Below are 72,089 nucleotides of genomic sequence, written 5' to 3'. Positions count from 1 at the left end.
CTGGAAGGAGATGGGTTATTGCTGTTGCTGCTTAGCCCTGTTCCGCCTAGTCGAGCAGACCCAACGACCTCAGGTAAGCTACGGTCCCTATGAGGTCTCCTTATAGGTTTCCTACACCGTTGACTTCATGTCTCCGCCTTATTGTGGCATGGGATGTGAAATGCCCTATTATGTGTGCTATTTTGTGTGTGTGTGCCTATTATGTAAATGGGGCACTTGTTATCCGTGACCACCCAGTCCTAATCTAAACTGGTAACTGAGGTAGGCTGGGTGATTTCCTGATCAAATTCTTGCCATGTGTACTTGATTAGCTCTGTTTATGATACCTCTGGTGGGTTAATGCCTGGAATAGGGACTTGTGATGGTGTTTTGACGGAGGTGCCGTTTTTCTGTGCACGTTAACTATGTAGATGTTCCTTTGCTGGTAGTGGAAATATACAGAATAATAATTAGGAAGATTATTTGAATCAGGAAGATAATGACGAACGAACTGAAATAAGGTAGATATTTATCTGAGGGATATGTCTTAAGTTGGATAACATCATATACCTACAATAATAATAAAAAATCAGCAATTCAGTCCGACCTTTCTCCTCCTTTGAAAACAGTCTAGTGTCGATATGAGTAATATAAAACATACCAATCAAAATAAAATATAACAGTTTATATTACCTTCAGCTCAGCGGTATTCTGTTTCCTGCATTTTACTGAGTCGTACCAAGCTTTTGGTGGTGTGGTGGTTAGAATGTCCAACTCGGAGTGACGATCTTTCCTTGCACGCTTTGGCACTATTCCTTGGTAGTAACTAGAGGAATTTCAGTCATGTAATGCACCAAAGGAAGTAGGCTGATCATTTACCCTAAAGTGTACTGGAGTACAGTCGTCTAGCATGATCTCTCATAGCTGTACTCGTACGGAGATAAACTGGCAGACAACGTGGAGTTGATGATTACGATAATTCGTAAGGACTTTTAGAATTTTGTAAATAACGACGTGGAACGAGAATAAAGCCACAGTATTGAAGATAATCACATATTACCATTTCAAATACTACGGGACTCAGGCAAGGCCAAAATGGTCAAGTACATTTAGGGTTAAAAGACCAGCCTACGCCCCTTGGTATTATCATCTGAACGGAAAATCTCTAGTCATCTGTTTGGGGTATAACTAATGTGAGTAGCATGGCTGGGCCCTTATCCACCTGAGGACTTGTGGCCACTGGGCTACCACCAGCAGTATAATACAGCTCGTATACAATATGAAACCACACATAGAATACTCATGCCAACTTGGATCGCCTTGAATAGGTTTCCCATTAGGAACAGTGAAATCGTCTCATGGCACCATGGATACAAGAGCCTAAAAATGACACCATCGTAAGCCTTTCATTACCAGGTTCTCCAAAGCTGAATAAAATTGTTTGGTGACAGCACGAAAAATATGTATTTGTTAAAAAAAAAGAAGCTAAACTGGGTACAAGGACAAAAAGACCATAACATCTAAGCATAACACGGGAATAAAAAAATCCCGTCATGGCAAGAATTTAACGGAAATAGCGACCCAAGAACCTAATCACAGCTCCACTATCAATGATGCTGTTGGTGATGGTGGTGATGGCGGCGGCGGCACCTCATACCTAGTATTATCAGAGGTGGTGGTGACATTGGAGCCTCGCACTTGGCATTAGCAGTATGAGAACTAAAGTTAACACAAGGTCAAACGAGCACTCAGAGAGCGCATATATAAGCCTCGTTTTCAAAAATCAAGGTCAAGCTGGGTCAGTTTTGACCTTGACCTCTTGACTGTTGATCAAGGCCGGTGCTATAGGAGGAAATGAAAGAGCTTTCAGTAAGGAACATCATCGTCCTGTTTCTATCTCTCTCTCTCTTGTTGCATTCGTGAGATGGACACAATTTTGTGACTAAATATATTGTGACTCTGACCGCCCAGTTAAATAATTTACCCCTTTGACAGTCTTTAATCACTAGTCTTATCTTGGTGGAATTCCATCCAATATATATATATATATATATATATATATATATATATTTATATATATATATATATTTTTTTTTTTTTTTTTTTTTTTTTCGCCCAGAACTTAGTCGTTTGTTCCTCTCGTTGAAAAGTTATAGTAAATATTCCATATTTGGTGCAACTCCATCCAGTAGTCCTTTTATGATGTTTCAGACAGATAGATAAATAAAGAAAACGAAACAAATGTCTTACCCCCTAGGCAGAGATTATGCGTCCCTTGTAGAGAGCCAGCCACTGAAAGAGCTCAGCAATTCATGGATTCGGTTCAGTACACTCGATTTCTGAGGAAAATTCCACCAAGAGATGCAATGAATGTATACTTCACAAGATTGGGCATTGGTAAAAATACCAATAGGAATACTGAGGTAAGATGAAGAATGGAGCTGTGTTTTGTTGTAGGTAAGACAGTAGTCGTGTTGGAGGCTGTGTTGAGCAGGAAATATTCCACAAGTTTCCCTTCTTACTGTCAGCAACACACATCTTAAGGAAAAGGAGCAGCAGGGAGGAAATGGAAGAAACTGCTTAAAAATTAAGGAGAATCTCTGAGAGGGGAAGTGCGTGCTTCGAAAATTTAGGTCTGGAAATAAGTAAGAAAGAATCCGGAGGTGGAAGGAAGTGGAGGTGACTGAAAGCGGGAGCGTGTGGAGTGAATAAAACACTGTGAACTGTTCGGAGGTGTTGTGAGGAAGCAGTGAGAAGTGGCAAGAAATTCAGGAAAGGAGAGAGGAAGGAGGAGAGTGAAAGACGGCAGCGTGTTACTATAATGGTGGGGGGAGAGTGAAAGACAACCACTGTCGCGGTTCTTCTACACCTGTCGGTTTGTATTACCTCAGGACTTGTCTTTAGCTTGGGATCGTCGTTTTCCGCAAATACCTAGTGAAACTAAACTCATTGCTCATGTGCTGATTCTTTAAATGGTTGGCGTTAATATTACTTGAACAATATTGTATGGCATCAGCCAGAATAGAATTTATAATAGTGCCCCCAGCATTGAAAGGCACAAAGTTGAATTATTTGTCTGTTAACCCTTCTGTCAGATGGCAGACAGTACTTTTCGTTTCAGTTTTATTTCAAAACAATTCATTTGATTTTAAGACAGATTTATAGGAATGATGGAATTAAGAAGGGCTATATCTTATACAGTCAGTTCGAAAATTGTCTCGTCTGGTAACAGCAACAGCAATATATAAATATGTCATTAGACTGATGGATTATTAATCGCTGCCTCTGTGCAAATATAATATTTTCGACCACATTTTGTCAAATATCTGGATCCTTCTTGTTTACCGTTACAGATCCAGACAATGATGGATATTGCTTCGTTTAGATACCGTAGTGGAGGAAGAACCCCCCTCCCACTTAGTCACACTTCCCCTAACCTAGCTCGACATCCGCCCACCAAGTTTTCTCCAAGGTTCCCACAAGCACCTTGTTCCTCTCCTATCTCCACCCTCTAGCCAAACTACCCCAACTCCACCTCTGTCACCCAGTTACCTTCACACTCTGTCCCTTACCTCCATCCCGTAGCCACCCTACCCTACATTCACCCCTCCCCCCAGTCATCCCACGTATTCTCTTCCACCACCCAGGCCAAAGAGGACGAGGCTGATCCACTCGACTGATAGTGTTCGCGTCCTCTTTTATTGCACTGGCCACAATCTGTAACTTGCAATCTTTGTTGTAGTCTGACTCTTGATGGCTTTGTAGTCATTGTCACAGCCTGCATCTTACTGGTTTTAACGCCATTATCTCAGTTTGCCTCTTACTGGCTCCCTAGTCCTTGTCGCCGTCTGACAATTGATGGTATAAGACAGATTTCGTTTTTTTTTTCTATTCCTAGTACTAACCAAAAAGCCTAACGCATATAACACTTTCTTAACAAGATGAGATTGTACGTAGAGACCTGCGGCGAAATTACAGCAGCCATTTTTTAAAAGTTTCGCTCTTTGAAACTCATAGAACATGTGAAATTGTTTTATTAAAATGTCTTCTGGCCAAACCTGAATATTGCTAATCAGCCGATGCGGTAGCTGACATGTCAAATCAGTTCAAAATTATAAGCTGAGCAACTTTGTATTTCCCGCTATAATGCCTCCTTATAGCCGAAATCGAAAATCACCAAACAGTTAGCTGAGCATCACCAGACGTAACAGCTGACACGTTAAATCAACTCCAAATTTGAAGCTGATCAACTTTGTATTTCATAAGAAAATCGCTCAGAGCACTCCAAGAGCAGATATTCGAACTTTCCTTGAAGGTGAGAGAGAGAGAGAGAGAGAGAGAGAGAGAGAGAGAGAGAGAGAGAAAGGATTCCCCAGGTTTACACTTATAAGCCTGTCGGCTTCGCATCAGGTAAAAACAGTAACTACTGAATCCCTGAAAGCCTTTAACACTGTTAGAAGCCACGCAGAAGCGGTAATAAACCTGCACTAAATAATCCTTTCTTTCCAGCCAAGCATGCAAACTAGTAAAAAATCTACATGACAATAGAATATTTTGGTCAACTCTCAGTTCTTTCAAGAGTAACTTTGACAAATCTTTACCCATTCCCTCCATGAAAATCCTCAGACGGAAACATTGTAAATGACCTTGTCAAAAAGTTAACATTCTTGCCAGTATTTTTACCAGAAAATCAGCCAGAACTCCCAACGCAGCACAACAGCTTCCTTAAATCAAGGCTTATTTGCTCTAAGATCGCTGAATAGGGACAAAATAATATTGTCTCAATGTTTGCAAAACCAATTAAATCCAGTTGACTGATTCCTATATTACCGTCAGTGCAACCATTTTCCTATCTCTAACAGTATTTGGTGTTTTGCTTAACAGCGCCCTCAGTTGGACCTCTCATGTTAGATCACTTGACAAAACTACTTCATATAACTTGGATTATTGTACAGAAACTGAAAACTTTTTCACTGGTGAAGAAGAATATTGGTTGCCTTTGTAGAGTGGATGTGAAGATGTTGCACTAAACAACTGGACAAAGTTCAAAGTAAAGCTGTCGGGCTAATAAACAACCCTGCACCTGCAGTAGGCCTACGCATTATGAACCTCCGCTACAAGTAAGAAGGGAATGTTGCCTCCCTTCCATTATTTTACGGATACTTTTATGGTAAATTCTCAGACGAAGTTGCATCCATTGAGCTATTTCTCCACGCCTTCTCCCGCGCTACACGAGCATCTGGTAACGCTCATGACTTGGCTGTCACACTGCTATATTGCAGAACATGACCATTCGGAATTCCTTTTTCCCTGATCCGCTTCTCATTGGAAATCGCTCCGTCCAGTATTTCAACCCGTAGCATTTCAAGTCCAATTGTTATAGATTTTTATGAAATGAGGACAACTGTAGTGTGGTGAATGGAGTTTCTTTCTCTATTTGATTTGTTTTTTCCCCCCTGTGTCCATCTTCTGTGAAAAAAAAAAAAATGATGCTGCACGAAGCCCTTCCTCTAAAGGAGTCTCTCCTAAGCTGAATATACTGTAATACAAAGTTCTCGTTCTGAAGGAGTAAGGAACTCTCAGTGTTCTCTCTCACTCTGTGTGTGTGTGTGTGTGTGTGTGTGTGTGTGTGTGTGTTGTGTGTGTGTGTGTGTGTGTGTGTGTGTGAGAATCCCTATTAGGTATGGCATTGTATAGATTAAACTGTTAAGGATTTGTCTAACAGTGTTCGAAATCTTGACTTTCCCCTTTCCAACTGTTGTTTAATGGAGGTACTTATTATTCATCTGTTCCTTTCCATTTACCTTGCCTTTTACTTTCGTCATATGATTTCCTGTCCTGTAGTGACATTCCATTTTAACGGCCTCCTGCCCCCCCCCCCTTTTATTTTTATTTTTTTCTTTGATTAGCCAGCCTAATTTTCCACGTTCATAACCTGCTTTTTTTTTTCTCTCCACTTTTCCTAAGATGTATTTATCTTTCTAGTCTCTTAATTTTATTTTAGTCATGCGTGAGGGTTTCTTTTTCTCAGTGTCAGTTATTGTGTTCCTACATTTTTCCTTATATTCCCTCTGTTGTCTCAGTTCGTCCTCATTTCTTCAATTTTTGTACATTACTTCTGCTTCTGTTTTCGTTTCCTTCAATTTTCTTCTCTTCTTCTTATCTACTTGTTTCACTTTCATCTCATGAAAATCTCATCTCACCTGTGCTCCTCTTTACTCCCCCTAGAAGTTGTTAGTTTATTCTTGTTTTTCCCCTCTCTTTTATTTATTATCTTTCCTTCATCTTTCCTTCCCTATACGCCTCTGGAATCTTTTTGCCGCCGGATTTCCTCTTCCATCATTCTTGAATACAGACTTCTTTTTGCCCGGCATCGTCAAGCTGTGAAGCCACTGTTTGATTGAATTTACTGTCTTAATGACTGATGATAGCTTCGTGTGATATTGTTATATTTCTGCCAAAACTATCAGTGTTCATTGGTACAGTAAGGAAGCTATTACCCAAGAATAAGATAATGCACTGCGACCACAAACCTAGACTCCTTGAACCAAGCAATGAAAAGCACAGACACGTGAGGAACACAGTTTATCCGTTCAGCACAGGATCCATCCCATCACTGAAACTTCATGTTTCAAGAGCCTCCAACCACAGTTATAATGCAAACACGAACAATTTCCCAACACTAAACGAAATGCCTCATGGCCTTTGGTTCCTTCTTTCTCGCATAAAAAAAGCGGGCTCATGGCCTTTGGTTCCTTCTTCCTCGCATAAAAAAAGCTGGCTCATGGCCTTTGGTTCCTTCTTCCTCGCATAAAAAAAGCGGGCTCATGGCCTTTGGTTCCTTCTTCCTCGCATAAAAAGAAAAGCGGGCTCATGGCCTTTGGTTCCTTCTTCCTCGCATAAAAAAAAAAAAAAAAATCTCTTCTCCTCCTTACAACACTAACCTTCGCTAACATGTCCACAGGCACATACCTACTACAGCCATCCACACCGTTTGGTTTGGCAGCCTTTCTCATGACCCCCACCTGACAGTTATCCCACGGAAACTGCCATTCTTAGAGATTCAAAATTCCACCAAACCGGACTAGAGTCTTGTCATCCCCATCTTTTTCAGTACCAACACAAAATACAACTCACATACAATTCACTGTACCTTTCCTGTAATAAATCCCCCATATGACAATACACTTACTCAAACTTGCCATATACTTCTTATTCCCACATAGCAGCCAGTCCTTCCACATAATTTCTGCAAATTTTTTTTCTTTTTTTTTTATGCGGGGAAGAAGGAACCAAAGCCCACGAGCCCGCAATTATTGTTCCTTCCAAGAGAAAAACAAAATACAAGAGAGAGCCAAATTCAAGATCCGATCATTTCGAGATGCCTGGACACACTGCGTTTGAAAGACTGGAGATTATAGGAAGCAGGAAATACAGACAAAGGGAGACGGTTCCAGAGTTGACCTGTTGCATAAATGAAAGACTGGGAGTAACGGTTAACTCTTGCATTAGAGAGTTGGACAGAAAAGGGATAAGAGTTTGCGCCCGTCGTAGAGGAGGAATGCATGCAGACAGTTCAGAGGAGCAGTGACCATTGAAGTAGCGATAGAAAAGAGATAAAGATGCAACAGTGCGATGAAGAGACAGAGGTTGAAGGGAGTCAGTAAGAGGAGGAGAGTTAATGAGACGAAAAGCCTTTGACTCCACCCTATTGAGAAGAGCTGTATGTGGGGAGCCTCCTCACACATGAGAGTTGTACTCCACACAGGGGCGGATAAAACCCCTGTATATAGTCAACAATTGTGCAGGGGTAAAGAAGGAACGGAGTCGGCTTAGCACACCTAATCGCTTGGAAGCAAATTTTTACAAGAGATGTAATATGATCTTTCCAAGATAAGTCCCGAGTAAATGAAACCCCAAGCATGTTCAAGGATGATGCTGGATTAAGCTGAATATTATTAAACATTAGTGGGTATACCTGCGGAATATTTTGTCAGGTTGATAGGTGTAAAATCTGAGTCTTTGAAGCATTAAAAACAACCAGATTATTTTTACCCCAGTCAGAGATACGAACCAAGTCAGACATTAGGTGTCCCACAGCCTCGTCCCTTGTTTGTTGATGCAACTGCTGAGATGGACGTTGCGGGAACCGAATGGATAGGTGAAGGGTGGAGTGATCAGCATATGAGTGGATAGGGTTAGATGTACAGCTTAGAAGGTCTTTGATGAATAAAAGGAAGAGAGTTGGTGATAGGACAGAGCCCTGAGGAACACCACTGTTGATAGATCTAGAAGAACGAAGGCCTTCTACAACAGCGGCTATAGAACGACCAGAAAGGAAGCTAGAGATGAAGGCACAGATAGAAGGATAGAAACCGTAAGAGGTCAGTTTGGAATTTAAAGATTTATGCCAGACTCAATCAAAAGCCTTTGAGATGTCAAGTGCAAAAGCAAAGCTTTCGCCAAAGTCCCGAAAGGAGGATGACCAGGAGTCTGAAAGGTAGGTGAGAAGATCGCCAGTGGAGCGTCCCTGACGGAACCCATACTGATGATCAGAAAGAAGGTTGTGATAGGAAAGGTGCTTTAAAATTTTTCTATTAAGAACTGACTCGAAAACTTTTGAGATACAGGATGTTAAAGCAATTGGACGATAGTTAGAGGGTTGGGAATGGTCACCTTTCTTTGGGAGTGGCTGAATGAGAGCAAACTTCCAGCAAGAAGGAAAGGTATGAGTTGATATACAAAGGCAAAAGAGTTTGCCTAGGCAGGGTGTAAGCACAGAAGCACAGTTCTTGAGAACAACAGGAGGGACTCCATCAGGCCCATATGCCTTGTTAGTATTGAGGCTAGTGATGGTAGAAAATACATCAGCTGAAGAAATTTTAATGTCAGCCATGAGGAAGTCAGAAGGGGGAAGTGATGGAGGAACAGCACCGGAATCGTCTAAGGTGGAATTGGAGGAGAAAGTCTGCGCGAAAAGATCTGCTTTATCAGTAGAAGAAATAGCTACAGAGCCATCAGACTAGAAAAGAGGAGGGAAGGATGATGAGGTAAAGTTGTTAGAAAGGTTTTTGGCAAGGTGCCAGAAGGAGCGGGAAGAATCCGAGTTGGAGAGTTGAGAGCATTTAGTACGGATGAAATTATTTTTAGCAGAGCGAAGAACAGACTTAGCACGATTCCGGGCAGAAACGTTTAAAAGATGTGATTCAGGGGTGGGTTGGCTCTGGTACCTTTTATAGGCCCTCTCCTTGTTGCGGACAGCATTAGAACAAGCGTGATTAGACCAAGGCTTTCTTGCATTAGTCAGAGAATATGAGAATGGAATGTATGCTTCCATGCCCGAGAGAATAACCTCCATAATGCGCAAGGCACACCCAGATGGCTCCCCGCCATGGAAACAATAATCATTCCATGGAAAATCAAAGAAGTACTGCCTGAGGGCCTCCCAATCCGCAGCTCTAAAATGCCACAGACATCATTTCTTTGGAGGGTCCACAGGCCATACTGGAGCGATAGGACAGGTTAGAGTGATAAGGTTGTGATCGGAGGAGCCCAACGGAGAGATTAACAGTGTAAGCAGAAGGATTAGTAGTAAGGAAGAGGTCAAGTATGTTGGAGCTCTCTCCATGGCGGTCAGGGATACGGGTAGGGTGCTGTACAAGCTGCTCTATGTCATTAAGGATAGAAAAGGTGTAAGCTAGTTCACCAGGTGGATCAGTGAAAGGAGAGGAGAGCCAAAGGTGGTGGTGAACATTGAAATCTCCTAGAATGGATATTTCAGAGAAAGGAGAAATTGACAGAATGTGTTCCATCGTAGAAGTAAGATAGTCAAAGAATTTTTGATAATCAGCTGTTTAATATACAGTATATATGGATGGGGTTGTAAAGGAGGTGCAAGGTAGGGCAGTGGATGTGGGGCTGGCCCTAATGAATGAGGGTGAGATTTGGAAGCTTCCGGTGTTGCTGTTTGCTGATGATACAGTATTGTTGAGTGAAGATGAATGGGAGTTGCAAGGTTTGGTGAATGAATTTGGGACAGTGTGTTGGAGGAGGAAGCTGAAAGTTAATGTAAACAAAAGTAAAGTTATGGTGTTTGAGAGGAATGAAGTCACAGAGTGTGCAGTGAGATGGGATGGTGAGGATATGGAGAATGTGAGTGCATTCAAGTGCTTGGGTAGTGTGATGAGTAAGGATGGAACTTTGGGGGATGAAGTACGTGAAAGGGTATAGCAGGGAAGGAAGGTTGTTGGTACACTGAAATCAGTGATGAGAAATAGGGAGGTGAGTATGGAAGTTAAGAAGTCGCTGCATGATGGCATTGTGATCCCTACCCTGACGTATGGAAGCGAGGCGTGGACCTTGCAAGAGGGGAACAAGTCAAGAGTGAGAGCAGTGGAAATGAGTTACTTGAGAGGAGCATATGGAGTGACGTGGAGGGACAGGTTGACGAATGAAGAAGTGAAGGAACGTTGTGAGGTAGATGTGGATGTGGTTGAGAAGATTAGGAGAAATACACTGAGGTGGTTTGGACATGTGGAGAGAATGGAGAATGAAAGACTGACTAAGAGGGTGTATGTAGGTGAGGTGGAGGGAGGGAGAGGGAGGGGTAGACCGAGGATGAGATGGAGGGATGGAGTTGAGAGATATATGAGGGAGGGGGGGGTGAGCTGGGGGGAGGGTAGTCAAATGGTGGGTGACAGAGTGACTTGGAGGCGTTTTGTCTGCGGCCACCCTTTGCGGGATTAGGGCGTCGGGCTATAGATAGATAGATAGATAGTAGAATTAGGAGATAAGTAAACAGCGCAGATATATTTAGTGAGAGAATGACAGGAAAGCCGAAGCCAGAGTATGGAGAATTCAGAAGAATCGAGTTCAGGAACACGAGAACAAGATAGGTCGTTGCGTACATATACGCAACATCCACCTTTGGCTTTGAAATGAGTATAGAGAAAGTAGGAGGATACAGAAAAAGGTTCGCTGTCAGTTGCCTCAGACAACTGAGTCTCAGTTGGTTTGTTCGGTTGATGTGGAAGGTTTTCCTGCAGTCCATCTGTTTTAGCTCAAGATTAGCATTGGGCCGCAACAGCAACAACCACAACAACATTATCACCATCAACGACATCAACCTTGTATAAGCAAACTGTCGGAACTTCAATTATTCTGTGTTCCAGTGCTCCAGTTTAATGTGTCCTTATCTTTAATCTGTTGAGCCATGATGTTAGGACTCTAAAATATCATAATACAATACATAATAACTGGCAGTGTACGTATGTAAGCTAGAGGTTAAGTGAAAGTCATTGCTAGGGGCTGAAGGAAATGGCGTTTGCACATTTTCTCTCAGGAATGCCAGACAGCACTTCGTGATTCCTGACAGGAAAGTCCCCAGAATCGTGAGAGTTCCACTCAACCGTGCGTTACACGTGGCACAATCTCTCCTATACGAGACAGAAGGAGTTAGGAGGTAAAAGGAATTAGGAGAGAGAACGAGAAGGGGGTCTAGAGAGAAGTACGGTGGGAAAAGGGCAGTCTCGCGAAGTTAGCAAGCATAAAACACTCTCATTCCATTACTCTCTGCGAGACTATATTACTCTTGAGATATCCCCTTTGAAGAAATAAACTACTATCAAACCTCAGTACTCATATTTATCTTTCTCCTGTCATCGACGACAAGTACTATTAAGATTATCTCCTACAAATTAACTCACTGTTAACCACAGCTCGACTACGACTACGATATTGTACTTAAGCGTTTTACCTTTGTACTCAGTGTTCAAGATAAGCTAAAGCATTCCCTGTTTCACTAATACTAGTGTGTTTTATTGAGAAATTGATGTGCTTTGTAACAATTAAGTGACTATTCCTTGTTCTAGTTCACAGTACTCAGTGGTCCACATGACTGCTGCTTTCTGAAAAGACTAGTTATGTCCTCATACATTAAATTTTCTTATACTTTTCCCCTCTTACAAAAACATCTAGTCTCTTTAAATTCTTCCACACTTCTGATTTCACATACTGTACCTAATATATTGTTTCATACTTCTCTGCTGTTTATTCTGCATCAATAACTATTGCATAGATACTCTTACAAACAGTTTATTTTCTCATCTTAGCTGCTGTCATGCTCTCAGCGTTGGGGTTATTATAGTGAACTAGCAGAGATACCTGACGTTGCCCGGGTAAAACCCTATGATCATGCATACCGGCATTACCTGGGACTCTGGATGGCCCCTCCCCTGTAGGGCAAGACCCCCAGGGTCCCATTTTACCCAGTGAACTTATGTTCTTCCTCGGGCCCATCTCTCCTGGGATATTCTCCCCATGGGCCTTTTCCTGCCTTGGACCTATTTTCCAACTACACATTCATCCACCAATCCTTCCCACCCAAGCTGCTCACCCACTCACCCACCCACATTGCCTATACACCCAAACACCTTCCCACCCACACACACTCATTTATCCTGCCAAGTCACTCACCCGCCGACCTTGCCCCATCCCAACCATCCTGCCCCACCCCACCCAACCTCTCACCCCGTCGCACCCACCAATCCACCCAGTTCTGCCCACCCATTGTAGTTAATTATGACATGGCTGTAGACGTAACAAAATAAACTCTACAGTAATTGGATATCATGTTTCCACCATGCTGATTATTTCTAATTAGTTCTAATCTTGGCCATCAAGGGCGCCACCTAAGCAACTGCAATGTACACAATTAAATTCGTCGCAAAAACTTAAATCTGTTATAACTGTTTAGAGAGTTCTTCATGCATCCCCCTCGATCTCCATAGAGGACAGACAGACAGAAAGACAGACAGACAAACAAGCATTCTCTTATACATGCTTATATATTATTTTATGTCTGGGAGCTACAATTTGCGGGACTAACTAATAGCCTTTCCACAACAATATGTTTGGAAATACTCCCATTTTTGTCTCCATCCCGTCACTAAGCCCACAATGATCAGTTCTGACCAAAAAGTTGAAAGATTATTTTCACATATTTTAGCGTGTTGTGACTTCCGACAATTTGGCATCGTCACGTTGTGCGCGAACATTTTTTTTTTTTTTGTGGCATCCCCTTGGACTTACCTTGACAACGCAAAACCAATTAGGTCGATATTTGTTATTGTTCTCTTGAAAGACGAACAAATGCACAGACAGACATTTTCGTGTGTCGCGATTCCCGACAAAATACCGCCAGCACGTCATGTATGATCGCCCTTTTTTGTTTTTGTATTCTTCTGATACTCACTGGACTTACCGCGACGTAGTGCAACACACACACACACACACACACACACACACACACACACACACACAGCTTCATACATACATATATATATATATATATATATATATATATATATATATATATATATATATATATATATATATATATATATATATATACTGTATCTACCTATCTATCTATCTATCTATCTATCTATATCTATATATATATATATATATATATATCATCATCATCATCAGCCATTATAAGTCCACTGCTGAACAAAGGCCTCCCCCTTCCTTCTCCACGAATTCCTTGGCTGAGCCAATCTTTGCCACCTTTTCCCTGCAAATTTCTCTATCTCATCTCTCCACCTCCTGTCTGGCCTTTTTCTGCTACGCTTACCATCTCTTGGTGTCCAGTCAGTCAACCTCTTGCTCCATCGATTATCCCTTGTTCTTGTTACATGGCCTGCCCACCTCCATTTCTGTTCTTTTATAACTTCTATAATATCTTTGACTTCAGTCTGCTCTCTCACCCAAGTTAATCTTTTCCTGTCTCTTAAAGATATTCCCAACATTGACCTTTCCATTGCTCTCTGAGAACGAATTAATTCATTTTCCATCGATTTTTTCAGTTTCCAAGTCTCACAACCATACGTCATAGCTGGAATTATACATTCGTTATATACTTTTCGTGTCATACAAACTGGCAAGCTACTTTTCATAATGTCTCTATGTTTACCGAAAGCTTTCCATCCAATTGTAATGCGTCTTTTTACTTCGCTATCATTATCTTTCGTTAATTTTAGTATTTGTCCCAGGTAATTGTACTCCTCAACTTCTTCAAGAATTTCTCCACTTATTCTTATGACGCACTTTGGTGTTTGAGGATTAAACATTACTTTAGTTTTACTCCGGTTCATCTTTAGCCCTACTTTGAGACTTTCTCTGTTCAGGTCATTTAACATTTCTTGCAACGTCTCTGCATTTTCTGAGATTAGGACAATGTCATCTGCAAATCTTAAAAGGTTTAGCTTTTCTCCATCTATGTTTACTCCTTTGTTTTCCTAGTCTAGCTTTCTGAAAATACTTTCTAGGCATGCTGTAAATAACTTTGGTGAAATTGTATCTCCCTGACGCACGACCTTCTCAATCTTAATTTTCTCTGAGTCCTTATGTACCGTAATTTAACTGTAGCAGTTCCCTCTTTATATATGTTTTCGAGCAGTTTTACAATTTTCTCATTCACTCCTTATTCTCGCAGTGAATTTATAATTGCTATGTGCTCCACTGAGTCGAAAGCCTTTTCGTAATCAACAAAACCTAAGCACAGTGGTTTATTATATTCTGTAGTTTTCTCAATTAGCTGATTCATTGTGTGCAGATGATCATATATATATATATATATATATATATATATATATATATATATATATATATATATATATATATATATATATATGTATATTGTCCAGAGGCAGGATCCCACTGCTACCTGGCGCTTCCCCAGGTGGCGGATTGGGGAAGGCCTTGTAGATATACAAGGTACCGTCTTTGACGGCGCGGACCATGGGACTCCCTGTAGATATATACTGTAGGGCTCCACCGAATATAACGAATAAGGTGGCAGAAAAAATTACATCTCACCAGAAACTATGTGGCAGGGAGGTGAGATTATTTGCCACAATCCTCCCAACCAAACATGAGTTCTATTGCAAAGTATTTAACAGGCGTTCCTGTTGGATCATCGTCTACTAAAGGTCCAACCACATTGCCTCCTGTGCTTACGGGCAGTGTGCCACCGAAAGTGAGAAAGCACTGTGTTGACAAGTTAGAGACTGGGATATCAAACACTCTTAAATCCATGAAGATCTATGCATACAATGTAAGAAGCCTCGCTGAAGATTACAAACTTGATAACTTAATGGCTGAACTGGAAACATTAGTTGGGATACTGTACAGTAGGTCTGAGTCAGACCCACAGAAAAGAAGGAAAAGTAATTCAGCTCAATCACAGTGGCCACCTATTTTACCACAGAGGAAGGGAAAATGAAAGAGTTAGTGGTGTAGGATTTCTAATTAACAGAAAGAAATACAACTATATGCACCAACTTCTCAGAGTTCAGATGAAGAAATTGAAACATTTTATGATGACATCTCCCAGATTATGGAAGAAGAAAAGACCACCTATACTATACTCATGGGAGACTTCAATGCGAAAGCTGAAAAATCAAAAAATGGAGAAGCATGTATGGGAAAATTTGGAGTGGAAGAAAGGAACGAAAGAGGAAAAATGCTGGTCAACTTTGCAGAAATGTTTAACATGAGAATAATGAACACATTCTTTCAGGGAGAAAGTGGACCTGAAGAAGCCCAAATGGAGAAACAAAGAATGAAATCGACTTCATTATAGCAAATAAGAATAACACAATCACAAATATCACAGTTGTCAACAAAATAAATACTGGAAGTGACCATAGAATGGTGGGTTGCACAGCAAGATTCAATTTCAAAAGTGAAAGAAAGAAGATGAATAAAGACAAAAAGATATGCCCAATAAAAGTCAACGAAAACAAAGCAGCTTTTCAGTTGGAAATAAGGAACAGATTTCAGGCTCTCAGTAATGCTGAATGTGACATTGATGAGCTGAATGACAAACTAACAAAAGTGCTAAAAGAATCAGCGGAGGTAGTAGGAAAACCTAATACAACCAAAGCCGGGAAGTATTCAGAGAAGACACTTGAGCTTATGAAAAAAAGAAAGGTAATGAAAGTAAAAACAAAGAAAGATGAAATAGAACGAGCGGAATTAAATAAGCTTATCAACAAAAGACAAAGAGAAGAAAAAGAAAGAGAAACATGGATCAAATCAAAGAAACCATCAAAAAAGGAAAAAGTCTGAAACAGGTCCGAAGTAAAATGGCACTTGGAAAGCAACAAAATACATCACTAAAAGACAAAAACGGTGAAGCCATTAAATGCAGAGATAAGATTTTGAAGAGAGTTGGAGATTTTTACAAAGAACTGTATGCATCAAAGACAGTAGTACCAATAGCTAATTTTTCAGGTGACACAAGTGAAATACTTGAGGTAACACCAGACGAAGTAAATATTTCTCTTAAAAGTATGAAAAGAGGGAAGGCTCCGGGAGAAGATGGAGTAGTAGCAGATTTACTGTTGGTTGCAGGAGCAGAAGTTCAAAATAGGCTTGCTCACTTATTTACCCAATGTATAAAACAGAAGAAAATTCCCAAAACATGGTGTAATGCAATTGTTATTCTACTTTATAAAAAAAGGCGACTCAAAACACCTTAGTAACTATCGACCCTATAGCTTGCTATCAATCATATACAAATTCTTCACTAAGTCCTTACAAACCCCCCGCTAATACCAATACACCAGTCCTGTATGAGACAGCCCTAGCATGTATTCAATATGGACGGTGGGTGTTAGCGCCGAAGTGGTGACATGTAGAGGTGTACGGTATGTAGGAGGACTACTGGGCCTTGATAGCAGGCTGTGAAGCCTATGCCCTGAGTCAAACACTAAAAAAAAAAAAAAAAAAAAAAAAAAAAAAAACAGAATAGCTACACATCTGGAGGAAAACCAACCTCGTGAACAGGCAGGATTCCGAAGCGGGTACTCAACTACTGATCACCTACACACAATGAATCAGCTAATTGAGAAAATTACAGAATATAATAAACCACTGTGCTTAGGTTTTGCTGATTACGAAAAGGCTTTTGATTCAGTGGAGCATATAGCAATTATAAATTCATTACGAGAACAAGGGATGAATGAGAAAATTGTAAAACTGCTCGAAAACACATATAAAGAGGGAACTGCTACAGTTAAATTACATAAGGACTCAGAGAAAATTAGGATTGAGAAGGGCGTGAGTCAGGGAGATAAAGTTTCACCAAAGTTATTTACAGCATGCCTAGAAAGTATTTTCAGAAAGCTAGACTGGGAAAACAAAGGAGTAAACATTGATGGAGAAAAGCTAAACCATTTGAGATATGCAGATGACATTGTCCTAATCTCAGAAAAAGCAGAGACATTGCAAGAAAAGTTAAATGACCTGAACAGAGAAAGTTTCAAAGTAGGGCTAAAGATGAACCGGAGTAAAACTAAAGTAATGTTTAATCCTCAAACGCCAAAGAGTGTCATAAGAATATGTGGAGAAATTCTTGAAGAAGTCGAGGAGTACAATTACCTGGGACAAAATACTAAAATTACGAAAGATCATGATAGCGAAATAAAAAGACGCATTACAATTGGATGCAAAGCTTTCGGCAAACATAGAGACATTATGAAATGTAGCTTACCAGTTTGTACGCAACGAAAAGTACATAACGAATGTATAATTCCAGCTATGACTTATGGTTGTGAGACTTGGAAACTGACAAAATCGATGGAAAATAAATTAATTCGTTCTCAGAGAGCAATGGAAAGGTCAATGTTGGGAATATCTTTAAGAGGCAGTAAAAGATCAACTTGGGTGAGAAAGCAGACTAAAGTCAAAGATTTTATAAAAGTTATAAAAGAACAGAACTGGAGGTGGGCAGGCCATGTAGCAAGAACAAGGGATAATCGATGGAGCAAGAGATTGACTGACTGGACACCAAGAGATGGTAAGCGTAGCAGAAAAAGGCCAGACAGGAGGAGGAGGGATGAGATAGAGAAATTTGCAGGGAAAAGGTGGCAAAGATTGGTTCAGCCAAGGAATTCGTGGAGAAAGTTGGGGGAGGCCTTTGTTCAGCAGTGGACTTATAATGGCTGCTGCTGATGATGATATATACTGCATAGAGAGAGAGAGAGAGAGAGAGAGAGAGAGAGAGAGAGAGTGGGAGGCGGTGGCTCAATCAGCAGAGAGGTGGCCTGCAGTCCTACCAGACCCAGGTTCAAATCCCTGTTGGGGCAGGGAACAGTTAAAGGATTTGAATTTCATAAAATCAGAATTTACTGATCTACCAGAAGACCTGCCGACGTGTCATAATAATACCTCTGTTAATACCAGTACATCAGTTGTGTATGAGACAGCCTTAGCATGTATTCAATATGGACGGTGGGTGTTAATGCCGAAATGGTGACATGTAGAGATGTGTGGCATATAGGAGGACTACTGGGCCTTGGGAGCAGGCTGTGAAGCCTATGCCCAGAATCGGACACACACACACCCATATATATAGTATACACACACACACACACACACACACACACACACATATATATATATATATATATATATATATATATATATATATATATATATATATATATATATATATATATATATATATATATATATATACTTCCGTACTTCCCGTCATAGGACACTTAATTTTTTTTCCGCAAAAATTACCTTAAAAATCACCCGCGTCCTAAGACAGGGCTGCAACGGCACACGAAGATTTTCGAGCTCTAGGTGGGAATATTGTTTGAGAATTTGTTCAAATATAGATCCATCCATCCATCCATCATCCAATTCTACGTTGCCCCATGAGAAGCGTAGAAGCCCGGGGCTAGGCAATTTGGTCCAGACATTTAAGATGAGAGTGACCAGCCTCACTCATCCCTGTGTGGCATTACATGAGCAATAACCCCAACCATCCCTTGGATATAAACCTTCACCGGCTCAATCCGATTGGAGTGCTGTAATTACAAATAAAGATACAAGACCATAAAATATTCAGAATACCACGGAAAAGCTCTGTATGGGCATCTCACTCTGCTGTTTGTTTACTGTTGGGTCGTTTAAACTTGGTTTCGTTGTTCTTGTTGTGTGGTTCAGCTCAGCAGACGACGGTCATGACACTCTTTAAGTTTCCTTATGTGAGTAAAAGATGACTTCTTTTAATATATAGGCTTTACTTATCATTATCTTGGAATAATTCAGTGGTCAGTGGGTGACGAAAACTCCGATGATTTGAAATCTCCACATTCCACACAACAGAGTCAGTTGACAAGGTAAGCGTGTGTTTAAACATACTTTTTTATATATCTACCGGTATATTAAAGTTTGAAGTGGCTGTGCTATTATAATACCAGGTAATGAAGTGGACAATAGCTAATACATTGGAAGAATGACTAAATATGTTCATAGATAATAAGTAGCAAGAGTATGAAGGTAGTAAACGTAGTAGTGGATTCGTGAGTCTTCTTTGCTGATGTTCCTTGATTATTTCCTTCCTATTTTTTTTTCTGGATATTGCCTTGTCTGTTTGGGGGAGCGTCCAATGTCAAGCGGCGTCCTATGACACGGGAAGTACGGATTATATATATATATATATATATATATATATATATATATATATATATATATATATATATATATATATATATATATATATATATATGAGGCGTCTAGTGGCAGTGACGTATGCACAAACGGGTTATTTTCGAGTAATTAAAGCTTAAATTTGAAGAATGTGTACATAAAAGGTATATTAATGTAATGCTCTCAAAAAATGCAATTTAATGAATCCATTGTTAAAAAGAAATAACAAACAAAAACCAAAACCAAACACAAATGCACCCCCCCCATTGGGGGTCATACACAAAATATTAACATGGGTTATAATTATGTGATCCAAATAAAAATAAACAAAAATTAATAAAGTGTGAAAGTTTTATATTAATAATGAAATTTCTTGATTTTTTATTTTTATATTGTAAATTTTTAATTAAAAGCACTCAAAACACCGAAAATGGGCAGAGGACATTGCAACCCATCAACCACGTGCGAGGTTTCGGGAGACACTGGTGGGGCACTGGCTGAGGCTGGGGGGGCTAGTACTGAGACGCAACCTCCCAGTAGCTAGCCGCTCGTGGCCCGTACATCCCTCCGCCATGTGAGAGCAAACTTCCTCTATGGGTTTTCAAGGCCTAAAACACGCGATGCTTGCCCATCTGCCAGCCAGCCATAAGGGTCTTTTTTGTATGTAGCTTTATACAGGAAGGATCTGGAAGGCTCCACCTACATATCGGCGGGAATAACTCACCATCGGCCATTTTTGGCGCATACATCACTCTGCCGCTAGACGCCTCATATATATATATATATATATATATATATATATATATATATATATATAGTGATAGTACAAATGTATGTTTTTCAACATATGCGAATGTGAACATGAATTTTCAATATTTGTGAATACGAATGTGAATGCAACTATTCTGTTTGATGGCACAAAAACGTGAGTTCTTCCAATTTTTCTTGTACATATACATTTCACTGTAAGAGTTTCTGCCATAGAAAATTGAATGAACAAATCTTTATCAGTTTTCTGTGTTACGAGAATGCCGGACGAGCAGTGGCGTTACGTTGGCGGGGCTGCAGGGGTGTTTGCCCTGTGCTCAAAAATTCTTAGGGGAGCAAAGTTCTTAGTGGTCCATAATTTCAAAAGAAAAAATAAAGTAGTAATAATAAATAGAAAACATCCGCATCCTCCCCGTCACACAGAAAATCTCCCAATGTTTGAACATTCTACACAGTTTTTCAATACGACGGGACAAATAAACATTGCTACGTAACATTTTACAGTATTATTCTCGCTAATTGCAGCCATACTGTCCTCATGTAATCCTTATCGATGAAATACATAATGCCTATTAATAGCGTGATTTCCCATTTGAAACTACTGGTACTGTGATATTCCACAACTTGCTTAAAAAATCATAATTTAAAAATTCATAATTTCACCGAGTTGCAATGGAAGTCTAGATAGCCTCACTCCTCCTGCCCTACCTGCCTCGTCTCCGTGATGTGTGTGTTGCGTAATTTTTAAAATCCACCTCACACCTAAAGTAATCCTTAAAATGCACATGTGTATAGAAGATTTTCTACTCAGTATGACATTCTTTCACCTCTACAAATATTTGCAGAAACTCGTGTTACACGTTGTATGTATGAAACATGCTGTGGCCTCTGTTACTGTAGTTGTGCATATGGCGACAGTATGATTGCTAAGGTAAGATCTGTTGCAATCTCAAAATACCGTCGCCAAGTAATGTTCCCACCAATTTAATGTTCCAACACGGAGTTATAACATGATGCTGTTGCCAGTGTGTGCCTGTGCCCATAGGAGTTCCATCGTTTGGCGAATTTTGTTCTTCAGGGGTGTCAACAGGTTAGTTTTTTTTTTTTTTTCGCTGTGATATTTGTTTTGCTGACGCAGTAGTCATTTCTTATTCTTCGTTCTTCTGTTTTAACTGTGTGTATATATATCTATATATATATATATATATATATATATATATATATATATATATATATATATATATAGTGTTACGGAACAGCGAAAGATAATGTACACTTTAAGTGAGAATACTAAAAATCACTACTGTCCCGTAAAGTTCCAGGTTCAAAACAAAAAAGTTAGGTAAAATTACAAGTTAAAGTTTAATGCTCAAACTAACAATAAAACATTCAGGACTCATAAGGATAATGTAATGGCAAAAAACAGGTTAAATATATTGTTACGGTGGCGCCAGCCCGGGGCTATTACAAAAAAGACAACAAGTCAGCCTTAGATGATCGGCCTCCACTGCGTTGCAAAAATAACGCAGACCCCGGCACTGACACTCCGCAAACTAGAGAAAAACTGCGCAACGGAAAGGTACTTACTTAAGAACGCAACACTCTGTACTTTGATAATAAAACGGAACAGCCTACCTATAGATCTAGCCTACTATCGTCACTACCGGAAGTAATACCGCCCGAGACAGTATACAGGAACACCTCCCACTTCCGGTGGTGACGACTTCTACTTAACCCGTGTCCAAGGGGGAACGCAGTTAATGGCTCACGATAGTTCTCACTAGCCTTGTGCAAAGAGATGGGATTAAACAGTGTAGGGGTTAGGGGTGTGTGTGTATGTACGTGTGTTGGGGGAACGTTAATTAAGGCAGCGAGAGACTACGGTGAGCTAGACTGGCCCTCCAAAGACAACAAGGTCACAAAAATAAATAAAATATCTACTTCCCTCAGTCAGCAACAAAAAGAATAAAAATAAACTTAAATGAAAACGCCAGCTCGGCATAAAAATAACTGGGGAGAGAGCGAGAGTGTACAAACACCCGATACTAAAGCTGGCTGGGAAGAGACTGCCTCTGATCAAGGCTCGCGCACGGCCAAGCGCGAACGCATGAATCAAATTAATTAATAAGAACTTATATTCGTGCCCCTCTCTCTCTCTATACAATGAATTGGTACTTCTAATGCAAGCAAAACATCATTAAATATACTGGTAGCTCACATAAGACAATCAAAATAATCAAATGCATACTCAGCATGGTATAAAATAAAATTGCCCTCAGTGGCAGGAACGAAAGAAACAAAAGAATTTGTAGCACTCGCTAATATAAACTCCGCGAATGACGCGGATACATACTGCATAATCCCCCCAGCCCAGCTGTAACGGCTGCATCCGTGGGAACGGAAAGGCGGACAACGTAACACGCCCTTCCCCAAGGGAAAATTTTGAGCCCTGGATCAAAATTTTCGAATCAAGACCCTGACCCCTCCCTGGATAAACAATCAGCAATTACGTTATCAGTCCCCTTAATATGCCTAACTTCTAAATTGTACTCTTGCAAAAGCAAACTCCAGCGGGTCAAACGCTGGTTCTTAAATTTAAACTTGTTCAAAAACTGCAGGGGATGATGGTCTGAATAAATCTTGATCACAGGGCCAAAAGGGGGCAGGTAGACAGCAAAGTGTTGCAGGGCCAGGATAATCGCTAATAACTCCTGCTCTATGACAGAATAGTTCTGGGCTCTATTAAACTTCTTTGAGAAGTATGATATGGGATGTTCAACCTGGCCCTCATCTGGCTGCATCAACACTGCTCCTACCCCTACTCGGCTAGCATCAACTCGGCTAGCATCAACTGCCAGCACAAAAGGTTTGTCAAAATCTGGTGCACGCAATATAGGGTGGTGGCACAGCAGAGACTTAACCGTAATAAAAGCTTGCTCACACTCGGCTGTCCACTGCCACTTCTTATCCTTGCGCAATAAGTCAGTAAGAGGGGCAAGCACTGTGGAGTAATTCCCAATGAATCTTCGGTAATAGCCGATCATGCCCAAAAATCGCTGGAGGGCACGGCGACACTAGGGTGCTGCAAAGTTGGAAATGGCATCCACCTTAGCCCGAGGTGGAGCCACTTGCCCATGTCCCACAACAAATCCAAGGTACTGGACCTTAGCACGTACGAACTCGCACTTGTCTAAGTTGACTACTAAGCCAGCTTCCTCCAACCGCTTAATGAGCATTTCCACATGATCAAGGTGCTCCTCCCACTTGGTGTCATACACAATGACATCATCGATGTAAACGACACAATTGGGTATGCCATCCACCACTTTATCCATAAGCCTCTGGAAAGTGGCTGGAGCATTCTTCAATCCATAAGGCATCACCTGGCACTGATATACTGCACCACTGACAACAAAGCTAGCCACTTGTTTAGCCCGTTCCGTCAGCGGGACCTGCCAGTATCCTTTTACTAAGTCAAGTTTGGTGATATAAGTGGCATTTCCCACCTTGTCCACGGAGTCATCGACCCGAGGTAAAGGATAAGCATCGGTCTTAGACAGTGAATTAACTTTCCGGAAGTCCACACACAACCTAACCTTCCCATCTGGCTTCGGCTGCAAGGTAACTGGTGAACTCCACTCACTGAAACTCCTCTTGATCAATCCATGGTCCAACATATACTTGATCTCATTATCGAGAGCTTTCTGTCTGATAGGGTTGATGCGGTAGGGAGCTAATTTTACAGGCTTACTATCCCCAACGTCAATGTCATGAGTAGCCCAAGTTGTCAATCCCGGTGAATCTCCAAAAACTTTCGGATGTTTCCATAATCTGTTGCACAGCTCTTCTCGCTTTACTGGATCAAGGTGTCGCAATTTCTCCACCAGAGCTGCATAACCATTGCCCTCCCATAGGTCAGCTGGTAACATCTCACCACGACTAAGCACTTCCTCCTGCTCCTCCAACTCACTACCAACCGCCAAAACTACAGGAGCGCTCTTATCCCTGGTTCCCTCAACGTCCACTCCAAAGTCACCTTCCAGGGACTGTGGCTGTAACCCTGGTCCACTATTCACATCACCGGCACCAACAGCTCCCTCCACAGCACGTTCCCTTGATGCCACGTCCTCTCTTTCCCGTCCTTCACATCCCAGGTGAGAGACATCAGCAGTCATCCCACAATGAGAATCAACTGGGCGGTAGTATGGCTTCAACATATTAATGTGGCACAACTGAGTACTCTTCCGCCTATCTGGGGTAACAATTAGATAGTCAAGTTCCCCAACTCTCTTCTTCACAATATAAGGACCACTGAATCTAGCCGCCAGAGGTTTTCCTTGCATGGGCAGCAGTGCCAAAACTTCATCTCCTTGCTTAAACTCACGACTTCTGACCTTCTTATCGTAATGAGCCTTCATTTTCGCTTGAGCCCCGATTAGATTGTCACGGGCAAGCTCTAAAGCGCAATGCAGTCTCTCCCGAGTGCTGCAGACATAGTCAAGCAGGGATTCCTGGTTGCCAGATTTGTTGTTACTCCAGGCCTCTCGCACCACATCCAAGGGACCACGAACTCTGTGCCCAAACACTAACTCATTGGGTGAAAACCCTAACGACTCAGTTGGTACCTCTCTCACTGCAAACATAACAAAGGGTACCGCTAGGCCCCAATCCTTTCCACTATCATAGCAGAAGGTGCGCAGCATTGTCTTTAAAGTCTGATGATGCCTCTCCAGGGCACCTTGTGACTGCGGATGGTAAGCACTGGACAAAATGTGTTTGATGCCCAACTCTGTCATTGTCTGCTTAAACAAATTAGATGTAAAATTCACTCCACGGTCTGACTGCAACTCCTTAGGCAGGCCAAAATGAGTAAAGAACAGGATAAGTTGCTTGACTACTGACTTCGCCTGCATGCTTCTGATTGGTATAGCCTCTGGGTATCGCGTGGTAACATCCATTATGGTTAACAAATACTTGTTTCCAGCAGAAGTAGGAGGTAAAGGGCCCACGATATCAATGATTACCCGGGTAAACGGAGGTTCAACTGCAGGAATGGGAGTCAAAGGGGCCACAGGAAGAACTTGATTAGGCTTGCCCACTATCTGACACGTGTGACAGCTCTTGATGTACGCAGCAACTTGTCCCGGCATACTTGGCCACCAAAAATTATATCTTAAGCGCTGCACTGTCTTTCTGTTTCCCAAGTGACCTGCTAAAGGTCCCTCATGTGCTAACTGTATTAACGGCACCCTATACTGCACAGGCACCACCACCTGCACTAACTCACCCACTCCTCCATCCACCGTGGCGCCAGTGGGCGTCCATCGGCGATGTAAAACATTGTCTTTAATCAGGAACTCCTCCTTACCACACTCCATACTTCTTTCTTCCCCTACTCGAGCAAACAAGGGCTTTAATGTTACATCCTCCTGTTGCTTCACCCTCAATTCTGCTGGCCCAACACCCGCCAGCTCTACTGAGGACTGAGATAAGGGACTGGTCGGGACACTGGATTGCGAAGGGTGATCAATCTCAGCGTCACCTCTAGTACACTCGACAGGGGGAGGAATGTCAGACTCCACACTGACATCATCATCACCTCTACCCTCAACAGTGACACTCTGTTCCTCAGGCGCGTTTGACCGTGGTCCTGCATCCCCGCAGTCGACCCCAGCGTCCTGAAATTCTCCTAATTCAGTCGATGGGCTGGGTTCAGTCTCCACACAGACACACTCAACACCACCTCTAGTGTCCTGAGTGGGAAGTGGGGCGGCGCCCATGCACGCATTCCCACTCTCCTCACCCACTACAGCAACACTCTGCTCACTAGGTTCCTCCATTGGTGGCCCTGCCTCACCACAGTCGACCCCAAGAACTGTGACTTCACCAGTTCTTCCTCCCGGGCTGCAACCTGTGCCATAGATCTTGTAATTGCACAGACCGGGAACATGGCTTCCACTTCTGCATCAACTTCAATACCAATTTCTGGGGCGTCAAAACACTTCTCTGCCACAACAACTGGTGGGGGAAGAGATGGAAATACTTTCTCCCCAGCCAGGTCATTCCCCAGCAGAAAATCAATCCCCTCTACTGGCATTACATCAGCAACAGCTACTTGAGCTGCAGCCTGAACAATGGGGCAATCGAGTTCCACATGAACATAATCATAGTATTCATCTGAGTTCATGCCTCTACACAGCACATACTTCCCTGAGTTTACAGGCCCTCCAGTCACGTTTCTGCACACAGACTGTTGTGCACAGGTATCACGAGCCACAGTAACTGGATAACTGATCCCATGAATTTTCACTGTGCCGTGACATATAAAAGGTTTACACCAGTCTAGGGACGATTTCTGAGGCAGTTCATCCGGAGGTGGCGTAGCATGTTGGGTAACCTTTTCAGCCTGAGCTGGCAGCGAGCACAGCCGGCTGAACTCCAGCTTTCCACAGACTTCTCCCTCACCGTTACCACTCTCCCAACTCCTCTCGTTCACCTGACTCGAACCTACAATTAGTGCCACTGGTTTGGCATTTTGGGAGGCCTTCCACTTAGGGCAGTTAGGCTTGATGTGCCCACTCTGTTTGCAAAAGTAACAAACTAGCTTCGAACTGGATACAGGGCTCTTTCTCCCTGAATTCTTTTTCTCCTCTGAACTTCCCTTGGACTGATTCACGGGAGATTTATCCCAGGCAGGGCCACTCACAGTCCTCTCCCTGGAATACTGAAAATTAACGTACTTGACCCCCATACTCCGCAAGGCAAACACCCGGTCATCAGCCCACGTCGCTGCTTCCTTCACGGTCTTGAATCTCTTCTCCCTAATTTTAACACCAATTTCTTTGTCAGCCATGTTGGTAAAATGTTCCATCAAAAGCAGTTCACGCACCTCGTTATACGAAGTGGCGCTCTCACTCAGCAACCACTCGTCTAACCTCTCCTCCAGATACCTGGCGTAGGCCATATAGGTGTCAGCAGGCCTTTTCCGAGCACCACGGAACAACAACCGATAAGCCTCTGGTCTAACTAAGTTCATATGCCTTCAGGATGGCTGTTTTAAATTCATCATAATCATCTACATCCTCAGGGCTCAACCTATTATACACTTCCAAGGCTTTTCCCTTCAGCACATTAGATACCAACCCCACCCAGCGCTGCCTTGGCCACTCAAACTCCCTAGCCTTCTTCTCAAACCTGACAAACCATTCTGTCACCTTCAACTCATCAAATGCTGGCACTAATTTTAGACTCCTTGAGAACCAACTCTCCCTATCCTCTGCACGGCCTGAGGTTTGGGTATCTGAAGTTGGTCTATTAGCAGTCACCTCCAAGCGAGTCTTCTCCAGCTCAAATCGCATTTTTTCACGCTGCAACTCCATCTCCTCTCTTGCACGCTGCATCTCCATCTCCCTCTCTTCTTTTGCACGCTGCATCTCCATCTTTCTCAACTCCAACTGCAACTGAGCCTCCGGTGACAAGACTCCAGGGTATATGGGAGTGGAATGAACAACTCCAGGGAAAGCACTAGACATACCTGGGGGAACTGCTCTAAACTGGCTCGGCGGCATCATAAATGGTAATAGTGGGGTAGCGAAACGAGGCAGCTCAGCCCCATAGTCAAACTCAGGGCTCACACGGGGAGTACCTTTGCTATGTGCCTCTCGTTGTTCCATATCCACAGGTGACTCAGCACGTACGCGATCTGGTGTAGACACGCGTGACTCCATGGCGACAAATCAATGGCAGTACTGAATAATGAAATACTAATGCTGACTGAGAAACTACAAACACATCAACTTCACCTCAAAGCACAGAGAACGCCAAGGTAACGATATCCTAGCAAGAAAAAGGCACTGTTAGGATATCCTGATGCGAGGTCGCCACTGTTACGGTGGCGCCAGCCCGGGGCTATTACAAAAAAGACAACAAGTCAGCCTTAGATGATCGGCCTCCACTGCGTTGCAAAAATAACGCAGACCCCGGCACTGACACTCCGCAAACTAGAGAAAAACTGCGCAACGGAAAGGTACTTACTTAAGAACGCAACACTCTGTACTTTGATAATAAAACGGAACAGCCTACCTATAGATCTAGCCTACTATCGTCACTACCGGAAGTAATACCGCCCGAGACAGTATACAGGAACACCTCCCACTTCCGGTGGTGACGACTTCTACTTAACCCGTGTCCAAGGGGGAACGCAGTTAATGGCTCACGATAGTTCTCACTAGCCTTGTGCAAAGAGATGGGATTAAACAGTGTAGGGGTTAGGGGTGTGTGTGTATGTACGTGTGTTGGGGGAACGTTAATTAAGGCAGCGAGAGACTACGGTGAGCTAGACTGGCCCTCCAAAGACAACAAGGTCACAAAAATAAATAAAATATCTACTTCCCTCAGTCAGCAACAAAAAGAATAAAAATAAACTTAAATGAAAACGCCAGCTCGGCATAAAAATAACTGGGGAGAGAGCGAGAGTGTACAAACACCCGATACTAAAGCTGGCTGGGAAGAGACTGCCTCTGATCAAGGCTCGCGCACGGCCAAGCGCGAACGCATGAATCAAATTAATTAATAAGAACTTATATTCGTGCCCCTCTCTCTATACAATGAATTGGTACTTCTAATGCAAGCAAAACATCATTAAATATACTGGTAGCTCACATAAGACAATCAAAATAATCAAATGCATACTCAGCATGGTATAAAATAAAATTGCCCTCAGTGGCGGGAACGAAAGAAACAAAAGAATTTGTAGCACTCGCTAATATAAACTCCGCGAATGACGCGGATACATACTGCATAATCCCCCCAGCCCAGCTGTAACGGCTGCATCCGTGGGAACGGAAAGGCGGACAACGTAACAATATGGTTAACTGCAATACCCTCTATTAACACGAAATTAGCATGAGTAAATTTATCTAAGTCAGCCCTGTTAAAATGAAAATACATTGGGTAATGCTCAGTTAATGCTAGATAAATTATTACAGATACAAAATATTATTAATGATGACTGACACAAAGAACCTCACATGAATTACAAAAACCCCACTAGGCCTAAGAATCAACCTTATGCTACACAGTACAAGAAAAAATGCAATAACACTTATACTCAAATTACACAGCTGCTAGATGGTTGGAGACTTCCTGAGCACTCACAATAATAACTGTACAGGGGAGGACAGAGATGTGAACAAAATGAGGAGTAGATCTAAGTGGCAATTAATGTAGACTGAGCTCATTATATAGGGGCCGGCAGAGCTTGATACAACTTGTAAGAAGGACGCGCAAATGAAGCCATAGGGGACAAAGAGTTGACAATCCCGCTCTGAACAACAGAAAGAACGACTTACTCTACTATAACGGCAGAAGGGGGGGAGTGAGGTAGAACACGCTCGTGATCAAACAGGCAGCACACTGTACGTTAGAATTAAACAAAGGATGATGAAATCATAGGCTATGTAACACATCCCCACAAAGAAAAAAGAAATTTACATAGGAAATTTCTTATTACTCTAAAACAATCTGTCTAAAGTCTAGATAAGCAATCTGCAATAACATTTTCTTTCCTAGAGTTACAAAACATGAGATCTCCCTAGCACGTTCAGTCATAGGTACTTGCCAGTATCCCTTTAACAAATCAAACTTACTTATGTACCTAGCCTTTCCGATCTTGTCTATGCAATCTTCCACACGAGGGAGAGGGTAAGTGTCTGTTTTGGTTATCTGATTAACACGTCTGTAGTCAATGCAAAACCGCTGTGACCCACCTGCCTTAGGGACTAGAGTGACAGGAGAACTCCACTCGCTCTGACAGGGCTCAATCATCTTGTGGTCCAACAGGTAGCCAAACTCCTTCTGGATGAGAGGAACTTTCACTGGGTTCACACGGTAAGGAGGCAATTTAATTGACTTTGCGTCTCCAACATCGACATCATGCATCAACACAGTGGTTCTTCCTGGAGTGGCTCGGAACACTTGCGGATACTCCTGCAGTAAAGCCAAAAACTCCTGCCTTTCCTTGGGAGGTAGATGAGAAAGCTTAGTCTGGAGATCATTCATGATATCAGGATTCTTCCCCAAACTATCACTCAGGCTCATACTGCATGGGAGAGCTTCACTTGCAGACTCGGATGGAACAGCTACAGTGCAGACTGGATTATTTTCGTCCCGCCTGTGATATAACTTTAGCATGTTGATGTGACATAGTTGCTTGTTCTTTCTACGATCTGTTGTGGCGATGACATAGTTGACATCACTGAGTTTCTTCTCCACGAAATAAGGACCACTAAACTTGGCTTGAAGAGGTTGCCCATGAACCGGTAGCAGAATCAAAACCTGATCTCCTGGCTGAAAGTAGCGTAACCTGGACTTCTTATTATACCAAGTCTTCATCTTCTCCTGAGCAGCTCCTAAATTCTCTCTCGCCAGCTGTAAAGCAGTGGACAGCCGTTCTTTGAACTTCATCACATACTCCAGCAGGTTGACGTCATCTTCCTCCGACAGCCAGCATTCCTTGAGTAGCTTAAGGGGTCCTCTTACTTCATGGCCAAACAGTAGTTCAAAAGGTGAGAAGCCCAGTGATTCATTTAGAGATTCTCTTGCAGCAAATACAACGAATGGAAGACCTTTATCCCAGTCTTTCTGATGTTCCAAACAATATTTCTTGAGCATCGATTTGAGTGTTTGATGATATCTCTCCAACGCTCCTTGAGTCTGGGGATGGTAAGCTGAAGACGTGATCTGGGTGATGCCCAACTCTTTCAGAGACTGCTTGAAAACATTTGACATGAAATTACTTCCCCGGTCTGACTGTACCTCCTTGGGCAGACCAAACTTTGTGAAGAACCCTAGCATTTCCTTAACCACGTTCTTTGCTGAGATATTTCTAAGTGGAATGGCTTCAGGATAACGAGTAGCCATATCAATCAGGGTCAACACATAAGAAAATCCTGAAGAAGTCTTAGGAAGAGGGCCCACAATATCCACCAACACACAGGTGAATGGCGCCTCAAAAGGAGGAATGGGAACTAGAGGTGCAACCTTTTCGGTCTGATTACACTTCCCCACAACTTGACAGGTGTGACAAGACTTACAATACCAGGAAACATCCCTGAAGATACCTGACCAGTAGAAGTGTTTCAAAATGTGTGCCACAGTCTTCCTCACTCCAAGGTGTCCTGCCAAACTGGAATCATGAGCCACTCTAATGATATCCTGCCTACAAACACGAGAGATGACAACTTGATGTACAACCTCCCATTCACAGTCGGCTGATGCTGTTGGGGGTCTCCAGTTCCTCATAAGTACTCCTGACTTTATAGAATAACAAGTAGAAGCACCAGCTGACTCTTCGTCACTGCAAGCAGAGTTAGCTAGACCTTTCAACTCAGGGTCAGCAACCTGCAACTCAACCAACTCTTGACGATACAAATTATCAACACTACGGGATACTGCCTCATCTGGTGAGTGGTCCAAATTAGCAAGAAAAGTGTCAGCTAGGATAACATCATCATCATCATTATCCTCTAAATCACCAGTAACTTTAGACTTAGCCCTAGTGACAGCACATGCAGGGAACACATCAGGGACATCACAATCCTGGGACGCAGCCACTGGCTCACTAGACAACTGAGGAGCTGGACACACTTGACTTCCACCAATATCATTTCCAAGTAAGAAAATTACACCTGACATTGGGAGTGTCTCAACCAACCCAACCATAACGGAACCATCAACAAAACCAGACTCTAAATTCACTCTGCACAGAGGGACAGAGAAGTAATTATTCCCTACACCTTGTAAGATTACGGTTTCATCAAAGGAATTAACATTAGAGCCTAGAACACTGGTCAACATAAGGGATTGGCAAGCACTTGTATCACGATATATTTTAACTGATTTCCTGTCATCACTGTCCAGAGGACTGACAAAACCATCAGACAGGAAATTAGCACATGAACTCTTGAGAGTGTCACCCACGTTACTGCTCAAAAGAGGAGCTCCATCATGAGAATTTAAGTTACCCCTCAAAGCAGGTTCAGTTAACTCAGTTAAGAAATTCTGGGAACTCTCAAGGGTGGACACTAGACCAATTGACTGAATATTTAAAGACTCCTTTTTGTTCACATCACGCTGTCTCCTGAAACATTTCTTCGCAGTATGACCAAGCTTACTACAATAAGTACATTTACTTTTCCGAAATCTAGAGGTGAAGCTGGTATTTACTTCCTGAGAAACATCATCCTTATTCTCTTTCCTGTTACCTGTACTCTGAGTAGAGGCAACGTACTTACTCTCAGCTTTCCCTTTTTCTCTAGAATATCTCTTGTGAGTGAGAACATATTCATCAGCTAAAACTGCAGCATCAGACAAATTATCTATTCTTCTCTCATCAAGATATAGGCTTACATCTTTATTAATACACCTCATGAAGTTCTCCAGCAAAATCATCTGCTTAAATTTGCCAAAATCAGAATCCACATTCTTAGAATTTAACCACTGCTCTAACAGATCTTCTTTGATTTTTCCATACTCAACATGGGATTGCTTATCTTGCTTATAAGTTGTCCTAAATTTTACTCTATAGGCTTCAGGAACAAGCTCATAGGCCTTAAGAATCAAGCTCTTAACTACATCATAATTATCAGATTGATCCTGAGGCAAAGATGCATAAGTTACTTGAGCTTTACCGGTAAGAACAGTTTGAAGGAGTACTGGCCAATACTCCTTGGGCCAATTAAAACCTGTAGCAACCCTCTCAAACAACTGAAAATACTTTGTTAAATCAGATTCATTAAAAGGAGGGACAAGTTTAACATTTTTAGCCACATCAAAATCATCAGAGCAAGATGATCCAGTTCCACCTTGTTTCATGCGATACTCATGGTCTGCCTGAATCCTGGCAAGTTCAACTTGTGCGTGTATCTGTGCCTCCTGAATACGAGCCTGAGACTCCGCCTCGTTAGCATTTGCTTGAAATTCAGCCTTCTTAATGCAAGCCTCCTTAGCCTGAGACTCAGCCTCCTTAGCGCGTGCTTGAAATTCGGCTTCCTTCACACGAGCCTCCTGCAGGGCTAGCTGTAACTTAGCTAATTCAATCTGCGTTTGCTCATTTGGAGGAGTTACATTAAACAAGCTTTTATTAATCATGCCAACAATTTGATCTTTATAATGATGAGAGTGAACTGCAATTCCCAATTGTTGAGCAACAAGCTTAAGTTCATTCTTTGTTCTGTTTTCTACATCACACACTGTTTGCACATTTGACAAAAAATCTTTGACTTCATCAAGTGTAGTAATAGTAGACATCATGAATAAATCACAGTCACAAAATATCGAGCAATATCCTTATGATAATATCCTGAATATCCTGATAAGAGGTCGCCAAATTCATGTTACGGAACAGCGGAAGATAATGTACACTTTAAGTGAGAATACTAAAAATCACTACTGTCCCGTAAAGTTCCAGGTTCAAAACAAAAGAGTTAGGTAAAATTACAAGTTAAAGTTTAATGCTCAAACTAACAACAAAACATTCAGGACTCATAAGGATAATGTAATGGCAAAAAACAGGTTAAATATATGGTTAACTGCAATAGCCTCTATTAACACGAAATTAGCATGAGTAAATTTATCTAAGTCAGCCCTGTTAAAATGAAAATACGCTGGGTAATGCTCAGTTAATGCAAGATAAATTATTACAGATACAAAATATTATTAATGATGACTGACACAAAGAACCCACATGAATTACAAAAACCCCACTAGGCCTAAGAATCAACCTTATGCTACACAGTACAAGAAAAAATGCAATAACACTTATACTCAAATTACACAGCTACTAGATGGTTGGAGACTTCCTGAGCACTCACAATAATAACTTTACAGGGGAGGACAGAGATGTGAACAAAATGAGGAGTAGATCTAAGTGGCAATTAATGTAGAGACTGAGCTCATTATATAGGGGCCGGCAGAGCTTGATACAACTTGTAAGAAGGATGCGCAAATGAAGCCATAGGGGACAAAGAGTTGACAATCCCGCTCTGAACAACAGAAAGAAAGACTTACTCTTCTATAACGGCAGAAGGGGGGGAGTGAGGTAGAACACGCTCGTGATCAAACAGGCAGCACACTGTACGTTAGAATTACACAAAGGATGATGAAATCATAGGTTATGTAACAAAATATATATATATATATATATATATATATATATATATATATATATATTCCATTTTTTAATGGTTTAACCATTTACGAAAATGAAGAAATGGTTATACAAGTAAGTATTTTCTTAAAATACAGTACATGTGCTTGGGGGGTAAGGGGTTTAGTACTGGACTGGTTGAAGAGACTTAGGGAGTGCAAACGGTCCACGGGTTAGGGGGCGCAATACTTGCCTTGCCCCGGGCGCTGGCAACGCGTGCCACGCCATTGGGTATGAGGACCCAACTTTTTCATGCATCCCCGAGGATTTCAGATGCTTCCTGGACGAACTTCGACTGGACTCAGAACAGATCACTTCAGACAGGCATTTCTCTCTCTCTCTCTCTCTCTCTCTCTCTCTCTCTCTCTCTCAGAAATTCTTGAGATTTTGAGTATTTTTTGTCTTTATGAGCTAAAAATCTGGAAATTACCCACTTTTTAATGAGAAATTGTGAATATGTCATTAGGCAAAAAATCTGGAGAATTCAGACTTTTCTGGGAATCTGGCAACACTGCATGCTGCAGCAAGCTGCCCTAGCTGCCTGGGCACAGCTGCTTGGCTGGCAACACTAGCCTCAAACAATCGTTCAACTCATACTGATGAATCTTTAATTGATTCTTTATAAACTTAATAAAGTTACATTAATAGTATTCGTAAAATATTCACATCACAAAAATGCGAATGCAAATGTGAATGTAAATAATGAAAACAAATATGCGAATGTCTGTGAATGGAAATATATATATATATACCAGGTGTTTATATATATATATATATATATATATATATATATATATATATATATATATATATATATATATATGAGGTGCTAAAGAAAAGTTCCAGTAATTTGAATGACTACCGTGTTAGTGGAAGCCAAGAACTGTTGGACAACAACTGATGTGTGGGCTGGGGTGCTGTCACGATGCTGGACCCAGTCCTTGTTCTTACACTGATCAGGACGTTTGGGGCGGATTTTCTCCCTTAGACACTGCAAAACTTCACGGTAAAACTTTCCGCGGACAGATTGACCGGGTGGGACGAGTTCCTTGTGAACAGTCCCTTAGATATTGAAGAAAATGATCAACATCGACTTGACATTGCTGGGCAATTGGTCCGCCATTGCAAAACCACCAAACCACCAACACACCACGTTACAATCGTAAGCTTAGCTCAACAACACGTCCGCTCAAAGACACAGCCGGGGCCACAATGATGTACAATGGGTACTGCTGACTCCTCCTAGTGGCAAAAGGCAAAACTGCAAACAGTTGGCTCCCTCTGTTCAAATTACAGGAACTTTTGGGTAGCACCTTGTGTGTGTGTGTGTGTATATATATATATATGTAAAGGAGCCTCTGTGGTACAGTGGTAAAGTGTGCATTTTCGTACACTAAAGAACGAGGGTTTGCGCTCCGCTAGGGTAATAAGATTTGGGAGCGTTCTTCTGGCCACGTACTGCATTGGCGGACATCAGGGGTGCTGTAGTTGAACCAGTGTCGCATACTATAAAGTATGCTTGCACCCAGTCGGCTTGCACGGGCCGATTACACTTGGTTCACAGACTACACACAAATTCAAAGCCACTCCAACACTACAATACACTTACAAGCACTTCTCACCCTACATACAATCTCTACCAGACAGCCTAAGGCAATTGGTAGAGATACATTAGCTGTATCGTCCCCACTTCGGTCGGGATAGGCCGATCCTGCAGTGGACACTCAAACGGCTAAAAAGATGAGATGAGATGAGAGATATATGTAAAACACCACCATCATCATCATCTTCAGCCATTACAAGTCCACTGCTGAACAATGGCCTCCCCCAACCTTCTCCACGAATTCCTAGACTGAGCCAGTCTCTGCCATGTTTTCCCTGCAGATTTTTCAGTCTCATCTCCACTTCCTGTCTGGCCTTTTTCTGCTACACTTTCAGTCCCTTGGTGTCCAGTCAGTCAGCCTCTTGCCTCATCAATTATCCCTTATTCATGCTACATGGCCTTTCACTCCCATTTCTGTTCTTTTATATCTTCAGTAACGTCTGACTTCAGTTTGGTCTCTTACTCAAGTTAATCTTTTCCTGTCTCTTTAAGATATTCCGAACATTGATCCTTCCATTGCTCTCTGAGATCGGATTAGTTTATTTTCCTTCAGTTTTGTTAGTTTCGAGGTCTCACAACCGTACGTCATAGCTGGAATTATACATTCGTTATGTATAAATACTTTTCGTTCCATACATATTGGCAGGCTACTTTTCATAATGTCTCGTATGTTTACCAAAAGCTTTCCATCCAATTGTACTGCGTCATTTTATTTCGGTATCATGGCCTTTCGTTAATTTTAGTATTTGCCCCAAGCAATTGTACTCCTCGACTTCTTCAAGAATTTCTTCACTTATTCAGATGACGCTCATTTAGTGTATTTGGATGAAACATTACATTAGTTTTACTCCAATTCATCTTTAGCCCCACTTTGAGACTTTCTCTGTTCAGGTCATTTAACATTTCTTGCAATGTCTCTGCAGTCTGAGGTTACATTTACTCCTTGTTCTAGCAATGAATTTATAATTGCTATGTGCACCACTGAGTCAAAAGCATCAACAAAACCTAAGCAGGGTAGTATATTATATTCTATAGGTTTCTCAATCACCTGATTCATTGTGTATAGATGATCAGTAGTCGAATATCTACTTCGGAATCCCACCTGTTTACGAGGTTGGTTTTCTTCTAGGTTTGTTATTCTCTTCGTAAGGACTTTAGTGAAGAGTTGGTAAATGACTGATAAGAAGCTAATGGGTCGATAGTTACTAAGATCTTCTGAATCGCCTTTTTTTGTAAAGTAAAATAACAATTACACTACACCATGTTTTCGGATATTTTGTCTTTTTTATACATGGAGTAAATACGTGGGTAAGCCTGTTTATCACTTCCCCTCCTGCATCCAGAATTAAACCTGCTACTGTTCCATCTTCTTCCGGAGCCCTCCCTCTTTTCATATTTTAAAGAGAAATGTTTACTTCATCTGGTGTTACCACAGGTATTTCACTTGCCTCAAATGAAAAGTTAGCTATTGGTACCACTGTCTTTGATGCATACAGTTAATTGTAAATTTCTTCAACTTTCTTTACCATCTTATCACTGCATTTAATAACTTCACTGTTTTTGTCTTTCAGTGATATATTTTGTTGCTTTCCTAATGCCATTTTACTTCAGACCTGTCTCAGACTTTTTCCTTTTTTGATGGTTTCTTAGATCTGATCCATGTGTCTCTTTCTTTTTTTCTTCTTTTTGTCTCTTGTTGATCACCTTTTTAAATTCCACTTGTTATATATCATCTTTCTTTGTTTTTATTTTCATTTCATTTCTTTTTTCATGAGCTTGAGTGTCTTTTCCGAATACTTCTTGTCTTTGGTTGTGTCAAGGGGGTAAGTGGATCTAAGAATAAATTGCAAATAAATCGTTGGTTGTCACAAAGGAATCGACTTATGGAATGAACCAGGAAGTTTTTACTTTATGCTGGTGTATTTTGCTGATTCTCTAAAGATGAGAATTTCATAAACTTTCTCAACAGTACACAGCAGAGACTAATCACTCACGAATGCTGAATCATTGATACTGATGGGTTCTGGGAAAGTCTCCTTACCCCTGATAATCGATAATTAATACTAGTAGACAGATTCTTGATGGTGCTAACTCTTGGCTGACACAACGGATTTATCATGAACCAGTATGAAAGAACTGGCATAACTACCAGTTGTGAATAATAAAAAAGAAAGTTTGTGCAAATGGGGAGTAAGCAAATTTAAGTATGATCAATGTGGAGAAATCAAACACGGTTATTACATTTAATTGAGCATAAAGAGAACTGTAAATTTATTAACCTCTTCTTACATGATGACACATTTGTCGTCTTTAGGGTTTGGCTGTGACAATATACATTGATGCTTTTGGCGTCATTAGAGCATAAAAACTCTCATGAGAAGAAAAGTTTTTGGATGATCGGCATCATTTTTGGAGGCGTCATAGTTTCTCTGTTTCTCGTCAAAATAATGAGTTGGCAACTTTGGGTCCTGATACCAGCAAGAGAGCAGACAGGTTATTCAATATCAAATGAACTGTGAGTGGGGAAGGTACTGTGCGGTTCTGTCCCTTTTAATTTCCACTCTTACCCCCGTCCTGGGCATGCAACATATTTCACTATTCCAGTAGTGTTTGTGTATAGTGTTTGGGCACTGTTGTGATTAGATTTGGTGTTTGCAATAAGAAATTTGGTGTTTGTGAAGCATTCCTGGTCATTATCAGCCATTGGCCCAATGAAGATTGTGCTACTGTTTCTAGTCAACTACACTGCCTCTACCCGGCACCAAATGTGAGTATTCAGCCATAAAAAATAGTGACAGTGAATCATGTGAATATAGTGTGCATATCTAGTGTACAAAGAATTGGTGAAATACTTGCAGTAGCTTAGAGGAAGGCAGGAAACCGCCCTTCAGTCATGACACGGCATGGGTACACCATAGTTTTTTGCATTTTTCTCGAAAACTATGAGGCCTAGGTTCACCGTTGTGGGCTCAAATGAAAGCCAGTGAAATTCTGCATAGGATAATGAAACAAAAACATAACAGTAGCAACAAAAGTTTTTTGCTAGAGTTCCCCGATTTAAAAAATCTGTTGTCTGTTGGAAATGGGTTTTACTTATTTGCTTATTACTCGAACACCACACCTCGTATCAAACTGGGACCTCCGGCATTCGAAAGCTAATAAAATTCTCTTTCCAATGATGGTACACATGTAGAGATTGATCTGTAAACATTTGACTTATGATGTTGGGATGCAAGATGTATGCTCCTGAATGTTTATTCCCACAGCCCTAACATACATATAGTGTGTGTGTGTGTGTGCGTTTTTTTTTTTTTTTTGCTTATCATGTAGATTGTAGAACAAACATCAATGAATAGGAATATGTGGATTTTGTGGCAAAATAAATATGTTTGGGTGGTGAAAATAGGCCGAGAATACACATTTTTGGAGTGCATGGTGGGCGGGGGGGAGGGGAGAAAAGCCAGCGCATCATGTCCCAGAAAACTTATTAGCTTATCCATGCACAAAAGGGTAAATTTCAACTAACAAATTCACATTACAAACGAACTTAAGCAAGTAAATACACTCCCTCATGCACTCAAACAACTACCTAATAATTTTAAGCCTAGAAAACAAGGAAAAAATAACAGTCAGTGGAGAAAATGGAGTCGTGGCTCCGAATATACTAGGCAGCTCTGCTTGCTTCTTGAGATGCTGCAGTTCGCACTGCTGACGTCCACTGCTGCTGATCACCGACTCAGTGGGGAGATGCGGGGATTGTAGAACTGCTAGAGACTGTAGCCACTAAGACAGTGTCTTGCTTCTCTGCACTACTCAAGACGTTCTCCTTCCGTGACAGCTCTACACCCAGCCACGCCAGCCTCAAAGTGAATACATGATCACCGGAAGTAGGCATTGACTAACTTAACTGCTAGACAGGCATGGCAGAGGAACGATAATTACATTAAAAATCTCGCCCAGTGAAACACTAATGTCGAACATAAGAGCAGTAGCTTATGAAGCAGTGACGAATGTTAATTCTAAAAAACAGCTACAGGCTGAGTGTTGTCACAGGATGGTTAGCTGCCTAAGCTAAATTTTCTGGGATTTCCCACTGCATTTGTAGGCTTGCACAATTATACAATGTTACGAGTTCCCATAATAATACAGTGTCACGAACTGGCATAATAACAGTCTCGCTAATCCGTGACAGGTTGTATTAGGTTTCCCTATTATCTCCGCTGATTCTGTTAGCACTTTTGTTTGTCTATTATTCAACTCATCAGTGTCATATTAAGCATTATTTATAGCCTGAAATATATTCGTTATTTCCAGCTGAAAGGCTTCTTTGTTTTCGTTTACTTGTATTGGTCATATATTTTTGTTTAATCATCTTCTTTCTTTCACTTCTGAAATTGAATCTGGCTGTGCAACCCATTATTCTATGGTCACTCCCTACTTTTACATTGTTGATATCTGTGACATTTGTGATCGTGTTATTCTTATGCTATAGTGAAGTCGATATCATTCTTTATTTCTCCATTTGGACTTCTCCAGGTCCATTTTCTTGCTGTTCTTTTGGGAAAGAATGTGTTCATTATTCTCATGTTATACATTTCAGCAAAATTTACCACCATTTATCCACTTTCATTCCTTTCTCCAGCGCCAAATTTTCCCATACATGCATCTCCAATTTTTTTTATTTGCCAACTTTTGCATTGAAGGCTCCCATGATTATAGTATATGTGGTCTTTTCTTCTTTCATAAAATGGAAGATGTCGTCATAGAATGTTTATTTCATCATCTGAGCTTTGAGAAGTTGGTGGATATATGAGTACTTACAACACTTTCAAGGTTTTTGCACAAATTACACTCCATGCTGTTCTGTCAGATGCACTGCTGAATTTGACAATGTTGTCTGCGAGATTTTTGTTAATTAGAAATCCTACACCACTATCTCTTTCATTTTGCCTTTCTGTGTAGTAAATTCGTTGGTTGCTGCCTTCATGCTGAATTACTTTTTCTTCGTTTCTGTGAATCTCACTTAAACCTACAATATCCCAACTAATGTTTTCCAATTCAGTCATTAAGTTATCAAAAATGTATCTTCTGTGTGGCTTTTTACATTGTATGTAAAGATCTTCATGGACTTTAGTTTGTTTAATATACAAGAGTCTAATATGCCGACACAGTGGTTACTCACTTTTGGGGGCACACTGCCCGTAAGCACGGAGGAAGTGGGGTTGGACCTTTAGTAGACGATGATCGAGCAGGAACGCCTGCCAAATCATTTGCAATAGAATTAATGTTTGGTTGGGAGGACTGTGGCAAATAATCTCACCTCCCTGCCACATAGTTTCTGGTGAGATGTAATTTTTTTACCCACCTTATTCAGTACATTCGGTGGAGCCTTATATATCTATAGGGGATCCCATAATCCGTGCCATCCAAAACGGTACTTCGTATATGTACAAGGCTTTCCCCTATTCTCCACCCAGGGACGCACCAGGTTGAACTGGGATCCTGCCCCTGGATATATATATATATATATATATATATATATATATATATATATATATATATATATATATATATATATATATATATATAATTATTTGTTATATGCAGTTTCTATAAATCATCAGTTAATCTTAATTATATTCTTAGGGACTAACCCTAATATTTACAAGTGAGTTTCTCCTTCTTGCCAGCACCACTCACCCGGCCAGCTCCGCTCTGACGTTTGTAAGAGTGTAGTTCAACGTACCGAAAAACCTGCAGTTTAAAATTGAACCAGCACATAATGGCTATGCCACGTTGGGTACACCGCTTCCCGTCCAATCAGCGAAGTTAAGCAACGTTGGGTCTGGTTAGTACTTGGATGGGTGACCGCCTGGGAACACCAGATGCTGTTGGCATAACGTTCTCCCTACGTGTCGAGTGGGGTTGGTGGAGGATTAGTGCCCCTCCCTGTAAAACAATTAACTCTAAGCCCTTGGCCACCCCGTTTGGGATACATGGCGTCTGGCATTGAATGAATGAATTGAATGAAACATGGAAATTAGGAAATTCCGCCTTCTTGGAATTTTAGTAATTTCTTTTGGAATTCTAAAAATTGTAATGTACACATCGAACATTCGCCGTAAAAAGTTAAACTTGTTAGAGCTGCTTAGAGTTTTGTATGAGTCTCCTTCGATTTCCATAGAGGACAGGTAGACAACCTTACTGACAAAATATTTTCATATACATATATATATATATATACAGTATATATATATATATATATATATATATATATATATATATATATATATATATATATATATATATATATATAGAGAGAGAGAGAGAGAGAGAGAGAGAGAGAGAGAGAGAGAGAGAGAGAGAGAGATAAGGACCGAGTGTTTGACTTTGTCCTGTGACCCTGACTTTAGACTGATGTTCTCAAAATAGAATTGCTTCATTCTTGTCCAGTCCACAATTTTTCTGCTAAATTTGGTCCAAATTGGATTACAATTATTTGAACTAACCTTATCCTCTGGCACTGACCTTTGACTTACTGTTCTCAAATTTTGATTTTCCTTGACCTTGGATGACTCATTTAATAAACCAGTTGAATTAAAACTGAACAATACGGTCGAATATTTGATTTTATCCCGTTGGCTGGACCTTTCATAAGTTTTTTCTAAAACTCGAATCCTGTCTTTCCTGTCCTAATTAGGCCTATAAAGTTTTCACATTTTCTTGTCTAAATCGGATAAAAACTGATTTAAGTTGACCTTCCTATGTTAACTTGATCGGATGAAAACACACACACACACACACACACACACACACACACACACACACACACACACACACACACACACACACACACACACACACACACACACACACACATACATACACACACACACACATACATACATACATACACACACACACACTGCTAGTAAAATGTTACAGCCTTAACACAATATGAGCGAGGTTTAATAAGGTTACAGAGTTGCATAATTTAGGTTATTTGTTCAGCAACAAGTCTTTGCGCATAACCCCTGACAACGATGAAGCCTTCCCTTTTAATACCAGTAACCATAAAATAACTGCATTCAGCCTTTTTTTTTCTTTTTTTCCTGGAGGGGTTAGACAGAGCTTTCATTAACCCCACTGCTATCACGGTGCTCTCCTAAGTATAATAAAACCGTTCAGTAAGAGAAAAAATAGTTTACCAACACATAATCTTAGTTAAGGCTCAGCATTACACGCAGTAGTCCTTCCAACATTATTACACCTTCTTCATCTCAACCAAATGTCTTTCTTGCCAATGCAAATGTCTTAACTCATTTAACTTAATAGAATCTGGCATTCAAAATTTCGTCTTTGGTAGACTAAATTGTAAAGGAAAACTATGTACAGTAGATGCAACAGGCCGCCGGAGATTCGAATGCCACTACGGTTAGTGACTTATCAGCAAATCCCTCACACATCCCCCTTTAGTTACATTCTGCCACTCCATAAATCTCTTTGTTTGGCCGACAGTGACTATGTTCCCGTGAGTGCTGGGGCCGGTCGCTGGCTGGTATATATGGTGCAGGCATACATACTCCTATATCCCATTATATTCCAGGGTTGCTCTGTGTAGGGTGGTGCTGAAAGGCTACATAGCTTAACACCCTCCGGCTATCAGATCACAGACGCTGAACTCATTGATCTGAATTATTAGGTGTTCCCCCTGTATTAACAATTGATAAGGCCTAATTAACTCTAGTTTAGAGGACCCAGGTCCCAAGTGGTTATAGAAACTTAATGACATTAGTGTTTAAAGAAACGGGAAGATTTGTCAGTATATAACCCATTGCATCCCTGAGATGACGTGTGTAGGGTTTTGCTGGAAGGATAATTACCGTACCGCCCTCCGCCTATCAGATCATTGTTGCAAAGCTCAAAGGTCTGAACTCAAGGGTTGCTCGCTTTATTAACCTCTGAAAATGCCCTTTTCCGTCCATTCGACTGGGTCTGGGTCCCAGTGGAATATCTGTCTATGTATCTGTCTACCTATGTATCAATCTATCACCTGTATTTATCTGTCCGTCCATATATATATCTGTCATTGGTGAGATTAATATATATATATATATATATATATATATATATATTGCCAGAAGCCTCAATCCCGTTCGGGGTGGCCACAAACAAATCGCCTCCACGACGCCCTGTCCCCCGCCATTTCACTGCCCCGCTCCCAACTCACACCCCCCTCTCTCATATACCTCTCCACCCCATCCCTCCATCTCATCCTCGGCCTCCCCCTCCCTCTCCCCCCCTCCACCTCACTCACATACACTCTCTTCGTCAGTCTTTCATCCTCCATCCTCTCCACATGGCCAAACCACCTCAGTGTATTCCTCCTAACGCTTCTTATCATATATATATATATATATATATATATATATATATATATATATATATATATATATATATATATATGGATATATATATATATATATATATATATATATATATATATATATATATATATATATATATATACCTCTGTGGTACAGTGGTACAGTGTGCGTTTCGCACGCTGGTGAACGCGGGTTCGCCTCCCGCCAGAGTTGTAAAAACTTTGGGAAGCGTTCACCAAGCCACTTGCTACCTTGGCGGACACAAGGGGTGCTGTGGTTGAACCAGTGTCGCATACTAGTATGCTTTCACCCAGTCGGCTTAAGGCGGGCCGATTACACTTGGTTCACAGACTTACACACACATCCAAAGCCACTACAATCACACTCACAAGCACTTCTCACCCTACATACAGTCTCTACCAGACAGCCTAAGCCACTGGGTAGAGATACATTGGCCGTATCGTCCTTGTTTCGGTAGGGATAAGCCGGTCCTGCAGTGGACATCAACGGCTGATGATGATATATATATATATATATATGTGTGTGTGTGTGTGTGTGCGCGAGCATTAATGTTTCTCTCCTTTATCAAGGATATATGAGAGAGGGGGGTGAGTTGGGAGCAGGGCAGTGAAATGGCGGGGGACAGGGCGACGTGGAGGCGATTTGTTTGTGGCCACCCCGAACGGGATTGAGGGTCTGGCAATAGATAGATACATAGACAGTTAGACCAAGGATAAGCAAAGTGAACGGTAATTTCGAGCCTTTGATTTATTACCGTTTTGAAACTTGAGTTATCTTTGTTACTTGTAAATTATGAGGCACAGTGTCATAAATTTTTGATGTGTCAGAATGTTGTGAGTCAGCAAGATCAAGAATAGTTATCGACTGGAAGCAAAGTGTATGGGAAGGTGAAGGATAGGGAAGAAGGTAGAAGAATCGCAGGAAGGGAGGTAATGTCGGAGGAATAGAGTTAGTTATCGTTGCCACCACCAGGGCTTTCCCAGTGGTCCAATTTCTGTGGAATATTTCCTCGGCATATTTTGTTTATTTCTAGTTATCCTTTTTATTTGCATCCGGTTACATACAACTGCTTATATTTTTTGACACTACTTCATTTGATTTCTCGTATTTCTTTACGGTCCTCGTTGTTCTCCCATTTACCATATATCCTCTGCTACAAAGTTTCCCGTTGTTCATTGCTATTCATTTTCCCTCTGTCACAGAGCTTCTTCGTCAGTTTCCTTTTTCATGACTGTCCATCATTTCTGTATCTCCGTGCTTCTTCCTCTGCTTCCTCTTCCCCAGTTCCTTCAAGCTATGCATATTTAATGAAAGGACGGGAAGTTCTCACACCCACACAGTTCCTTCAACCTGTTTCGTCACCATTTGCATTCAAGATGCTCTCCATCCGAAGGTTTTTCGCCCAGAGTTTTTCCCTCCCATCCTTTCTTTTATCATTTCTACCTTCTTTATTTTTGTGTCATTCTTTTTTGGTTTGTTTTCTCAAGTCCACGCGTTTCTTTGTATTTTTCTTTGTTCTTTGTAAGTTTATTCCTGTCCCTACAACTTGGTTTCTTTTTTTTCCCCTATAGATCTGATTCCTATTTGATCCTCCCTCTTACTACACACTCGCCCTGCTCGCCATAAAACCTTTCCTTTCTCACATTCACCCTTTCCTTCAGTCTTTCTTCCACATTCCTTTTCTCTTGCATTTTTACTTTCCCAGATTCCCACTTCACCTTTATTTTTTTCTCTTCTTATCCAACTCCCTTTCCAATCTTTGTGTCATTCGGTATTTTTATGTGCTTTGTGTACTGGCTTCTCATCAACTCAAAGAGTTCTGATACAATTCGAACCAGTCTTGGTAGTAGGGGCAATGGTTAAACAATGATGAAGAGATTCGATTTCGAGAAAAATCGGCTCGAAGTCAAGATCATAAAACAAAGGGATATGATGGACCCATATTTTGATTGTTGAGCGCGAGTATAGCAGTCCCTGAGTGCTCCTTCTTGTAAAACTTTCGCACGCGATGCAAGAGCATGTTTTGTTTTGCTCGAGGCGCGCGCGCGCGCGTGCTTGCGTGTGTGCGTGCGTGCGTGCGTGCGTGCGTGTGTGTGTGTGTGTGTGTGTGTGTGTGTGTGTGTGTGTGTGTGTGTGTGTGTGTGTGTGTGTGAACAAGGTAACTCAAAAATGTTTTCAACATATTTTAACCAAACTTGACATAGGAGCTGTAGCCGAGGGGTTAATTGTTGTTTTTGATTACAATAGGTCACAGGGCTAGGTCAAAGTTTGATTTATTAAGGTCAACTTCAGCAATTTTTATCCAATTTATATCGAACTTACTTAGAGGAAGGTTATTAGTAAATCAAGAATGAAGGGCTTCGATTTTGAAAATAAAGGTTAAGGTCGCAGGAAGTGTCAACATTTGGCCAGTGTGTCAGTGAATGAGGAAAATAACTTGAAAGAATTTCATCTGATTTGAATCACACTTGGTGGAAGGGCTAAAATTAATAGGACAAAGATGAAGATCTGGCAAAGTCATTTTAAACGGATTTTACCGATTTAGATCAAACTTTTTGGAATACTTCCAGGTAAGGCGAGGATAAAAGGATTCGATTTTGAGATCAATCAGTCATACGTCAGTCACAGGGAGGCTAAGGTCAAGGTCACAGGGATAGGTCAACTCAAATAATTTTGATCCATTTTGAACCAAACTTAGTGGAAGTGTTAAGGATCAGGAAAAATTAATTGGTTTTATTATGAAAGCAGTCGGTAGAGTGATAAGCTTACTGGGCAGTGGCAAATATCCGGCACTTGGAGCACGTAGTAGTTGCAGACGTTGTCCTCGATGGGTGCGCCTTCTTGTTTCTCGTATTTTCGCCCTTCATTCTTTTCTTCACCATTTCTTCTTGTTTTCTCATTGTTTCTCTTCCCAGCACCTCTTCTACGTTTTCCCCAAAGGCAACTGCTCTCCCCAGCTATCCCCAGCACAGGTGCCCCAACTCATCACAGTTTTCGTCATTTCTACCTCTGTCTCACACTGCTTCCTCCTCCCATTACGTTAATGCATACAGTTCTCTTGTTTCCCCTCGATGTCCTCCTTCCATTCCGTCTCGTATCCGTCCACGCGCCGTCCTTGGCCATACCGTTACTAACGGCCATAAAAGGGAGTGTGTCCGGCAGGGACCTCACAGCAGGTAGCCTAGTCGGTCAGCCACCCGCTCTAATCAGTCTCGTGCCGCTGTTGTGACTCCCTCCCTCGGTGGTGATGTTTGTAGGGTTACGAATGAGTCATGATTCTTTACGTATTGTTCAACATGGTAAACATTCTGTACGGATGGTAAACTAACCCATTTAGTTTGAACACATCACTGTACTGAGGTGTTATTCTCTCTCTCTCTCTCTCTCTCTCTCTCTCAACGCTAACTATATCACTGACCACCTCAGTGTACTGATCTCTCTCTCTCTCTCTCTCTCTCTCTCTCTCAACGCTAACTATATCACTGACCACCTCAGTGTACTGATCTCTCTCTCTCTCTCTCTCTCTCTCTCTCTCTCTCTCAACACTAACTATATCACTGAACACCTCAGTAACACCTCAGAGTACTGAGGTGTTATTCTCTCTCTCTCTCTCTCTCTCTCTCTCTCTATGTATATATATATATATATATATATATATATATATATATATCTCTCTCTCTCTCTCTCTCTCTCTCTCTCTCTCTCTCTATATATATATATATATATATATATATATATATATCACTCCTCTACCATAAGACCCGCCGACAAGTAAAAAACACCCCCACTAATACCAGTACACCAGTCGTGTATGAAACAGCCCTAGCATTTATGCAGTATAGATGGTGGGTGTTAGCGCCGAAGTGGTGACATGTGGAGTTGAAGTATGTAGGAGGACTACTGGGCCACTAGGGTGCCAAGCCTATGCCCGGAAGTCGGACTTAAAAAAGCTAAAGTGCACGTCGAGTAAAGTAAGTGACATTTTTTTATAACAGTGCAAAGAGAAGTAAATGGATGGAAATACAAAATTTGCACATTCAAGTAGAGACCCAAATAGAATCCGTGACATGCATTTCTCATCTAGTGTGCTCAGTTACTTAACCTTAGCAGCAGTAAAGCTGAACAAGAAAGCGCGGCAGCAAAATTAATCAGCAATAGTGATAGTTGACTCAAGTTACTGGAAGCTGGAAATGATCCATTCAAACTGATGAGTTATCTGAATGTTTAATATCTGATACTACTAGACGTTTATATTCAACCAGAGACACCTTTAGCAGTGCGGAGGTTAATGTTGACTATTTATAACTTCTCTTGGTCGAAGAATCGCTCTAAATATGAATGAAATCGTCTGCATATAGCAAGAACCCCCCCCCCCCGCCACACAAAAATTTGCCGCTGGATAAAAGGGTCTAACACTAAGCAAAATAGAACTTAAGTTAAAGAAAGTGCAGTAGAAAAATTAATCAACCACTGGTGCTATCAAACAGGATACCAGTAGCCGGAACTGTAAGATTTTTATTATGCGTGTGTGTGTGTGTGTCGTAAGACTGACACACACACACACACACACACACACACACACACACACACACACACACACACACACACACACATCTTTCCGAAATCACCTGTTCGAACTTGACCAACCCCAAATAGAGGGCACTTTCGGATTATTGACAGTGCAAGTTTGGACTCCGATCTCAGCACCACGGAGTCCCTGTGGCAGCACAAATTACGGGCCTCACTGTGTGCCACAAACTTTTCACCTTCACTTGTACATGTTTTTCAGTAGTTTTTATTACCATCCTTAGCGATATTATATTTTACTCTGCTCTGATTAGTATTTTCCTCACGTCTAATATTTGATATTTTGCAATCAAGATAGAATGATTGCATCCCAAAACGGTGCCTCATTAAATAGGTCTACTTTAGCACTGTTATTATTTTTCCTAAATAAAATTTGTTTTACAGGAAGATCTAGAAACGTGGAGAAAAAAACTACAGTCTGTTCCTTGTCCTTTCCATTAAAAACATATTTTGGATACGGCGGAAAAATCAGTTGTAGTTACCTCGTTTAACCTCATCCTTGGACTAGACCTCGAGTAACGGTGCCAGCACTTACTAATCAGTACTAAAATCAGTTAAAACTTTGCCTTTTATGAATAGACGGTGCAACAGCTGAGTAACTCAATGTCTAAATTCCATCATCATTCGTTTCCATCAGTCAGCAATAACGTATCATACATTCATAAAAGAAAAAAAATATCACTGCTGCTGCCGTGTTACATTTTGAAAAGAGGAAGGAATGGTTTCAAGCACTGTCTGTCTCGCTGTAGAGATTTGTTTCACAGAAAGAAACAATTTAAGCCATTTGCTTGAAGCTGTATTTTCTTGAAATGTTCAGATGCACCGAAATATAAACACATTGCTCATAATTTCATCAAACCTGTGGGTGGTGGTACTTCTTATATCGCACTTACGGTGTGGCACGAGTGGAAGAACGAGAAGTGAAGAGTGCTGTGGGAGGAAGAGTGCTGGTAGGAGTGAAGGACTTATGCCTGTAGTCTTGAAACTGAGGGCAGGGGTTACCCTTCCTGCTCCCCGCTCGAGGTGGAAGCTCACGCATACAGTCTTTGGAGAACCTGAACCGTAGGAAAAATTCGGTATGAGACGGCTTCAAAGGAGTTCATGCGGTCAGTAATAACCCTACGAATATGTCTTGGCTGGTCATACCGATTTTGACCACATTTCTGCCCCAAATGCTTGTTTTTGTCATTCTTCCCACCCAAAACTCTGAAATCCCACTCCCCAAGACGCGGGGGAAGGGGGCTTTATTTGAAAACCAATCAGGAACACTGAATATAAAAGCCAAATTCGTTCAAATCACACCTAAATACATCAGAAAAATGTATCGCCAAGTGAAAACAAAATAGTACGGACTTGCAAAAGCTCAACGAAAGCTAACATAAGATTTCATAATTCAAACTAACTGGCTGTGCACCAGTCGTCTGTTTAGGTAGTACTCGGCCTTTCTTTACTGTAAGAATTATTTCAAGTACTAATCAAACTAATTATAAAAGCATCATGCACCATATCTGATAAACAGCTTGGTAGAAATATTGAGAAATAAAAAGGAAGTGGATACAGTAGCTCATATTTGTTTTCGTCATAAATTAACCATCTCCAGAGAAACGGTGAAGTCTTTTAAAACTATAAAAATGTTAAACGCTTATTTTTTTCTTTACGGGATGTTTTTACTATTAAATTAAAATTTCCATCACAAACGCCATAGGACCCTTCAAATTCTACATAGTTTTCTTTACATAAGGCTGCTATAATATGACGAAGGGGCATGCGAAGAGGTGCTATGAGACTCCCCGTGAATTCCAGTGCTACACTGTGGTAATCCTCTCCCATTCACTGGGGAACACTTTCCTTTTCGTGCGTTAACCCACCGCATCTCATTGACGTATATATACGTCCACTCGTTTTGTAACTGTCAGTTCAGACGATGTATATAAACGTACATCAATTGCAAGGTCCCTAATTTGCACAATTTTCAATTTTTGAGCATAATTTTTTGTACGTATACACGGGACACCTTCCTCTACAAGATGCCAGGCAGGGACAATGCCTTACCCCACATGACCTCCCCCCCCACACGCCATTGTCTCAGCAAGTCACCTGTTACCAGTGACCTGGCCATTAAAGACATGTCGTGCCACGGTACAAAATTCAGGGCCAGAGTGATTCCCCAATTAATGGCAATGTGGAGGAGAAAGTTTATGTAGCATTAGAGGAAGAAACAGTCAGAAATGATGATCAGGTAATGTTGCCAAAAAAGGTCAGGTATGTTGATGTGTTTGGTGAATGAAACAATGCTTATATTGCCTATATTACTGTGTGAAAACCAATATACTTTCGTACTACATATAAATTTGTACCAAATAAATAAATAAATAAATACTGTTTATGAGTGGTGTGAAATAGTTACCCTCCCATAGTACTCGTTTTCTTTGGAGCCACCCTGATAGAGAAACCCAGTAAGGTAAGAGGTACTTCTACCTGTATCGAGTATTTTAAACCTCAGGTGAGCGATTTCTTTATGAATTTTCGATGTTTCTCACCAAAAGCGGAGGTTTGAGCCAAAATTTTTTTTTTCCAAAATTGGTCGGGATTGGGGGGAGTCAGTGGCGGAAAATCGGTCGGGATGGGACGGGTTAAGACTACCAAAAGATGTGGATAGGGCAAGGTGAACACCTACCCACAGTTTAAGACTACGGCCGTTAAAGTCGGGAGGGTGGGTGTGCAGCAGTTGTTATATTTCGTTTAGACATCAAAAAGTTCCACAGCACGTTTTGGATGCTTTCGCTAATCAGACAGTGAGCAAAACAATATTAGGTTTGGTAAAAACAGATCAGGAAAATTTGCTGTATGTTCAGGTATTAATAGCATCCAAAAGGCGTTGTGGCACGTATCGGATTTACAGCAGAATTCAACACAAACTTCGAATGATCACACTGAAAAACCTGCACTACTGTTGGATACATATCATAGAATGTAATATGGAATTAATGACAATCGTTTTAAGCTCTTGTAAGATCGAGTAATCAAAAGAATGCTAAAAACAAAGATGAATGCATTTCTGAAGATAAATGTTCTGAACATTTTTTATGACATAGAATTAGGTTATGTCGTCGGTACAACGTGCTTTTTATGGAGTTGATGGAGTTTTCTTGCTTGCTGTCCATATCCATTTAGACATCTAATAATCTAGTAGTCTATAGGACCCGTTCGGTATGACTGCCGTGTACTGTATGGAAGTTCGAGTTTTTCACCAGGTGGGTGGATATTTTTCGATCACAAAATGTTTCCAGGGGCATATACATGGCAGTGTAGATCCTTCCACCTCAGAAATTATAACAGAGAAATGGCTGTTCATATCATCTATGTTTTTCTCAGCCTACTAGAGTTTCAGAGTATAAGGATGACCCCTAGCGTACAGAAGTTATAATGGACCTGGAGAGATGATCCTGGAGTGAATTTCTTTCCTCTTCCTTTCCAAATCCTCACTATCATCACATAGCACCACAGTCAAGTCATACACAGACAGGTCACGTCCCGGCATAGGACACTGTGAAGAGGCAATAACTTAGCCTGGCCGGATACTCCTAACGGCGTCAATGGACTGTGGATGTGTGAGCTGGTTGTAGGAGATATCAGCACACTGGAGAGGATGAAAGTGGCTCTCCTGGTAGTAGCAGACTCCGTCATACTGGAGGGGGTGTAAGTGCCATGGCTCCTTAATGTGTTATTGTAAGTCAGATTTCCCAAAGTGTTTCACTGATAGTACCCACAGGGATTATCAGTTGTACTGGCAACACCTTCAGTATGATAATGCCTTAATTAGAATTTTATTCAGGCTACATCTGAAATGAAGGAGATAAACATCATTCCTCTCTCACTGTGAATGGGAGGTCCATCCAAATATAAAATGAAATCTGTAGTCCACAGCACAGTAGCTAAATCCTCATCATGAGGATTAAAGGATTAAAACGATACTTCCAGTTATGACATGCGAACGTATTACACAGATCAAGATGCAGGCATCCTAACTTGAAATCATAGGTCATGTGAGAGCTAGATCATTCGCTAATGTTTTTATTTTAGCTTTCCAGCAATGTGCATAGGTCTGTTGCAGCCTGAATAATATGAGAGATAACCCAGTCATGATTACCGACTTCGTGTTTCCGGGCTATTCTTAGCAAAATGTTGGGATATTTTAACAAAAGCCTCCTAAGTCACACCTATTACTGTTCCACAAGCTTCTTAACAAAGTGCGTGGGTCTGCTGTAGCTTCGATGATTTTAATGTTTTGACACTGCCCAATGACCTTGACCTTTAACTGATTTTTCTGAAAATTGAACATGATAGTTCTTCTCTCACTTTTAAACATTCCACGACTTTTTGTCTAAATCAGATGAAAATTTTATAAGTTAAACATGATAGGTCAATGTTTGACCTCGACCTGTGATCTTCACCTTTGATGTATTGATCAGAAAAACAATATGCTAACCCTATTGTCGTCTGTCTACCTCTCCACCAGATACGGATAAAATCGCATAAAAATTATTTGAGTTATTTTGTTTACACACACACACACACACACACACACGTCGAGCAAAAAGTAACTCCCATTCTCGTTTCAAGATAGCGTTTGCAACGAGGAGCAAACAGAGAGTGCCACACCTATGCCTACCATTAAGTCTAACAATCGAATATATTTTGACCTTGCTTTGTGAAGCTTACTTTCAACTAGCTGCTCTCAAATTCCAATTACTTCCTCGTAGCCTGGTCCTTAATACTTTCAGAAAATTTGCTCCAAATCAGATTTATAACGAATAGCTGATCGTACACTGTGCTCTTGACCTTTGACCTTTTACTGTGAATTTTAATATTGTTCTCAAAGTTGATTCCCTTTCTCCTTGTCTTACCTGGTTTCTGAACTTGGTGGAAAGGTTATGGGAAGGGTAAGAACAAAGGGATTCAATTTTCAGAATTTTTTTTTTTTTTTTAAATGCAAGGAACAAGGAACCAGAGACAAGTAGCCCACAAACCATTCCTTCCAAGAAAAAACAAGGACAATACAACAGAGAGCCAAAGTCAAGATACGTTCGTTTCGAGATGCCTGGACACACTGTGTTTGAAAGACTGGAGATCATAGGAAGTAGCAAATACAGAGGGAGACAGTTCCAAAGTTGACCTGTTGCATAAGTGATTGATAGAAAAGGGATGAGAGCTTGTTGCTAAACGGGTGCTATTTGACCATCACAGAGGTGGAGGGATGCAAGCAGACAATTCAGAGGAGCAGTGACCATTGAAGTAACAATAGAAAAGAGATAAAGATGCAACAGTGCGGCGAAGAGTCAAAGGTTGAAGGGGGCCAGTAAGAGGAGGAGAGTTAATGAGACGAAAAGCCTTTGACTCCATGTTGCTTAGAGGAGCAGTATGTGGGGAGCCTCCCAACGCATCAGAGTTGTACCCTACACAGGGGCAAATAAAACCTGTGTATGAAGTCAACAACTGTGCAGGGGTAAAGAAGGTATGGAATTGGCTTAGCACACCTAATCTCTTGGACGCAGATTTTACAAGAAAGGTAATATGATGTTTCCAATATAAAGCTCGAGAGAATGACACCCCAAGTATGTTTAAGGATGATGCAGGATTGAGCTGGATATTATCAAATATTAGTGGGTATTTCTGAGGAAGATTTTGTCGGGTTGGTAGGTGTAAGAACTGAGTCTCTGGTGCATTAAAAACAACAAGATTACTTTTACCCCAGTCATAGATAAGAGCCAAGTCAGACATTAGGTGTACTATAGCCTCATCCCTTTTTGTTGAAGTAACTGCTGAAATGGACTTTGTGGGAACCGAATGGAAAGGTGAAGAGTGGAAGCATCAGTGTAAGAGTGGATAAGGTTAGATGTACACCTTAGAAGGTCACTGATGAATGAAAGGAAGAAAGTTGTGATAGGACAGAGCCCTGAGGAACACCACTGTTGTTAGATCCAGGAGAAGAATGGTGGCCGTCTACAACAGCAGCTATAGAACGAACAGAAACGAGGCTAGAGATGAAGACACAGATAGAAGGATAGAAACCGCAAGAGGGCAATTTGCAAATTAAAGATTTATGCCAGGCTCGATCGAAAGCCATTGAGATGTCAGGTGCAGTAGCAAAGCTTTTGCCAAAGTCCCGAAAGGAGGATGACCAGGAGTCTGAAAGGTAGGTGACAAGATCGCCAATGGAGCATGCCTGACGAAACCCATACAGATAATCAGAAAGGTTGTGACAGGGAAGGTGCTTCAAAATGTTTCAGTTAAGAATAGACTCGAAAACTTTTGACACACAGGATGTTAAAGCAATTGGGCGATATCACACTGGTCTATAGCCAAAATGCTTCCGAGACAGAAATGGTCTAACTTTTTAATTTTGGGTCACTGAGAACGATAATTATGCTTTAAATGTCTGATTGGCTCTGATTTTTAAGATATTGTATTCTACTCTCTCAGTATCTATGACCATTGACTTTTCAGCAGCTTAGGATAATATCTGATCATGGTTCTTCTTTCAAACCACAAATGATCGAAACGGGCAGATATTTGACTACGCAGCTATGTGACTAGATGTATAGATAAATATCTTACTGAGTTTGGACAGTTTTAGTTGTTTTGCCAAAATATACATGATGGAACCTGAAAGTGTTGGTGTGGCACTGTATCAAATTCTGAGACGTCACTTGTGATTCAGTCATAATATGGTTATATCACTGAACATTCTGCCGTATACAAACCCCGTAAATCATATGGTGTCATTCTCATTTGTATATTTTACTGTTTGATTTTGCAAAGGGACATACTTCTGTTTAACTAAAGTGAGCAGTGATGCCTCATACTTGTGTGAACAAAGCAAATATTTTTTTTCTATATTTGTGGCGAAGTGACATTCGCTTCACAAAAACACAGTAGATAGTAACAGCAATTGCTACTTCTGTATGGAGCCCCCAGTTGGGAAAGATTTCTCAGAAAAGAAAGAATGGACTGTACAGTATCTAAACACTCCATCAGCTATTCGCCCAATACCCCATGGGGATGGTCTGCCTGTTCCTGAATCAACAGAATCAATCTCATTTGAATGAGACGACCAAGAGAGGATTTACAAAACGTCTAGTTCTGGACCATCAACGTCGCATGACCAAGATTTTGTTCCATCCTCTTCCACTGAACCACACCTCATAACAACGTGAACTAAATGATCTTTTGAGGGATTTGTAACTGCCTTTGAGTACGGAAGTGTTGTTGGGCACCAGACTACGGCAATGGAATCTCCTGGCAGATGATGTTAGGGTTTCCATGTTCCATGACTGTCAAAAGATTCTTGTCCAGTTCATCTTCATGAAAGGTGATCATTTTCTGAAGGCAGCACTGAACATCATTCAAAATTCAGTTGTGTGAAGACTTCTCATTATTCATCGATGACAAGTCTAATGCTGTCATGCTGCACAGTGGCAATGTTTTGCCATCTATTCCGGTTGGTCATGCAGTCCAAATAAAGGAAGCTTACAACATAAAACAACTTTTGAGGTACATAAACTATGACCAACATCAATGACAGCCTTGCGGTGACTTGAACGTTATTGCCATTTTGCTTGGTCTGCAGAATGGATATACAAAGCACTGCTTTGTGTGTGTGTGTGTGTGTGTGTGTGTGTGTGTGTGTGTGTGTGTGTGTGAATGAGATAGTCTTCCAGGAGTCTTACTACACCATGACAAATGGCTGCTTCGACAATCACTGAAGCCACGGAGGAGAAATGTTCACTATTTACCACTTGTGGAATCAGGATTTTGCTGCCGCCCTTGCACATCAAGCTATGTCTGATGAAGAACTTTGTCAAAGCAGTGGACAATATCCAAGAAGCCTTCAAGCTATGTCTGATGGTCTTTGTTAAAGCAATGGACTGAACCCAAGAAGCCTTCAGGTATCTCTGAAATTCCCCAGGGTAACTCAGGCAGAAATAAATGAAGATGTTTCTGTTGGTCCTGAGATTCGGGAACTTCGAGACTGCATTTGACAGTGCACTGTGTAGTAGAGGAAAGGATGCTTGGCAAGCCTTCAGGCTAGTAGCAACAAGATTTTTTGGAAAAAAAGGTATGCAGTTATAGGGAGTTGGTGGAAAACCATACGACATACAATAAGCATGGTTGCAATATTTCATTCAAAATCATTTTTTTTTTTTTTTCGTTCCACAAAACTTCGGTCAGTGAACGACGAGCATGGCGAGCGACCAGGACATCGCAGCAATGGAGAAAAGGTATCAGGGCAAATGGAACCCATCAGCACTTGCGGGCTATTGCTGGGCAGTGACTAGGGATGCCCCATTTCATGAATACAAAAGACATGCCTATAAGCACAGTGCAGAAGCCAAGAAATGACTGAACTAAGTACTGTTACATAATGTATTCATGGCATGTTAAATATATTCATGTAAAACTTTCACAAACAGATGGAAATACATTGGTTTGTACTTCATGATTAACACTGAACTGTCGGCATTATGTACATAAGTGTAAAATATAAAAACTTAAATATCCTAGAAACAGTAGCCACTCAACTGTTTTAATTGTCATATGTGAATTCAGCACTTTAAAATCCATTTGGAGCAAAGACGTTTATCTCCGCAGCAGACAACTTTTAATATTTTTTTAGACCAGTGAGTGGGTTGAGAATGGTCACCCTTCTTTGGGACAGGTTGGATGAGAGCAAACTTCCAGCAAGAAGGAAAGGCACAAGTTGATAGACAAAGGCAGAAGAGTTTACCTAGGCAGGGTGTAAGCACAGAAGCACAGTTCTTGAACACAACAGGAGGGACCCCATCAGGCCCATATGCCTTGTAAGTATTGAGGCCAGTGATGGCAGACAATACATCAGTTGAAGAAATTTTAATGTCAGCTATGAGGAAGTCAGTGGAGGGAAGTGATGGAGGAACATCGGAATCATTTAAGGTGGAATTGGAGAAGAAAGTCTGAGTGAAGAGATTTGCTTTATCAGTAGAAGAATTAGCTACAGAGCCATCAGAGTGGAAAAGAGGATGGAAGGATGATGAGGTAAAGTCATTAGAAAGGTTTTTGGCAAGGTGTCAGAAGGAGCGGGGAGAATTCGAGTTGAGAGTTGAGAGCATTTAGTATGGATGAAATTATATGTAGCAGAGTGAAGAACAGACTTAGCACGATTTCGGGCAGAAACATAAAAAAGATGTGATTCGGGGGTGAGTTGGCTCTGGTTCCTTTTGAAGGCCCTCTCCTTGTGTTGGACAGCATTAGAACAAGCGTGAATAAACCAATTTCTTTTTTTTGCATTAGTCAAAGGATATTATGAGAAAAGAATGTATGCCTCCATGCCTGAGAGAATAACTTCTGTAATAAACAAGGCCACTCAGATTGCTTCTGGCCAAGGAAACAATAATCCTTCTATGGAAAATTAAAGAAGTACTGCCTGAGGGCCTTCCAATCAGCAGCTCCGAAGTGCCACAACCGACGTTTCTTTGGAGGGTCCCCAGGCCGTACTGGAGCGATAGGACAGGTTAAAGTAATAAGGCTGTGATCACAGGAGCCCAAAGGAGAGGAAAGATTAACAGTGTAAGCAGAAGAATTAGTTGTAAGGAAGAGGTCAGGTATGTTGGAACTCTCTCCAAGGCAGTCAGGAATACAGGTAAGGTGCTGTACAAGCTGCACTAGGTCATAGGATAGAAAAAATGTAGAATTGTTCACTAGGTGGATCAGTGAAACGAGAGGAGAGCCAAAGGTGGTGGCAAACATTGAAATCTAAAATGGAGATTTTAGAAAAAGGAGAAACGGATAGGATATGTTCCAACGTAGAAGTAATATAGCCGAAGAATTATTGTTCATAGTCAGTAGAATTATGGGATAAGTACACGACACAGATATAATCGGTCAGAGAATGACAGGAAAGCCAAAACCAGTGAGTAGAGAATTCATGAGAATGAAGTTCAGGAACAGGAGAGGATGATAAGTTGTTGCTTACATATACACAGCAACCACATTTGGCTTTGAAATGAGTATAGAGAAAGTAGGAGGATACAGAGGAGGGTTTGCTTCAGTTGCCTTAGACGACTGAGTGCAGACAGTGGTTCTGGGCACCTCATTGAGTCATCACCGAGAGAGGGGCGGATGGTGGGGGTATTTACTAGTAGTAAAAGGTCAAGGTCACAGAGAAAGTAGGAGGATACAGAGGAGGGTTTGCTTCAGTTGCCTTAGACGGCTGAGTGCAGACAGTGGTTCTGGGCACCTCATTGAGTCATCACCGAGAGAGGGGCGGATGGTGGGGGTATTTACTAGTAGTAAAAGGTCAAGGTCACAGAACAAGGTTAAATTTCAACCCTCGTGTCTGTGTGTGAAGCCTAAAACAGTTTTGATCTGATCTGGCCCATACATGGCAGAGGGGCAGAAGGTCAGCCAAGGAGCAGAAGAATTGGTTTAACCCTAGAACACTGAACATATTATATTTGAGTCACACAGACACTGAACATGAGTATATTATACCCGACATTTGAAAACAGAAAAAAACAATAGTAAGTTTCATTCATTCATTCATTGCCAGACGCCATGTATCCCAAACGGGGTGGCCAAGGGCTTAGAATTAATTGTTTTACAGGGAGGGGCACTAATCCTCCACCAACCCCACTTGACACGTAGGGATGCCAACAGTATCTGGTGTTCCCAGGCGGTCACCCATCCAAGTACTAACCAGACCCAACGTTGCATTAACAATTACACACTAAAGTTAATGCACCTTACTATTATTAAGCCTAATATTAACTCTTAACTCATACAAATAAGGTATGTAATGAATTTAGAAAAAAAAATATTGAAAAAAGTAAAAAAAAAAAAAAAAACGAGAAGTTTCGGGGTAAAATTCACACACAAAAAAAGCACCATCAGTTTCAACCAAACTTTCCCAAATCCTACCCAGGTATGCTGCCTCTGCTCACAAAGGGTCACCAGTACCCAGTCCATGAGCAAACTCTAGGGAAGAGAGGTGGAAACCAAACCCTTTTTTAGTACAAGAAAAATGGCTTATAATTCACTATAATGGGATTTTAGCCTATGATACCCCATGTAAATGAGTACTAAATGATATATGAAGACAATTACAATAAAAATAATAGTTTCAGGTATATTCCTGGAACATTATAACTTACTCCAGCCCCACATGCAGTTGCCAGGGGACACCACCACACAGTCAACACACAAACTGTAGAGAAGAGAGGCAGGAAAAGAGGCTTTTTTAATACATAGCCTTTTTTTATAACAAAGCCTTTTTTTAGTACACAGAAATAACTGCATCACAACAAAATAATGGTGTCAGGTATATTCCTTGACTTTTACCTCAGCCTCACACGCAGTAGCCACAGTAGGGGTAGTTGTGGCTCGGGCAGACAGGTATTCGACATCCGTGATACCTGAAGCGGGTCTTCATGTCAGCCTTTGACTGACACTTGGAGCAGCGGACCATGGGCACCCTCATTTCTGCTGCTGACGGTCCTGCAACATCACCCATGACAGAGGGTTTGAGAATGCATACTTTGTTGATGACTTGCCTGACTTACCTGTGCTGAGTAGGGGCATTCAGGCAGTTCTCAGCTAAGGGCTTGATCAACTGTAAGGCTAACTCCCGTATGTATGTTCTTTTCAGCTGGATACCTCCTACCCTACCAACACTGTCCATGTGGATAAGCCAGGAATTTATAATAGCTGCATTTATATCGCCAAAGAAGAGACACAGCAGCCACCTTTTCGTTTTCCTGCTGCAGCTGTACTTGGCACACATTTGGTCGAATGTGTCGACTCCTCCTTTTGTCTCATTATAAAACTGAATAATCTCTGGCTTTCCATTTTCATTCATAGTCAACTGCATGTGCATCAACATCAGGAGGACATTCTTCAATTCTGTGGTCGTGTCTGGCACGCAGGACACGAGCGTCATGTCATTGGTGAAGAGGAAGGCGGTGCTACCTGGCGTGTGGGTCACCTTATCTTTCACCACATCTGGTACTTCCTTCTTATTCCCCTTCACTGTGCCCACCAGTGTCATGCTACAGTTATGGAGAAGATCGTGTATTAGTGGCACAGATGTAAGACAGTTGTTTGCGGTGATATTGCAGTTGGTGTGGTGGTAGGGTTGTGTAAGTTCTTTCGTAAACATATGGCCAAGCCACAGTCCATCTCTTGGGCGAGTTCCCTGTTTCCCTAGGTAAGGAATACCTGTCAACAGATACTTACTCTTGACGTCATTTGCCAAGACAAGTTTTATTCCATATTTTGCTGGCTTATTCGGTATATATATTCAAAATGGGCATTACCTCTGAAAGCCAGCAACGTTCATCTGCAGTGAGGGTCTCGTTGGGTGTGTAGTGTTCCTCACAGTAACCAATAAACTTGTCCCCCCACACACTCCTGATTTGGACTAATTTGTCGTTGGCCTGCCTTTCTTTCCGCGTGTTTGCGTCATCAAATCGTAGGTAGGTCAACAGGAATGTAATCTAACCTCTGATATAGCTGCCCTGTAGAATGGAGTCACGTGAAACAGGACACCACAATTCCTTTGTGGACAGGTGGTTGTAACGCCTGTACCCACTAAGCACCAACACACCTAGCAGGGCATGTATCTCTGCTGCTGTTGTCCTCTGCACAGTGGATGTTTTCTTCTTGTACTTGATGGCTGCAACATCAATCTTCTGATTGGTCCACTCCATTATTTCATTTATGATATCATCAGACAAAAATAGCTTGAAGCAATGCTCTGGGGTGGTGGTCTGAGCAGCTGTTTGGGTGGGACCGGGCATGAATGGTGAAATAATATTCCTTGCTGCTGTTCATGTTGCTGCGGAGACCTGCAGCCTGGTGTGCCACACAAAGCCTGATTTACTCTTCACTGGTGCCGTGGAAAAAGTAACAAGCAATTAGTCATCCTCATCACGGCGTCATTGTTGTTCCTGGTGAGCAGGAGGAGGAGCAGTAGCAGGAGCATGAGCAGCAGCAGGGGTGATAGCAGCAGGGTCATCAGGATCATCGTCAGAGTCATCTGAGTAAGCAGAAGGGCTAGCAGCAGGGTGGGTAGAAGGGCCAGCAGCAGGGTAAGCAGAAGGGCCAGCAGCAGGGTAGGAGAAGGGCCAGCAGCAGGGGTGGGAGGGCCAGAAGCAGGGATAGCAGGCGAGACGGTAGGAGGAGGATGCCTAGTCCTACCAGTCCGACCACGTACTCCCTTTCTCTGCCTGCGATGGGGTGCTTGGTCTGTGTCAGAGTCACTATTTTCTATGTCACCACTCATATCCTCTGGGTTAGCCACAAAGTCAATATCTTTACCATCATCATAAAGCTCTTCATGTACTAACACATCACTTTCTTCATCACTAGTGAGTTCAAAAAGAATAGCATGCACTTCCCCCTCAGTTGGATTTTTATGGTAATGGGAAACATTATGGTCAGGATAACTTACTAATGGTATAATAGCTTATCCGAAATATTATTCACAGCCTGAAATGGAAAATAAATAATTAGTACACTCGCACTTTGTACACTAACATTGAACTCCGGTATAATATACTGTAACCGATTTTTTCTTTTACTGTTATCACTGAACTCAGGTATACCGTACCCTATCACACGATTATAGAAAATTCCAGGGCGCGGAATGAAGTGACATGATCTACGTCTGTCAGGGCTCGGGACAGACAGAAGCTACTAAATAAGGATACCAATTGCCTGCCTTCACGGTAACACCACGTAATGTGCGTGACGTCATGGCATTCGGGTATACGAGTATTATACCCATATTCAGTGTTCTTTTTCAATGGACATTTTCTTCGTGGGTCTATTTTCTCTACAGCCTGTTGTCCCCATAGAATTATTTTTTGTTCATGAATCAATTTTCCACCATGGACCTATTTTCCTCTTTTATTCATTTTTCCTCCAAGGACCAATTTTTCCCAAGTGGACTTTTCCTCCTTCTTGGATATTTGCTCCCCATGAACCTATTTTTTCCCCAAGGCCCTATTTCCACATAGATCTGTTTTCCCCTTTGACCTATTTTTACCTGCTGGACCCACGTTTCCTCATGGGCTCATATGCACCAAAAAATATTCCCCATGGATTTGTTTTCTTACATTTCCTACATTCCAACTGAACCGTGGCTTAATGGTTTAAATCACTGATTGCGAAGCTTCCGGCCTGTCAGCATCAGGATTCGAATACTGGTGTGGGCAGCTGGCGTTACTCGACTCAGGTGTCCATTCACCCTTTGTGGGTTGGAAGGCAAAATGAGTACCTAGGGTAAGGCCTAAGGGAAGTAATTTTGGTAATCTGGACGATGCAGTGGCCTTGTATCCCAGGATATTGGATGAATAGCCAAACACAGGCTCTAAAGGTCTTTGTTATGGAGGTAAGCACGGCGGCTAAGTGCCTCAAGGCGTCTGCCGCCATCTTTGCCCTCATCAACCGTAAACCCCATGAACCTATTTCCCTATTTTTCCCCTATCCACCCATCACCCACGAAACAGCCCACATACTTACCCAGCACTTAGTGAAGTCTGTCCCAGCATGAGCACAATAACTTAGCAGCTCCTCCCCCTCCTCCCCCACACGCACACGGAAAGAAAGGCATGGTAGAAATAACTGCATATGTACTATTATTATTGTTATTATTATTATTATTATTATTATTATTATTATTATTATTATTATATGGTAGGTGGGGACGCTCCTCATCCATCCAATTAGTGTAGCGGTACTCTATTTTAGGGTAGTTCTACGCTGAGTGGCAACCCAAATATTTTCCTGTAAACTAGGAAATAATTTACAGTGTTGGGTGGTAACCTTATAACCAACCAACACGTGTTCCCTGTGTGACAACAAATGGGTTGACAGAGGGTTAGTGCCCCTACCCGGAAAACAAATAACTAAAAATATGAACAAGAAGCCTCGGACCAGGAATGACCAAAGGTGACAACTAAGGACCAGACAAAAGGCATGGTACGGATTGGGACATGGAATGTAAGGGGTGCGAATGATGAGGTGAGAGAGAGAGAGATTGTCAAGGTGCTTCAGGATGCAAAAGTGGATGTATGTGGAATAACTGACACAAAACAAAGAGGTGAGACTGTGAGAGAATGGGAGTATGGATGGGGTATATGTGTGGGAGAAGGTGAGAATGAGAGCTCAAATGAAGGAGTTTGTATTGTGTGCAAGAGATGGAAGGAAAATATAAGAGAGCATACTGTACATCCGTCGGCTGGATCTACAAATGTGGACGAGTGTGTGTGTGTGTGTGTGTGTGTGTGTGTGTGTGTGTGTGTGTGTGTGTGTGTGTGTGTGTGTGTGTGTGTGTGTGTGTGTGTGTGTGTGTGTGTGCGCGCGCGCGCGCAAGATCGTGCAAGCAGAGTGAAAGAAGAGTTCTGGACAAATGTGGATATGGGCATGAAAAAGTTTGAAAGGAATGAGAGTGTTTGTGACTGGAAATGTGAATGGAAAAGTAGGGAATGTGAAGGTGGATAGAGTAGTTGGTAAGTGAGGTGTGCCTGCAGAAGCGGATGAGAATGGCTGTGCTCTAGTGGACATTTGTGCAGTGAGGGGGATGTAGATAGCCAATGCCCTCTATAGACACAAACTGATCCACAGGTATATGTGGCGAGTGATGAGACGGGTGGGTGGTGCGCTGAATGAATGGAAGCCAATGATTGATTATGTGTGGATAGTAAAATGAGAAGGTGTGTAATGGATGCAAGAGCATACAGAGGTTGGGGGAATGGACTTTCTGAACACCACTTGGTGTTGGTGTAAGTCAACGTTCAAATGAAATGAAGGAGTAGGAGAAGGGAAGGACAGGAGGAAGTAAACCATACAAGGAGGGTAGAAAGGTTGGAAGAGGATGGAAAAATGGCAGAATATAAGAGAGAAGTGGAGGCGCGATTAGGTAAAAATAATTTGGAGCAGATGGGGAAGGTGGAAGGTGTGTGCAAGATAATCGCGGAAGAAATCTGTGCAGCATGTGAGGTGGTGTGTGGGGTGAAGAGAAGATGAAAGGGGACGCAAGGAAGAGCATGGTGGAATGAAGAGACGAGACAGGTTGTGGCACAAAAGAACAAAGCATATAGTAAGTGGATGAGAAACAGGGGCATGGAGGAAGTTGAGAGAAGGAATAGAGGGAGTTATATGTAGAGAGGAAGAGAGAGGTGAAAAGATTAGTAAGAGAGAGCAAGAAGAGAATGGTTGAGGAATTTGGAAGGAATTTGAGTGTAAAGTGGAGAGAATGTAAGAATATGTACTGGAGAAAGGTAAAGAGAGTTAGACAGGGTGATAAAGAACTAGGCCGGGGAGTGAGAGATATAAATGGAAGATTGCTAATGAAGAAGGGAGAAGAAGTGAGCAGATGGAGAGAACACTTTAAGGAATTGCTGAACATAGAGAATGAAAGTAATGTGACGATAAGTGGCAGAGGAATGTCTGGGAGAAGGAGGGAGTTGACAAGATACGAAGAATTCAGTAGGATGGAAGTAGCAGAAGTAATGAAGAAAGCCAAAATGAGGAAAACCCCGGGAATTGATGGAGTGTGTGATGAAATGCTGACGCATGTGGTAGAGATGGTAGTAAAATGGATATGGAAGATGTGCAGATTGGCCTGGGAGGAAGGTAGAGTCTTGGAGGATTAGAAGTCAAGTATGATTATTCCCCTGTACAAAGGGAAACGGGAAAAAGAAATGTGTGGTAATCACTGGGGCATTTGTCTTGTTAATGTAATAGGAAAAGTATAAGGTATGAATACTTTTGACAGAGTTAGGGAAATAACAGAGGAATTAGCTGGGGAGGAACAGGGAGGTTTAAGGAAGGGAAGATGTTATGTAGATCAGATATTCATTCTTAGATCTTTAGTGGAAAAGTTCCTAGGCAAGGGAAAGAAGTTGTATGCGGCCTTCATGGATTTGGGGAAAGCATATGACAGGGTGGATAGACAAGGAATGTGGAGAGTATTAAAAATATATGGAGTAAATACGAAGTTGCTGAATGCCATGAGGAGTATGTGGATAGTGAGCTGAGTGAATTTCTCTATTTGACTGCTGGATTGAAAGAGGGATGTGTCATGTACCCATGGTTGTTCAAGCTGTATATGGATGAGATTATAAAAGAAGTACAAGGCAGGCCAGTGGATGTTGGAGCGACCTTAATGAGAAAGGAAGATGTTTTGAAACTACCTGTACTGTTGTTTGCAATTGATACTGTGTTGTTAAGTGAAGGCAAAGGAGAACTACAAGGCTTGGTGAATGAGTTTTGGAGAGTGTGTAAGAAAAGGAATCTGGAGGTGAATGTAGGGAAGAGTAAAGTTATGGTCTTCGAGAGAAATGAAGCCACTGAATGTTCAGTGAGGCTGGATGAGGAGGAAATGGAAAATGTGTGTGCATATAAGTACCTGGGTAGTGTGATAATTAAGGATAAAAGTTTAGAGGGTAAAGTGCTTGAAAGGGTTCAACAGGGAAGAAAGGTTGCTGCTTCCTTGAAAGCAGTGATTATTAGCAGGGAAGTGAGCAAGGAAGTAAAAAAGTCGCTGCGTGACAATATTGTGATACCAACCCAAACGTATGGAAGTGCAGCTTGGACCTTGTTGGAAGGACAGAAGTCAAGAGTGAGAGCAGTGGAATTAAGTTATCTGACAGGAGCATGTGGAGTGGCGTGGAGAGACAGACTGATCAATGAGGAAGTGGTGGAGTGTTGTGGTGTGGATGTGCATGTGATAGCATTAGGAGGAATACATTAAGGTGGTTTGGTGATGTGGAGAGGATGGAGAGCGAGAGACTAACGAGGAGAGTGTATGCGAGTGAGGAGGAGGGTGGGAGAGGGAGGGGGAGGCCGAGAATGAGATGGAGTAACGGAGCGAAGAGGTATATGAGAGCGGGGGTGTGAGCTGGTGAGCTGGAAGCAGAACAATGAAATGGCATTGGGCAGGGGTACATGGAGGGGATTTGTTTGTGGCCACCCCTTACGGGTTTGAGGTGTCTGGCAATAGGTAGATGGATTATTATTATGGAGGCACACACCGGGGTATGTCCCACCCCTATAAAATTTATCACTTTTCTGTGTCTTCATCTCGGGTTTCCTCTCCGGTTGTTCCATAGCTATATTTGTTGAGGCCCATTTTTCCTTTTATCTAAACTATCATTTGTAGTGTCAGGTTCTTGTCATTGCACCAACGCTTTTCTTGTTCATCGCTGATTAGTGATGTGTCGTTCGTGAACGATCCGGCTCATAGAGCTGGCTCTTTAAAGTGAACGATGGGAGCCGGCTCCCGTTTGGAAGTCGTTTACTTTTTCATTTTCTTGGTTGCCAGATTTAAGTAATATTTAATTTTTGTTCTTTATATAATAATGAATGTTAAATTCGTTATTTACACTACAAATGGAACATGCACATTTTTAAGTTCTCCTCTTGCATTACAAGAGCAAAGTCCTCTATGTGGCCTTTGAAAAGCTGAAATATGCTGTATGTGTAAGGGTAATCTGACTGCACCAAATGTAAATGCTGAATATGCATAATCTTATTGGCAATGAGAATGTTTCAAGATGTTTAGAGAGAAAAATATATTTGTGGAAATCACATTTTTTGACTGCATCCATTTGTTTTTTAACATAAGGTGCAATATTGCTAAATTTGGGCAAATTTATAAAAGCTAATTTGGTACTAAGTGAGGAGCCTTTTGGGAGCTGAAAGAGCCGGCTCTCTTGACTGAATTGAGCCAAATGAGTCGGCTTCCTTGAAAGAGCCGGAATTCCCATCACTATCGCTGATCCCTTTTCTAATCATTCACTGATGACTTTGGCCTTCACGTTTTATCCCACTTCTGACAGAGTCCACGACAACAGTTTCTATAACGATCACGGATAACAATTTTTTTTTTCATGGAAGGAAGAAGCAACCAAAGGCCAAGAGCCTGCAAACCTTTCCCTCCAAGAAGAAAACAAAAACAAAACAAAAGAGAGCCAAATTCAAGATCCATTCATTTTGAGATGCCTGGACACACTGCGTTTGAAAGACTGGATATCATAGGAAATACAGACAGAGGGAAACAGTTCCAGAGTTGACCTGTTGCAGAAATGAAGGACTGGGAATAACGGTTAACTTTTGGACAGAAGAGGGATGAGAGTTTCTTGCCAGACAGGTGCTATGCATCTGTATTAGAGGTGGAGGGATGCAAGCTGACAGTTCCGAGGGACAGTGACCATTGAAGCAGCGACAGGAAAGAGATAAAGATGCAACAGTGCGATGAAGAGACGGAGGTTGAAGGGTGCCAGGAAGAGGAGAAGAGTTAATGAGACGAAAAGCGTTTGACTCCGCCCTACTGAGAAGAGCTGTATGTGGGGAACATCCCCACATATGAGAGTTGTACTCCACACAGGGGCGGATAACACCCGTGTATAGAGTCAGCAATTGTGCAGGGGTAAAGAAGGAACGGAGTCGGCTCAGTACACCTAATCTCTTGGGAGCAGATTTTACAAGAGATATAATATGATCTTTCCAAAAGAAGTCCCAGGAGATTGAAACCTCAGGTATTTTTAAGGATGGTGCAGGATTGAGCTGGCTGTTATTAAACATTAATGGGTACTCCTGTGGAAGATTTTATAGGATTGATAGGTGTAAGAACCGAGTCTTGATGCATTATAAACAACAAGATTGTTTTTACCCCAGTCGGAGATACGAGTCAAGTCAGACATTAGGTGTGCTATAGCCTCACCCCTTCTTTGTCGAAGTAACTGCTAAGATGGACGTTGTGGGAACCGAATGGAAAGGTGAAGGGTGGAATCATCAGCGTACAAGTGGATAGGGTTAGATATACAGCTTTAAAAGTCATTAATGAATAAAAGGAAGAGAGTTGGTGACAGGACAGAGCCCTGAGGAACACCACTGTTGATAGATCTAGAAGAACGGTGGCTGTCTACAGCAGTAGCTTCAGAACGACCAGAAAGGAAGCTATAGATGAAGGCATGACAAAACTTTCGCCAATGTCCCAAAAGGAGGATGACCAGGAGTCTGAAAGGTAGGTGACAAGATCGCCAGTGGAGCATCCCTGACGGAAACCATAATGACGATAAGAAAGAAGGTCGTGATAGGAAAAATGTTTTAAAATTTTTCTGTTAAGAATAGACTCGAAAACTTTTGAGTCACAGGATGTTAAAGCAATTGGGCGATAGTCAGAGTTGGGAATGGTCGTCCTTCTTTGGGAATGGCTGAAAGAGAGCAAACTTCCAGCAAGAAAGAAAGGTGCAAGTTGATTGACAAAGGAGAAAGAGTTTACATAGGCAGGGTGTAAGCACAGAAGCATATGAGTAGTTCTTGAGGACAAGAGGAGGGACCCCATCAGGCCCATAAGCCTTGTTGGTATTGAGACCAGTGATGGCAGAAAATACATCAGTTGAAGAAATATATTGTCAGCCATGAGGAAGTTAGAGGGGGGAAGTGATGGAGGAACAGCACAGGAATCATCTAAGGTGGAATTGGAGGAGAAAGTCTGATTGAAGACATCTACTTTATCAGTAGAAGAAATAGCTACAGAGCCATCAGAGTAGAAAAGAGTAGGGAAGGATGATGAAGTAAAGTTGTTAGAAAGGTTTTTGGCAAGGCACCAGAATGAGTGGGAAGAAATCGAGTTGAAGAGCTGAGAGCATTTAGTATGGATGAAATTATTTTTAGCAGTGGCAAGAACAGACGCAGCACGATTCCAGTCAAACACGAAAAAAGATGTGATTCAGGGGTGGGTTGGCTCCGGTACCTTTTATAGACCCTCTCCTCGTTGTGGACAGCATTAGAACAAGCATGATTAAACCAAGGCTTTTTTGCATTAGTCAAAGGATATGAGAATGGAGTGTATGCTTCCATGCCCGAGAGAATAACTTCAGTAATGAGTGAGGCACACTTAGATGGCTCCCGGCCATGGAAGCAGTAATCATTCCAGGGAAAATCAAAAAGTACTGCCTGAGGTCCTCCCGATCATCAGCTCCACAACCATTGTTTCTTTAGAGGGTCCCTTGGCTGTACTGGAGCGATAGGACATGTTAAAGTAATAAGGTCGTGATCGCAGCAGTGCAATAAAGAGGAAAGATTAACAGTGTCAGTGGATGGATTAGTTGTAAGGAAGTGGTCAAGTATGTTGGAATGCTCTCCAAGGCAGTCAGGGATATGGGTAGGGTGCTGCACAAGCTGCACTAGGTCATTAAGGATAAAATAGACGTAGGCATGTTCATCAGGTGAATCAGTGAAAGGAGAGGAGAGCCAAAGGTGGTGGTGAACATTGAAATCTCCTAGAATGGAGATTTCAGAGACAGGAGAAACGGATAGGATGTGTTCCATCGCAGAAGTAAGATAGTAAAAGAATTTTTCATAATCAGTAGAATTAGGGAATAAGTAAACAGCACAGATATATGTATTTAGTCAGAGAATGACAGGAAAGCCGAAACCAGAGAGTAGAGAATTCAGAACAATCAAGTTCAAGAACACGAGAGCAAGATAAGCCGTTGCATTCATATACACAACAGCCACCTTTGGCTTTGAAATGAGTAGCACATAGAGAATGTAGGAGGAAACAGAAAACAGTTTGCTCTTAGTTGTCCCAGACAGCTGAGACTCAGTTAATAAGAGAAGGTGAGGTCTAGAGAGGTGGTGCTCAACAGAGAGAAATTTAAGGAAAGGCCGCGAATGTTGCAGAAATGAAAAAGTGAGTCACACAGTGGTTCCAAGCATCATGCTGGGTCGTCACCGGGAGAGGACGGATGATGGGGACAATTATGGTCCCCTGCCCCTCTGAAGACTCCGAGGCTTGGTTATTAGATGCCATTTATTTTAAAAAATTTGAAAAGAAAGTATAGTGTGTAATGTCCATGTAGTTTGGTGTAGATAGAGAAACTTGTATTGGAGAGCTTGCTGGCCTACTCTGTGTGTTACTGAAACACTGGAAATTTTCAGCAAAGGGGGATGGTCAGGAACTGGTCCTGAGGGTTGATGAAACGGGAGCTCCAGCTCTCCCTATCATGAGCTTTCCATCCACCTTGGGAGTACTGCCCTGCTCGACTGGTGCTACAGTCTACTCCTGTCTTGTGATTTACCTCATATTTCTGTTTGGGGAAAAAGGAAACTGATGAGGGTCTGGGACACCTATCTTGTGATTTGCCTCTTATTTCTTTCGGAACAAAAGGAACTTGTTGCTTTAGATGTCTCAGAAACTGAGTTCCACCACCTCTCAACTGAGCACAATCATCCACACGACTCTCTCCGCCTTCAACAACACAAAACTCAGTCGCTCATCATCTCTTAATATTCAGTGTATCTTTTTTCTCGTTATTTGTCTTGGAATAACCAAAGAACTTCTGCTGTAAAGACAGCTTTGCTTACTTTGTACAAGGGCTTTGTTCACTCCTATTTGGAGTGCAGATCTCATGTAGATGAGCTCACCACATGCAACACTTTTAAACATTCAGATGCTTTTTTTCTCATCAGCTCTCTTCTCACTGTTTCCCATCTGCCTCTCTAAATCGCTGCATTGTTGCATCTCTCTCTCTCTCTCTCTCTCTCTCTCTCTCTCTCATGTTGCTGCTACTTTGTTCTTCTGAACACTCTGCTTGCATTCCTCACCCATTGTAACGCATCGATGACACATGCTCACCTCTTTCCTGCTCAGCCCTAATGCAAGAGTCAGCCGATACTGTCAGTCTGTTATTATTATGATTATTATTATTATTATTATTATTGTTATTATTATTATTATTATTATTATTATTATTATTATCAATGATATTATTATTATTATTATTATTATTATTCCGCAGTTGACCCTTGTGCGGTGTGGTGCGGTGAGGATCTGTCCGTTCTCCCCTTTGGGGCTAAGATGCGAATGAATGTGTTTGAATGGATGAGTAAATGGGGAGTGTGTCGTCCTATAGGACTACATAATAGATAGATAGATAAATAGATAGATAGAGAGACAGATAGAAGCAGGAAGTCA

The 72,089-nt window shown here is 41.6% G+C and overlaps 1 pseudogene; it reads left to right on the top strand.

Moving 5' to 3' along the window:
• The first annotated feature begins 41,846 nt into the window (after positions 1 to 41,846).
• On the top strand, positions 41,847 to 41,965 carry LOC145399171 (5S ribosomal RNA; annotated as a pseudogene).
• Positions 41,966 to 72,089: the final 30,124 nt, after the last annotated feature.

This window comes from Coenobita brevimanus, chromosome 47 (genome assembly GCF_032717465.1).
Source record: "Coenobita brevimanus isolate Jiangsu-jjx chromosome 47, ASM3271746v2, whole genome shotgun sequence".
In the NCBI taxonomy this organism is placed as follows: domain Eukaryota; kingdom Metazoa; phylum Arthropoda; class Malacostraca; order Decapoda; family Coenobitidae; genus Coenobita; species Coenobita brevimanus.
This window is presented reverse-complemented; position numbering and strand designations above follow the sequence as displayed.